General features: G+C 51.8%; 1 protein-coding gene across 1 annotated transcript; it reads right to left on the bottom strand.

The window, feature by feature from the left end:
• Window positions 1-19,720: 19,720 nt before the first annotated feature.
• On the bottom strand, window positions 19,721-70,287 carry LOC120394625 (butyrophilin subfamily 1 member A1-like). The gene is made up of 10 exons (XM_039518862.1): window positions 69,983-70,287; window positions 62,750-63,031; window positions 51,450-51,566; window positions 47,527-47,559; window positions 46,630-46,662; window positions 46,518-46,550; window positions 37,124-37,144; window positions 33,258-33,263; window positions 33,135-33,161; window positions 19,721-20,387 (listed from the first exon to the last, which is right to left on the bottom strand). Exons 1-10 carry the CDS (start codon window positions 70,242-70,244, stop codon window positions 19,843-19,845), a joined length of 1,359 nt encoding a protein of 452 aa, XP_039374796.1. The 5' UTR covers window positions 70,245-70,287; the 3' UTR covers window positions 19,721-19,842.
• Between the last annotated feature and the right edge of the window lie 478 nt (window positions 70,288-70,765).

The following is a 70,765-nucleotide window of genomic DNA, read 5'->3' as shown; positions in this document are numbered from 1 at the left end:
CATTCAAACAAAGTCTTCAGTGAAAAAACATGACGGAAACAGTACTTAACAGCAAAGTATTTTTATTACTTAAGTACACAGTTATGGGATGGGACTGGGATTGGGATTGGGACTTGTTTGAGTCCGGAAGGGAAGGACTTATGCAAACGTAGGGTATGAGAGCTTTTGGTTACTTGAGCACTCTGCTGGGGTGCAGTGACAGTATTCACGGCCCAGGGCGGGCATCCTCCTGGTTATTTAGGGTGAGGGGGGCTTGGTCCGTCCGCGTCCGGGTACCTTGCTTGAGTCGGTAGGCACCCTGGTCGATCTGGTAGGTGGTACCTTGCTTGAGGGAGGCTTGGTCCGTCCGCGTCCGGGTACCTTGCCCTGGGCAGGCTCGGCCAGTCAGGAGCCTGAACAGGAGCGTCCGTCCTCTCCGGCCGCTCGGCCCTAACTGAGGGTTGAGGCCGGGCTCTTATACTTCCTGTCCCGCCCCTTGACTTCCGGGGGGCGGGAACAGGCGGCGGTGGCTCCGCCCACTGAGGTGGCTGTTCTGGTTCCTCTCTCTCAGGGGCCGTCGGGAGCCAGGCCGCCTCACTACAGGACCCTATTTTGCCTTTTGTGTATGTCACCGTATGTGTACTAGATGCCGCTGACAGAGGCGGACCAGCAGCGCTACACAGCAGCATGCTTTTGCTTTTGCATGACAGCAGCGATGGTTACCAGGCATACTGCACCGTCTACCATACCATGAACTGGTGAGAAGATGGTAATAAGATGGTCATGTTTACCTGTCCTTTTGCACTGTGCCATTTGGTGCTGTCATAAGTGCCCCTGGCCGATCAGCCAGGGGCGCAAAAGCAAAATTTGGGAATGACTCCCTGAGTCAATTCCTCCTTTTTGGGTATCTAAAAATAGAATCAGTCCTGCCTAGAATAGGGGCAACTGTACTAGAGAACCACTGTATCATAGAACCAGAGAGCACAGCTGCTCTCTGTCCAATCATGCATAAATTTTGAGCTGAATGCTATTCACAGGGTGTGCTCCTGAAACAACCCCAGCTGTTCATCCCGTTCTTCTCCCATCCTTCCTGGGTTCCAATACCATTGTCCCCCCACTTGTGTGATGAAGTAATATAGAATGCATGAATAAGACACAGGTAGTCGTTTATGAGAAATGAGTGGAAGGAAGCCTCCAGCTGCAATGATAGTCCAGAGATGACATTAAGGGGTGTGGAGGAGGGAGCCAATCATCCCTCTGCTAGTCCAGGGGCAATTGAATCTTTTCTTTACAATGAAGGGTGGGGGCTGATGGAGCTCAGCCCCCTGTTGCAATGATGAGGACGGTTACCAGCCATACTGCACCATCTACCATGAAAAATTAGGACCAGGCGACCTTGATCGACCTGTCCCAAGCAAGTTGGTATGGTTGTTATGGTTACCAGTCCTTTTGCACTGCCCCATGTGCCAATAGGCTGATGATGAGGACGGGTAGCAGTCCTATTGTACCATCAGCCACCCATGGCGGGGTGGGAGGAAGGATGTTGTTGTTGAGTGCTGCAGCAGCGCGTCTATCTGCAGCATTCAGTACAGATACGGTAACATGTAAAAGAGTCAACAGAGGATTGTTTTTCCTTTAACTTCTGGGGGTCGGGGGGGGGGGTGCGTAAATTGCCGAGCTATGCCCCGACCCACCGCGGACACTGTGTTTGACCCTAGAAGCATTTGGAGATCAGCCAAGAATGCAAATGCTTTTCGGAGACAGCAGGAACTGTGGGATACCTTGCGTCCTCGTTCCCCCCTCCCTCCATGAGCGTCCATTTGATTCTTTGGCTTTCCGTTACACTCGTCACGCAGCTGCGTGCTGAGTCTGTGCTATGCCATCTGTCCGTTTATTTATTAAAAATACTTTGGACCAGGTGTAACGTAACAGTTCTTCCCCTACTTAGATGCAGGAGTCTCCGAGCGAGATAACCGTGAGGACGGGCACTGAAGGCGATAGAGAGCGCATGCTGCGTGAAATCTAGCACGAACCACGGACCTATGCAGCCGTGCTCGGGGAGGCAATGCTCCCTGAATACCGCATGAAAGCCTCGCGCGGAAAAGTGTGCTATCACGGAGCACCCAATAAGGCAGCTCTCCCCAGGAACCTCCTGCTGATGCTTATCGATTAACGGCAGGAGAGCTTCGTGGAGTTCTCCCAGGAGGATTTCTGTTCTATCACCATATATACAGAGACCTCCTTTTCACACACTTCAGATTCCTGTTATATTAAGAATAAAAGTTAACATGGTTAAAGCACTTACCGACTGCTCCTACCCCTGATTCAGGATCCGGGTTCCTGGCCGGGGAGGGTTGGTAGGGGATCTCCGTGACGGTGATGAAGAGATCCTGGCTGTCGGGGAAAGCAGTATTGTAAGCGCTGTCGCCTGCCTCGTCCTCCACAAACCCTTCCTCATCTTCCCCGTCCGTGAACATCACCGAGGAACTGTCCGTCGACACTGTCCCATCATCAGAGTCCATGGTCACTGATGGGGCAGTGGTGGCAGGCTCCGTAGCATCCGTTGGCCGCTTTGATTTTTTGGTAGGCTTGTCTGGGGTCCTTGATTTTCACGCGGCACTGCGTTGCATGACGGCTGTATCCTCTGTCTGTATCATGGCTTTGGAGACCTTCTCGTAGGTCTTTGCATTCCGTTTGTTGGAGCGCAGCCCCGAAAGCACAGACTACTCACCCCACACACCGATCAGATCGAAGAGTTCCCAGTCAGTCTATGCCGGGTCCCTCTTTCTATTCAGAGATTACATGAACTCCTCTGCTGGAGAGCTCTGCATTGCTGCCGGTGCTGCTGAGCTCGCCCCGATGTCCAACCACAAAATGAGATTCTAACTGTCCAGAAAGGAAAAGGAATTCAAATTTTCCCGGGTCATTTCCTGTGTGGCTGGTCAGAGAATCAAAGCTCGGACTGCTGTCCAGAGCGTCAACAGAGTGGTGCACTGTGGGATAGCTCCCGGAGCTACTAAGTTCGATTTCCATCCACACCTAGCCTAATTCGAACTAGCCATGTCGAATTTAGCGTTACTCCACCTGCCGGGGTGGAGTACCAAATTCGAACTAAAGAGCCCTCTAGTTCGAATTAAATGGCTTCCTGGTGTGGACGGTTGAGCGGTTAGTTCGAATTAACGCTGCTAAATTCGATTTAAAGTCCTAGTGTAGACCAGGCCTGAGAGAGGTTCTCCCTCCACTGGCTCTGCTGGGCCGCCTCGGCTCGGGAGCAGCCCATAAGTTCAGAGAACATCTCGTCCCGTGTCCTTTTCTTTCACTGCCTAATCTGCGCCAGCCTCTGTGAGGGGGATGCTGGGGCAGGTCGGGAGATAGTCGCAGCTGTGAGATGGGAAAAAGGGAGTGAATTCCTTACAAAGATACATTTTTGCGAACAATGAACATAGTCTAGTCTGTCTCTGTGAACAAGACTATGCACAGCACCTATCTCATGCGCACTCAGGACAAGTTCGAATTTTCGGCCTTCGCATTCATTGCCTGGGGTCTTGCACTGGAGATCAGAGAAGCGGGGCAGGACAGCAGAATCCGTGGAGCAGGCAGGCATGGTAAGCCATAGACTTTTGGCTGCTTAAAACTTAATGTATAGCAGTGCCCTCCTGCTGCAGGCAATCCAGAAAGCAGGAACTCTGCCCCTGTTCCACCCCCTCGCGGCTGTCCCCGGGAAAGATCCCTGTATGCTGCCCCTCTACCGCCTCCACCATGTGGTTGTAAACTGCCGCTTATTGTTATGTAAAGGAACAGTCAAGCATTCCCAATACTAACATGCCCCTAATTCAAAGCAGGACGCTCTGAGCGAGATCACCCTGAGGAGGATCACTGACCAAGATAGAGACCGCATGCTGCGTGAAAGCCAGCACAAACCAGGGGCCTATGCTGCCATGCTCGTCGAGGCAATGCTCCCAGAGTACCTGCTGATAGTCTGGTGCGGAAAAGTGTCCTACCACAGAGGACCCAATAAGGCCGCTCTCCCCAGGAACCTCCTGCGGAGGCTGTTCGATTACCTGCAGGAGAGCTTCGCAGAGATCTCCCAAGAGGATTTCTGTTCTATCCCCATATATATTGACCTTATTTTCACATAGTTCAGATTCCTGTTCCATTAAAAATAAATGTTTACATGTTTAAAGCACTTACCGACTGATCCTTCCCCTGATTCAGGGTCCGGGTTAACGGCCGGGGAGGGTTGGTAGGGGATCTCCGTGAGGGTGATGAAGAGATCCTGGCTGTTGGGGAAATCAGCGTTGTAAGCGCTGTCGACTGCCTCCTCCTCATCATCTGCTTCCTCATCTTCCCTGTCTGCGAACTATCCCATCGTCAGAGTCCACGGTCAGTGGTTTGGTAGTGGTGGCGGCTGCACCGAGAATGGCATGCAATGCCTCATAGAAGCAGCATGTCTGGGGCTGGGATCCGGACCGTCCGTTTGCCGCTTTGATTTTTTGGTAGCCTTGTCTCAGGTCCTTGATTTTTCACGCGGCACTGAGTTGCATCCCGGCTGTATCCTCTGAGTGCCATGGCTTTGGAGACCTTCTCATAGGTCTTTGCATTCCGTTTGTTGGAGCGCAGCTCCGAAAGCACAGACTCATCGCCCCACACAGTGATCAGATCCAAGACTTCCCGGTCAGTCCATGCTGGGCACCTCTTTCTATTCTGAGATTGCATGGACACCTCTGCTGGAAAGCTCTGCATCGCTGCCAGTGCTGCTGAGCTCGCCACGATGTCCAAACAGGAAATGAGATTCAAACTGGCCAGACAGGAAAAGGAATTCAAATTTTCCCGGGGCATTTCCTGTGTGGCTGGTCAGAGCATTTGAGTTTGGACTGCTGTCCAGAGCGTCACCAGAGTGGTGCACTGTGGGATAGCTCCCGGAGCTATTAGCTATTAGCTATTAGCTATTAGCATCGAATTCCATCCACACCGAGCCTAATTCGACATGGCCATGTCGAATTTAGCGCTACTCCCCTCGTCGGGGAGGAGTACAGAAATCGAACTAAAGAAACCTCTATGTCGAACTAAATAGCTTCGTTGTGTGGACGGGTGCAGGGTTAATTCGAATTAACGCTGCTAAATTCGACATAAACTCCTAGTGTAGACCAGGACTAAGAAAACTCCTGATGCACATGAAGGCCCACAGAAGCAGCAGGGAAGACCAGGCTCTGCTGCCTGGGTGCTGCTAAAGGGAAACAGACAAATGACAGACTTGTACTTTTTTCCAGGATGGAAAAGCTCTGGGATCTTGTCAGGCCTCCCCTGTGCCCTGAGAGATGCTCACGGGGGCTCAGCCTCCCCCCATTGTTTTCCCCTCTTCAGCTCCAGAGAGTTTCCCAGCTGAGGCCTGGGAGCAGTGAGAAAACAGCCACTGGGTGAGGGGAGCTGGAGGGTCCCTGCTCTCTGGCTCACACTGCCCTCTCTCCTCCCTGGCAGCTGTCACCCGAGGGAGGGGATGGCTCCTCTCTGGCACCTGGGCTCTGGGGTCAGGAACCCTCAGTGCTCAGCAGAGCTGCTGCTTCAGCTCCCTCCTTCCAGCCTCCTCCTCTCCTTCAGGGAGGGGCACCTGGCAGGGGGGCAGCAAAAACCTAGGATGTAAACTTCAGCCCTGGCCAGACCCCAGTAAGCGTCACAGCCCCCCTTATGGTAAGGGGGTGACAGCCCCCCCGCCCTGGTATCACAGCATTGCGCAGGGCTCCCGGCTGCCTGCGTCAATGGCAGGGCCTGGGGACCCAGCACGTCCCGGTTAGTGACTGAATGTGGATGAAAAGTTCCCTTGGATTTCACCCTTTTCTCCCTGATAACCCCAAATTGATCAAATCTCCACAGGCTTCCCCAATTTCCCATTGAATTCCCAAATTAGATGTAAAATCCCCTGCAGCTCGGCCCCGTCTCTCTCGTTACTGGTGACTGATGTAAAATCTCCTCAGATTGTGTCACTTTGTCGAATTCTCAAATACCGATGTAAAATCCTCTCCGGCTCTGGGCTCCCCAGTCTCTGTCTGCTGCCACTTCCTGTTTTGGAGGGAAACTGTTGCCCTGAGTGCAGGGGAGGGGGGCTAAAAGGACCAGCTTTCCCCTCATGTCTGAGCATCAGATTGTTTCCCCCGTTACATCAATTAACCCCCCACCCTTTCCTCTTTAATAATTGAATGTGGATATAAAATCTGCTCCGGGTTTGCTCTTTCCCATGTAATTATCAGTTACTGACAGAAAATTCTCTCCGATTGGGATTCTCCCCCTCCCATCGCCTTTTTTGGAGGGAATCTGTTGCCCTGAGTCATTCTCCATGTTGGAGGGATGCAGGGAAAGGGGGTCAAACCCCCCCTGTGACCAACCTTCCCTCTCATGTCTCAGAATCAAATTGTTTCCCCCTCTACACACTTTAAAATTGACCTGTTGGTGGCGACTATCAGAGCCAGGGCTGGCTCCAGGCACCAGCCAAGGAAGCAGGTGCCTGGGGCGGCACATTCTAAGGGGCAGTATTCCGGTTATGTAGGAAACAGCAGTTCGTCGGCCTGTTTTTGTTTTTGTTTTAATTGGAGCAGCAAAAAAGGTAGCGCCGGCCCTGATCAGAGCCAGGAGCCTCCCCCATCTGGGAAACGGGGCCTCCCAGCTGCTAGTGGGACACTTGGCCAGACCTGATCTGGTTTTAGCCTCAGATGCAGCAGGATGAGGGGTCACTCCCCACCCAAGGGGGGCTGCTCTGTGTGTGGCTGGGTCCCTGCTCCACACAGGCAGTGCCCAGAGTGGCTGAAAATCTGCACTTAACCCCCTGCCCTGCCCTGCCATTGACATGGGAGGCAGGGAGCCATGGGCGATGCTGGGGCAGAGAGCAGGACAGAACAGGAAGCTCCTTTGGTGAGTTGGAAGGAGGCAGCAGCCGGGAGGGGCAGCTGGGAGGCTGGATTGGGTTAATTATTCAATCATTTGGAGAAATGGGTCACAGGCTGCAGAGGATTTTATATCAGAATTTAATATTATTATTTAATGAGTAGTTGGGAGTTTAACCCAGTCACTCAGGGTCTGACCAACTGCCCTGGTAGCAGCCGGGCAGTGCCGCTCCCCCATGTTCTGTTCTGTTCTATTCCGTCCTTACAACCCTTCATCCCCCAGGGTCCCAGCACCGTCTAGCCGGGCACCAGCCACATGACTCGCATTCATCCCCTGGGATTCTCCATGGCTCCCTTCTCTCCCCAGGGGCAGGGATTTTCAATCTGTTTATCCGTTGGTGGATGTGGTGCCTGCCGCGCTCTGTGCACTGGTGACACGAGGCAGGTCTAAGACATCACCTGGTGCTGGGAACCCAATGTGGGGATGTTTGGGGCTGTTCCCGGCTCCTGCAGGAGTTTGTCCCACACCCTGGGAGCAGCTCCTCTGCAGCCTCACAGACCCAGCAGCTCTGTGAGTGCAGGGACCCTGCTCCCTCCATGGCTCTGACTCCATCCTGAGCTTCCCCTCCACAGCATCTTCCCAGCCCATGTCCCTGGTCTGCACTGACCTCTCTGCTGCTGGCCTCCCCACCCTGGGGCCATGGGAAATGACAGGGGAGGGTCCAGCCCAACCAGCTCTGTCCCTACATGGTTCTGATTCCCAGTTCTGCTCATTGTCAGGCAGCCAGGCCAGGAATTAAAGTCAGGAAAACAGAAATAACATGGATCTGAATGACCCTACAACTTTGTCTGCAGCACAGGGCGGCCTCTACAGCAGGGCCCCAGCGCTCACTGCTGCCCCCTGTGGCTGTTTCCCTCCCCTCCATGGGCAGAGACTCCCCCAAAGGCTGGAAATATAGAGATGTTCCCATCTCAGAGTCAGATTAATGGCCCTGAGGGGATATAGGAATTCCCCAAACTGACTCCCACTGCTACCTCCTCCCCCACTGTACAGATACAACCCCGCCATGGGTAACACTGAGTGGGGGCCTATCAGGGCAGATAAAGGTCTCTCTTGTGCTGGTCACTGAGTGTAACAGGGATGTAAATTCCTTTATCAGGCACTGGTCAGCATCCCAGTCACGGCCCCTCAGGGGCATCAGCTTAGCAACGTCCACAGCCAGATCTCTATGGCAGTGACTGGCTAGAAGAGCTTCCTGAACCAATGATCCTTCCCCGATGGTGATGAGATCCAGGTCAAAGCACGGTGTCCAGAGGCTGCTCAAGGGGTGTCAAAGGACTTCTATGGGGTAATATTGCAGCAATAGTGATATACTCAAACCCAGGAGCAAATAGGCAAAATTTGGCCCCATCCTAACTTTTAAACAGGGGTTGGGTCATCCAGGGAACTAGACACCAGAGCAGGGGAGGGCACACAGGTAAACAGGCCAGTAACAGTTGCCTGCAAAGCAGTGTGGGATAGCAATTGGAGGACTGTCAAAGTGATGCGCAGCAGGATTGTGTTCACACAGACAATAGATGGATAGAACTATTTGAAGGATAGGTAGCCCCTTTTGCAAGAGGACTCCAGAGTTCACAATAAACACAGAATTAGTGTGCTGGGAAGGGTTGCAGTGTGTGCGCGCATACATTTTAAAATCAGATTACTTCAAATTAATTCAGTTTAACCCCACTGTGTAGATAAGTAGGGTGGCCACTGACAATCCCTGGATCACTGGACATTCCAGAACTTCAGGAACAGGATGAACCTGTCTTCAGTCGTGTGACCCTGGCTCTGCCGTCATGACTTTGCTGTCACCATGCATGTGAAGTCACGCTGTACGGAGGATGCCATTTTGCAGCGTGTGCCATCCTGCCCCAGGGGTGTGTCCAAGGTAATACTGGCAGAAGCAGCGTGGCAAGCTCTGCAAAATGCTGTCCTCCATAATGATACCAGATAAAACCATGTATAGTACTAGACAGGGACAAACCTTTCCAAAACCAGCCCTGTCCGACTTAAACCAGACAAACAGCCTGCCTAGAGATGAGCCTTAAATAGGTTTTTAAATTCATTTAGTTAAACCTGTGCAAAAGGCTGTGTGGACACTCTTATTTAAGTTTGAACAAGGCTTATTTCAGTTCATCTCAAGTCAATTAGGAATCAGGTTAATATAAACCTGAGGGGAATATATGGATGTGGATGAGGGGAAAGCAGTGGATGTGCTATTTCTGGACTTTAGCAAAGCTTTTGATACAGACTCCCACAGTATTCTTGCCAGCAAGTTAAAGAAGTATGGGCTGGATGAATGGACGGTAAGGTGGATAGAAAACTGGCTAGATGGTCGGGCTCAACGGGTAGTGATCAATGGTTCCATGTCTAGTTGGCAGCCGGTATCAAGTGGGGTGCCCCAAGGGTCGGTGCTGGGGCCGGTTTTATTCAATATCTTCATTAACGATCTGGAGGATGGTGTGGACTGCACCCTTAGCAAGCTTGCAGATGACACTAAACTGGGAGGAGTGGTTGATAAGCTGGAGGGTAGGGATAGGATACAGAGGGACCTAGACAAATTAGAGGATTGGGCCAAAAGAAATATGATGAGGTTCAACAAGGACAAGTGCAGAGTCCTGCACTTAGGACGGAAGAATCCCATGCACTGCTACAGACTAGGGACCGAATGGCTGGGCAGCAGTTCTGCAGAAAAGGACCTAGGGGTTACAGTGGATGAAAAGCTGAATACGAGTCAACAGTGTGCCCTTGTTGCCAAGAAGGCTAATGGCATTCTGGGTTGTATAAGTAGGGGCATTTCCAGCAGATCGAGGGAAGTGATCATTCCCCTCTATTCAGCACTGGTGAGGCCTCATCTGGAGTACTGTGTCCAGTTTTGGGCCCCACACTACAAGAAGGATGTGGATAAATTGGAGAGAGTCCAGCAGAGGGCAACAAAAATGATTAGGGGGCTGGAACACATGACTTATGAGGAGAGGCTGAGGGAACTGGGATTGTTTAGCCTGCAGAAGAGAAGAATGAGGGGGGATTTGATAGCTGCTTTCAACTACCTGAAAGGGGGTTCCAAAGAGGATGGATCTAGACTGTTCTCAGTGGTAGAAGATGACAGAACAAGGAGTAATGGTCTCAAGTTGCAGAGGGGGAGGTTTAGGTTGGATATTAGGAAAAACTTTTTCACTAGTAGGGTGGTGAAGAACTGGAATGGGTTACCTAGGGAAGTGGTGGAATCTCCTTCCTTAGAGGTTTTTAAGGTCAGGCTTGACAAAGCCCTGGCTGGGATGATTTAGTTGGGTTTGGTCCTGCTTTGAGTAGGGGGTTGGACTAGATGACCTCCTGAGGTCCCTTCCAACCCTGAGATTCTATGATTCTATGAAACCTCCATAAGATGTATTTAAAATGAAATAAGAGGAGCATCCACACAGGGGTTTGCTCTGATTTAACTAAATTGGTTTAAACAACAATTTCAGGCCATGTCTACACTGGCAAGTTAAAGTGCTCTAACTTGCTGGCTCAGGGCTGTGAAAAATCAACTCCCCCCAAACACGGCAAGTTTGAGTGCTGTCTAGTGGGGACAGGCTACGCGCGACTCCCCTCGTGGAGGTGGATTACCTGGAGCACTGGGAGAGCTCTCTCCCAGCGCTCGGGCGTGACCACACTCGCACATCAAAGTGCTTATCATGGTCCCGAGTGGTTTATTTTGGTGTAGCTTAAGCCAGTAAGGCCATGTCTACACATGCAGATGTAAAGCACTGGAAGTTAAACCACCCCTCAGAGAGCGTTCCAGGGAAAGCACTGCTGTGTGTTCACACTGTCAGCTTCCAGGGCAATGGCGTGGCCACACATGCGGCACTTGTGTGTGCACTCTGGGCAGCTATCTCATAGGGCACCTCTTCCTCTCCTGCCACCGAGGATTGTGGGAAGGTGGAGGGGGGGATCGCGGGGCATCCTGGGTCCTGTCCCAAAGCCCCATCATGCATCTCTTGACATCCCAACAGCCCCTTTGCCTCCATCCGCACTTGGTGCCATCTTTCAATGGTTTTTGTACTGTGCTCTCTGTTTGCCTCTTTGGTCTGCAGGAATGGATCCTGAACTGTTGAGGAATGTGCTGATGGGTCTCACTAACACATCACAAATGGCAGTCCAGTTACTTCTTAAACTAGAGATGAGGAATCCAATGATAATATCACCACGTGTACTAGCTATGACACAAGATTGCCTGTGGCATTCACGGATGTGCTGACCACCATGGAACACCACTTTTGGGCTTGGGAAACAAGCACCGAGTGGTGGGATCACATCGTGATGCACGTCTGGGATGGTGAGCAGTGGCTGCAGAACTTTCAGATGAGGAAAGCCACTTTCATGGGACTGTGTTCTGAGCTTGCCCCAGCCCTGCGGTGCAAGGACACGAGAATCAGAGCTGCCCTACTGGTGGAGAAGCATGTGGCGATCGCACTGTGGAAGCTAGCTACTCCAGACAGCTACCGATTGTTCGCTAACCAGTTCGGAGTGGGCAAGTCGACTGTTGGACTCATGTTGATGGAAGTGCGCAGGGACATTAATCGCATCCTGCTCAGAAAAAACATTGCTCTGGGCAATGTGCAGGACATTGTGGCTGGCTTTGCACAAATAGGTTTCCCTAACTGCGGAGGGGCGATAGATGGGACGCATATTCCAATTCTGGCTACACCTAGCCTCCGAGTACATTAATCGGAAGGGGTATTTCTCTATGGTTCTCCAGGCGCTTGTGGATCACCGTGGGCATTTCATGGATATTAATGCAGGCTGGTCCGGAAAGGTGCATGATGCACGTATCTTTTGGAAGTCAGGCCTGTTCAGGAAGCTGCAAGTGGGGACATTCTTCCAGACCAGAAGATCACTGTAGGGGAAGACAAAATAACTATTGTGATCCTGGGAGATCCCACCTATCCCTTGATGTCGTGGCTCATGAAGCTGTGACAGCAGCAAGGAGCAGTTTAACAGGTGCAGAATGACTGCTGAGTGTGCCTTTGGCCATTTAAAGGCCTGCTGGCGATGTCTGTATGGGAAGCTGGACCTGGCCGATGACCACATCCCTATGGTTATAGCCACGTGATGTACCCTGCATAATATTTGTGAAGGGAAGGGTGAAAGTTTCACTCCGACCCCCGGAGCGCTGAGTCTCAGTGGCTGGAGGCTGAATTTGAGCAGCCAGAGTCCAGGGCCATTAGAGGGTCACAACATGGGGTTGTGAGGATTCGGGATGCTCTGAGGCAGCAATTCGATGCTGAAAGCCAGTAATGTTTGGTGCTATGCACAGGAGTGCAGTGGTTGTAACGCTAGTAGGTACCTAGTGCTCCATATGGTGCACTGACTAGCAGTGCTTGTTTCTTTCCTGGGCTATGCTTGCTTTCACTTAATGCAATTGTGATATTGCACTCCATATACTTTATGAAAATATGCTTATGAACATTAACATAACATAACTGAAATATGCTTTATTCTAAATGCCCCATGTAACATACCATTGAAAGATTATGATCTACTGTGTTGGCGGTGACATGGGGTGCAAGGGAAAGAGTATTGGGACACAGGCTACAGGGAGGGCAGGCATGAAGCTGCTCCATATGCAGTTCTACGAGGGCCTGCATCGAGTCCGCTAGCCACTCCATGATGTTTAGGAGCTGCTCTGTGTTCTCCTTCCGTTCCCTCATCTTGCTATCACACCACTCCTATAATTATCATATATAATAATAAATATAAATAAAAAATAAAATAAAATGCACTCCTGCATTTTTCTGTTCTCAATTATGCAGCAGGTCCTCTTTACTTTGTCGAGGCCACTTCCTGAGTCTGCACAGCCGTTCAGCCGGTGATAACAAAGGTAACTGGGATGCCAAGATTGCCTCTGTGAAGGCAAAATGCAACATGTTACAGAGGCACCACTGTTAACACTAGACAGAGCAATGATATGGCTGGACTTAAACACAGGCACAACTCATATACATATCACAACTGTCTGTCCCAAAGCAAGAGCACGTAAGCCACAAGACCCCCAAAATGGAGAGTAATCTCAGGGGCCAGGGGAACTCATTGCTCAGGGACCATGTATAATGGGGAGAGCTAACACTGCAGGGGGCCTTATACTTATCCACACATTTTCCATAGGCTGTGTTAATCACTCAAGATATCTCGCTGCTGAGGGTGAGCAGGGAAGCAAGTCAGGGTTTTCTGCAAGACTGCAGATTCCGCCCTGGCCCTTTGTGCAGCAATGGTCTTGCCACCCCTTATGGCAGAATGACATGGGAATGTTACCCTTAATGAGACAATGAACACAGCAGTGTTGCCGAGGAACCTACAGAATCGGATTGGCCAGTATCTGCATGAGACCTTTGATGAGATCTGTGAGACCAATTGCCAAGATGTGAGAGATGCATCAATACCCTGTTCTGCTTCTAGGCACCACACCACATCTTTGCAATTCCCCAAGTTCCACCTGCTCTGACTGGCTAGCTTCCTCGGGGCTTGAAAACAGCTCCTGGATGCATGAATCTATGGATGCCGAGTCATCCTCTGTCTCTGAGCTCCCCTCCTCCTCAGCACCCTTGCTCCCGATTTCCTCCTCCTGGCTCGTTGCACTCTGGGCTGGCATGGCCTGTGAAGTGTCCATGGTGCTCCTTGGAGTGGAGGTGGGTGTGACGAGTTGGGTCACAGAGATCCCCTTGGGACTGTCACCTGGTGTGCTGAAATTACCCCTGAGCCCATTTTCCCTGCCACCTGGGCCCCCCTGAACCCCATGCAGTTGAGCCAGACACGCTAGCCTGCCCAACACAGACCCAGGGTCTGCGCCAAGCCCCAAAAGCTGCAGGCTTCACTGAAAACAGCTCAGCAAGTTACCTGCCTCCAGCCCCCAGATACCCAGCTCCCAGTGGAATCCAAACCCCAAATAAATCTGTTTTACTCTGTATAAAGCTTATACAGGGCAAATTCATAAATTGTCCACTCTCTATAACACTGATAGAGAGACATGCACAGCTGTTTGCTCCCCAGGTATTAATCATTTACTCTGGGTTTATTAATAGACAAAAGTGATTGTATTAAGTATAAGAAATAAGATTCAAGTGGTTTCAAGTAATAGCAGACAGAGCAAGGACGGTCACAAAAGTAAAATAAAACAAAATGCAAGTCTAAGCCAAATACATTAAGAAACTGATTACAAGTAATATCTCACCCTCAAAGCTATTCCAATAAGCTTCTTTCACAGACAGGATTCTTTCCTAGCCTGGGCCCAATCCTTTTCAGACCAAAACTGTAGTTTATGGCCTGGGTCCAGCAATCTCGAACCAGCTGAAGACAAACTGGGGGGGGTTCCAGGGTCTTTTATATTCTAGGCCTTGTGAGAGGAAACCCCTTTGCAAGATTACAGCAGCTAGATGGAGTTTGGAGCCATATGGGCAAGTCACATGTCCATGAATGATTCAGCTTTCTGCAGGCCGATGCCATTGTTTACATGTTAGCTTAGTGCATGTGAATTGGTGTCTCCCACAGTCCATTGTTAGTCACCTACTTCCAATTTACTTGAATAGTCTTCACAATAGGTCGGCTCACCCTCCCTTATGTGTTTCCCACAGCAAACACTTAACATACTAGACTAGAGCCAACACTCATAACTTTAGATATGAAAATGATACATACATACAAATAGGATGAATTTATTCATTAGATCATAACCTTTGCAGAGATATGTTACATGGCATATTTAGCATAAAGCATATTCCAGTTATGTCATACAGTAACTACTCACTTAAAGTCGTCCCAGTTAACGTTGTTTCATTCATACAGTGCTGATCAATTAGGCAACATGCTTATTTAAAGTTGTGCAATGCTCCCTTCTAACATTCTTTGGCAGCCGACTGCTTTGTCCACTGCTTGCAAGAAGAGCAGCCCACTGCAGCTAGCTGATGGGGGCTTGGAACCAGGGTGGACTGGCAGCCCCCCTATCAGCTCCTCCTATCAGCTCCCTGCTCCCCTAAGTTCCCTCTGCAGCAGCTGCCCAGTAGGCTACCAATTGCCGACGGTTCAGCTGTCCCTCCCCCGACTGCTCTGTGCTGCTCCTGCCTTCTGCCTTGGAGCTGCTCCCAGAAGCCTCCTGCTTGCTGTGCAGGGGGCGGATGGGGGGGAGGGGGGCTAGTGTCAGGGTGTCCCCCTTCCCCCTGCCCCTGCATCCCACTTACCCCTTCTCCATCTAGAGCAGGCTGGGGACACAGACAGAGAGAGCTTGGGGCAGCAGCAGCTGCTGTCTCAACTTCCAGATTCACTTAAAAAGATAATGTGGGGTCAGCTTACTTAAAGGGGCAGTGCGCAGCACTCTCTCTCTCCAATACACACAGGGTGTGTGGCTTTGTCTCTGTCTGCCATGCTTGCTGTCTCCCTTCCATCCATTCCTTCTGCCTTGTAATGTGAGGCTACATTAACAACGTGTTAACCCTTGAGGTCTCAGCCAAAAGCTAGTTCATCATTTAGCAGTAAGGCATTCCCTGGGAAATATCCCACCCTCTTCCACCCTCTGACTTCACCACCTCAACCAAGCTTCACAATCATCATCACTGTGTACAGTATTAAATTGTTTGTTTAAAACTTATACTGTGTGTGTATATATTTATATAATATATAGATTTTTTCTGGTGAAAAAAATTTCCCTGGAACCTAGCCCCTCCATTTACATTAAGTGTTATGGCGAAATTGGATTCGCTTAACACTGTTTCGCTTAAAGTCACATTTTTCAGGAACATAATTACAATGTTAAGCGATGAATTACTGTATTCACATTTATAAGCATATTTCCATAAACATATGGAGTGCAATGTCACAGTGGGGTCACCCCCAAGTATTGCGTCCAGCTCTTTGTAGAACTGGCAAGTCACGGGGGCAGTACTGGAGCGGTGATTTGCCTCCCGCACCTTGTGATATGCATTGTGCAGCTCCTTCACTTTCACCCTGCACTGTACTGCGTCCCGGTCATGGTCCCTTTCGGTTATGGCTCTTGAATCTGTCCATAAGTATCATAATTCCTATGGCTGGAGCGCAGCTGGGACTGGACAGCTTCCTCCCCCCAAACACTGATGAGGTCTAGCATCTCGGCATTGCTCCATGCTGAGGATTGCCTGGTGCGTGGAGGCATGGTCACCTGGAAAGATGCGCAGAGAGCGCTCCATGCCTTGCTGAGCAAATAGGAAGGGGACTTTCCAAATTCCCAGAGAATTTAAAGGGCGGGTCTGACAGTTGGTCACCTGAGGCCAGGGCAGTAGAGTTTAAACTGATGACCAGAGTGGCTAGAACAGGCATTGTGGGACATGTCCCGGAGGCTGATGAGAGCACAGCAATAGAGCAGGGCATCCACACTGGCACTGCAGCGCTTTAGCCTGGGCGCAGAAAGCTCTATGCCTCTTGTCGAGGTGGATTACCAGGAGCGCTCCAGCCGTGGAGTCGAGGCACTCTATGTGCCTTGCCAGAGTGGACACCTCGAGAGTTATAGTACCTGGAACTGATTTAATGCGCTCCAACTTGACAGCATGTGAGGTGGAAAGAGGACATATAAAATTATATATCAACATGGCTGTCCAGAGCAGATACTGGCAGATCTGGGTTCTAAATATAATAACGAGGTAACAGTTTCCATTTGGTGTTATTTTCACTACATGGTCACCTACACAATCATGGCAGTGTGACAGGGGGCTGATAGCAGCTACAAACTGAGCCCTTTGGAAGCCAGCACCCTGGTCACTGAGAGCACCCAGGGCACTGGGTGCAGTGAGAGTAGGAGGGACTGAGTAGTTTGGGTTTGGAAGGGAAGAGGGGATCACTTGCACCTGTAGGGAACCTGATGAGCTCACTAGCTCAGCGCTGAGAAGAATGCAGCCATATAAAAGGCTGAAGCAGAGAGCAGGAAGGGGCCTTCACGTAACTGCTGCTATATTGTGATGCACCATAAATGGTAATAAAGACATTTCTGGGAGGTTCCCCAGCAGACTTCAAGGGTTGCAGAAACTGATGCAGGAGCACTCACAGTTAGAAATTTGAAAATGAACATTGCCAGCTATCTCTTAATGACATTTCATGCTCTAAATTGTTAGTGACAACACACTTTTATGTCTTGTCAGATATGTTAATATACAACATATGTTCGCAAATAATAAAAACTATTTTCCTATGTAATAATGCAACATGATTGGATAAGAAATCACAGTAATTACATATAATTCAATGGGAAATAGGGAAAGGATCTCAGATATTTCTGAAGGAAATTTTAGGAAAAATTATCTATTTTTAGATTAACACTTCCCCGTGTTAAAAACTAGGAAAAACAGATATCTTCAGCCAAGGCTGGCTCTAGGTTTTTTGCCACCCCAAGAAAAAAATTTTTGGCTGCCCCCCACCCCAGCCCTGGGCTCCCCCCTGCACACCTGGGCTCTCACCCTCCCCCCCCCACCAGTGCCCTCCCTACCTGCGCCCCTGCCGCCCCAGCACTGGGCTTTCCCCCAAACCCACTGCCACCCCAGCCCTGGGCTCCCCACCACCAGTGCTGACTCCACCCGCTTCCTCCTCACCTCCAGCCAGTCTGGCGCTGGCAAGGTCAGGGTAAGCAGCAGGGCTCCCGGGCTGTGCCTAAGCCCAGGGTCCCTCCAGCCGGGGCTCCCGCCTCCAGGACCTCTGGCAGGTGGCTGAGGACCCAGGGCAGGGCAGCCCCAGAGGGAGTGGAGCCCCATAGAGTGGGATGCGGGCCCCGCATGGCAGTGCCCTGCGTACCGGTCCCCTCTATGTCCCTGCTGCTGCTGCTGTTCCTGGCCACCCTACCACAGCCCCTCGGCTGCTCGGGCCGCTTTGTCCAGCCCTGGCTGCGGGGCTAGGGAGCGGCTGCCCTAAGGCACCTGCAGGTGGCTCTGTGAACCCCGTGGGGCGGTCCCCAGCCCAAGTGTCCTGCGCTTGGAGCCTGCCTGGCTCAGCCACAAGGTGCGGGCACTGCTCCCCGACACGAACCACAGCGGGCCTAGGGTGCCCCCTGCACAGGACACACTGCTGCTGGCAGGGCTGGCTCTAGACTTTTGCCACCTCAAGCGGGGGAAAAAAAAAAAGGCTGGCTGGAAAGCCGACCCTGAAAATGTGCCGCCCCAAGCATGTGCTTGGTTTGCTGGTGCCTAGAGCTGGCCCTGGCTTCAGCAGCCCTTGCCACCTAGACAGCAGCAGACTGGATAAAAACACAAAAGAATCCATCACAAGATAACTTTAGGGTATTTATTTTCAAATAATCAAGGTATGTTTAGGGCATGAATCAATTTTCAAAACTGAATTATTACATTGAAAATGTTCATAATGCATCACATTTAAAACAAAAAGTAGTCCTAGCAATGCCTTGCAATGTGCCTCCCCTCATACTCTGCTCAGCTAGCTCTTCAGGAAATGAGGTTCAATTGCTAATTTCAAGGAATTAGACCAATCAGTCACTATTTGTACACAGCATCCAGGAAGGTGGTGGACAGAGAACCCAGAGGAACTGTGATAAATTTCCTGGAACAACTTTATTTTCTTTGTACTCTAAACCTCACATGACAACAAAAATCACCCTTTCAATTGAGTTATGGCCAAGAAAGGTTTCCCAATAAAGCTTCACCAAATTTCATGTTATAGACCATTAAGTGCCAGCATCTTTAATACAATTAAGTTAATTTGTGATGATTCAGTAAAGGAACACAACCCCTTCTCTATTTTTTTTTTACAAAAATACATTGTTACATCCTTAGAACCAAGAACATGAAGAGCCTGGCAGTACAATGAAATCAACAGTGGACGCTCACAGTACATTGGCTGCAAATAATATTTCTAAAGAAAAATAAACTAAAAAAAGGATATTGTAGAAGAGATTTCTCTCTACAGGAAGATAGCGTTTGAGGTTCAGGACCATGTTTTATTAAGTGATGTGAGAACAAGAAAGGAAGGGTCATGTCTTGATTACCGATTATATGTAGCTAGAAAGTTAAAAATCACATGAATGAATGCTGACAGAAGTTCAAAGACTATTTTATAATCTTGTGTGAGTTAACTTAAATATATTGCTTAATTAATTCTATCATTTTTTCACCTATTAATTTTCAAAGCTGTAGTGCAGGAGGCGGGTGTACGTGCCCTGCCTTCCAGAGAGAACCAGTCAAGACAATAAAGAGAGCGAGAGAGAGCAGCTGCACATGTGTGTAGTTGTGATGTTTATGACACGTGTACATTGTAACTGAACAACCCAGTCTGACAGTTTTTAATAATTATTTTGATAAGAGAAATATTTCAGATTTCCTGAAATGACACAGTTGAAATACAAATGATGCTATGTAGAGAAGTTAAACCTCAATATAGATTTGAGGGAAAAATCAAAAAATAAATGTAAATAATTCCATTTCTAAAAATATGTTTAGAGGCTTGTTTCTGAAATACTGTTGAAATGTAAATGAAAATGTTTTTATTTACAATAACAACATTTTCTAATTTAGAATCATCTTTTTTTTCCATATTTTGCATTGAGATTTCACAGGGGTAGAAAATTCTGGCAGGAGTGAATGATCCCCATCCGGCACCATCTGCTACCCCTGGGCAGGGGACTGGGAAAGGTGAGGGCAGCAAAACCCACCAGCTGTCTGGCAGGATTTCTTACCAGCATCACCCTGTGATGCAGCAAACACAGGGGGAGCAGGGGTGGAGGGGGAAGGTTTCTGGCTCCTTCCAGCAAGTGGGTCCCATTCACCCAGCCTGGGCTGGGGTTGCCAGGTGTCCAGTTTTCTACTTCAGCTGAAAAGGGAAACTGGCAGCATCTGGGCAGCACAAAAAAAATTCAGTTCCCTGCAGTAACCGGCATCCGCCACCAGGGGGCGGGAAGAGCAGCGGGGCTGGGAGGGGCCAGTCTGTGCCGCGGGGTCACTGTCAGGGACCGAGATTCCCTCCGGCCTGAGCTGGGACCGGGCAGATTATCAGGGGATCAGCACTGAACCAGGGACTGAAATAAGGGCGGAGCTTCCCGGAGAAGGTGCCAGTGAAAGTGAACAGATGGGACCTGTCAGTCACATTGTAAAACGAGACCTCGCCCGCCTCATAGTCCAGGAAAATCCCCACCCGGCCGGGCCTGACGCTCACAGGGAGGGGGGTCGGGAGGGAGGTGCAGGCCTTGTATCCCCCACCTCTCAGCCACATGACCCAGTATCCAGCCTCAGGTGTGTGTGTGACGTCCCCCTTCCTGCTCACAGATTCCCTACAAACCCCCAGGTCCCAGCCTGTCTTGTCTCCCACCTCCACCTCCCAGTAACGCCTCCCGCCTGTGAACCCCTCAGCGCCCAGGACACAGGGATAATAATCAAATCTCTCAGGTTTGTAGGGCAGATTCTGTCGCTTGTATCTCCATGTCACACGTTTCCGATCCTCAGACAGGACGAGCCAGGGATGAGCCGTGTCTGGATCCAGAGTCACAACCACTGGGGAGAGAGTCACAGAGTCAGGGCTGGTCACTGGGATCAAAGGGAAATTAACCTGCAGCCCCGTTAATCACTGTGCGGGGATGGGGGTGGGGTTGGTTGTTGCCTGAGAGGAGTCAGGGTCCCTCTGCCTGTGAGGAAATGGCAGACAGGGGAGGGGTGGGAAGGTGTCAGTGGGGAGGAGGGGAGGGCAGCAGAGAGATGGGGAGGACAGCTTGATGCTGGGAGAGGAAAGGGGAGGTGATGGGGCACTGGGAGGGGCAGATGGGGGCAGGCACAAGGGCAATGGGGGCAAGAGGAGCCGGCACCAGGAGGGCAGGGAGGGTGAAGGGGGCAGATTCAAAGCGGTTGCAGGGGTGAAGGGTGGAGCGAGGGGGCAGACACAAGTGCAAGGGGGGGCAAGGGAAGCGGTGGGCATCAGGAGGACGGGGTGGGGGAAGAGAAGGGCAGGTTCTAGGGGGTGAGGGGTAGGGCAGGTGCCAGAGGGCCATGGGGGGGCAATGCGTGGGGCATACCCCAGGGGGAAACAGGGGATGGAGAGAAGGGGCTGCCATCAAGAGGGAGAGGGGCATGATGGTAGGGTGGGTGCTGGTGGGGCGGGTGAAGGGCTAGTCACCAGGAGGGATGCAGGGCTGAGCAGAGGGGCAGATATAAGGAGGGGAGACAGGAGAGGGGTGGGCACCAGGGGGCAGAGTGGGGGAAGGGAACAGGTGCACATGAGGTAGAAAGTGGGGTGTGGAGAAGGGCAGGCCCTAGGGGGGCACAGGGGTGTGGAGATGTGGGCACCAGGAGACAGAGGGAGGATGAGGGGAGAGGTGGGACCCAGAAGCTAGGAGAGAGCGTAGGGAGGGGTGGGCACCAGGGGGGACAGAGATGGAGGGACGGACGGTCTGACACCAGGGGGCCCAAAGTGGGTCAAGGGAAGGGGTTTGCACCAGGCAGGCCGAGGGGGAAGGGAAGGGGCGGGCACCATGAAGGCAGATGCGGTGAGGGTAGAGATGGGCCTCAGGGGGGCAGAGAAGTGAACAAAGGGGCTGGTACCAGGGCACTAGAGGCGGGTGAGGGGTGCAGGTGTCAGGGAGGCAGAGAGGGTGACAGGAGGGGCAGGGGGAGAACTAAGGGGAAGGTGGCAGGGGGAGAGGGTACAAGGGAAGAGGCAGGCACCAGGGGTGGGGTGGGGCAAGGGAAGGGGTTTGTGCCAGAGGGTGAGGGGAGGGATGGGGTCAGGGACAGGCACTGACAGGACAGAGTGGGGAGAGGTGGGCACTGGGGGCAGTGGGGTGGCATGAGATGGGGCAGGCACTGGGGCAAATGAAGATTGAGGGAAGGGTGGTCATCACGGGGTGGGAGGGCAAGGGAAGGGGTGGTTGCCAGGGGGGCTAGAGGGGCATGAGGAGAGGGGTGAAAGTCAGGGGATAGAGGGGACAAGCAGAGGGCAGGCAGCTATGGGGCAGGGGAGGGGCAGGTGCCGGGGACAGTCGTGCGGCATGGAAAGGGGCAGGCACTGTGGGCAACAAGGGGCAAGAGGAGGCGTTGGGGGTGCAGGGGGCAAGGTAAGAGGGGGGTACCAGAGGGGCAGGTGCTGGGCGACAGAAGGGGGAAAGGACGGGGCAGGCAAAAGGAGGGAAGGGGGAGGGGAGCAGTGGGTGCTAGGAGCAGGATGGTGTGAAAGCAGGGTAGGCACCAGGAAGGCAGGGAATAGAGTCATGGGGGCAGAGGGTGGTGTGTGGGGGGGATGCCAGGGAGGAAGGGGGCAAAGGGAGGGGCAGATGACAGGGGGACTGAGGGAGGTGAGCAGAGGGGCAGACACAAGAAGGGCTGAGGGGGAGGTGTGGGCACGATGGGGCAGAGAGGGGTGAGGAGGCAGGGCAGGTGGGTAGAGGGTGTTAGGAGACGGGAAGGGGCAGGAGCCAGAGGGTCAGAGTGGGGCTAGAGGAGAGCTGGGCACAGGCGGGCGAGGGAAGGGGTGGGGGCCAGAGAGGATGGGGAGGGGGCATGTGCCTGGAGCGCTGAGGGGAGTGAGAAGAGCAGGAGCAGGACAACAGAGGAGGGTGAAAGCTGGGGTGAGCACTAGGGACAGATGGGGTGAGGAGAGCTGGGATTTGTGAGCAGGAGAGAAAGGGGAGAGCAGAGGCCAGCGAGTGGGGGAGTGAAGTGATGGGTGAGCACCAGATGCAAAGAGTGTTTGGAAGAGGGGGCAAGTGCCAGCCCAGGAGGGCAGGAAGGGGGTGGGCTCCAGGGGGGCAGAGGTAGGTGGAGGGCAGGGGCATGTGACAGGGCAGAGGGCATGTGACAAAGTGGGTGGAGAGGGGACCATAGGAGCAGAAAGGGGGTGAAGTGAAGGGGTGGGGCAAAGTGGAGCCACGAAGGATAGAAGCAGGGGCCAGGTGGGCACAGAGGTTGAGGGAAGGGGAAGGGAGGGGCAGGAGCTAGAGGCTGGAGGGTGATGAGGAGATTGGCAGGTGCCAGGGGGCAGAGACGGATGAAGGGGGCAGGCCTGCATCTCTGTTGCTTTGGGGCCGTGTGTGGTTGGTTTGTTACTAAGAGCAGGTAGGTGCCGTCCCCACACACACTGGCCAGGCAGCCCTGCCCCAGGGGTGGAGCTGGGAGTCTCCATGCCGGCCGGCCCCACGGGCACCACCTCCCAGCCAGGCAAACTCCACAGCTGGCCCCTTCCCTCGCCAAGCCCAGCCCCTCCCCCAGGCCATGGGAAGTGGATCTGGGCTTGGCTCCTAGGTAGGGGCAGGACAGTGGGGGGGATGAGCAGTGGGGAGATGCTTGGAGGTGTAACTGGGTAATGCGGGGAACAAGGGCCATTACTAATGAGACTGGGGCAGTGGGGGGGGGTGGGACTTTTCCCCACTTCCTGCCCCCTCCATCTGGGAGAAGCTGCACCAGGGACCAGTCCCAGCTCACACCTGCGCAGTGCATCTGCACTAGGCGTTTGCATGGGGGCACCAACATGGCTGAGGCACTGTTGTGCCAGGGGCCGCAACCCCTCCCCTCACTGGGGTTATGGATCAATATTTACAGGGTCACTGGGGCAGGGGAGCTGGACTCTGGGCTCCCAGATGGAGCCCGACCCATTGGGCTGCAGAGTCATTCTCACTCCCACGCTGTGGCCCAGGCCCATGGCAGTGTTTAGACAGGGGGTGTCTTCAGCAGGAGAGATTGAGCGAACCCCACGTCAGACACCTGGAGCCCAGCAGTTCCAGCCCTCACCTGAGGGTGGGGGGAGACCCCCATTCCAATTCCTGCCCCACATATCACGGGTGGGGATTGAACCTGAGGCTCCCAGCTGAGGGCCCAGCCACTGGGCTAAAGGCTAGAAGGGAAGCAGTGGCACCTTCTTCTGTTCATTCAAACCATTCAGCAAACTCAACATGGATTTGCAAAGTTTCAGTCGATCCAAAATAATATATTGCAGCAAATAAACTATTTGTCCAAAACATTTCATCCAGCTCCACTTCAAACCTGTCTGAGCAACTTAGGAGCCCAAATCCCAGTGACTTGCAGTGAGTGACTGTCAACATCCCCAGCAACGCAGAGTTATAGGCTCAGAACATCGGCTATGAAACATCCCAGAGCTGCCGTTAAATTTGCCCCGGGTAAGAAAATTCCCCACCCCCGCAGCTCCTGATCTCACCCCAAAAAAACAGGCTGAAAATGGAGTCTCGGCTGCAGCCTGAACTCTCTGCTCAGAGCGATTTGTCCCCTGGACTCTGCGAGCAGCACGGACCCTCTGCAGCTCCATCTAGGCATCTCCCAGAGAGTATAATGGTCACCGAGCCCGTCTCAGAGCCCCAGGGCTCAGGTGTCTCCATCCAACAACTGTGCCAGCCATCCCCCTCACTCTCATTAACCGGCCCTGGGTCAGACACGCTGGGAACTTTCACCCCCAGACTCTGGAGACACTTTGGGTTCGTCTACACAGCCCCTGGCAGCGAGTCTCAGAGCCGGGAGAACAGACTGAGGTTTGTGGGGCTCCTGCTATGGTGCTAAAAAGAGCCGTACAGACCTTCTGGCTCAGGCTGGAGCTGGGGCTCTGAAGCCCAGGGAGTAAGTGGAGGCTTCAAACCCAGGCTCCAGCCCCATACACAACATCTACACAGCTGTGTTTAATGCTGCAGCACAAACCCCACAAGCCGATGTCTGTCACCCCGGCTCTGAGACTCGCCCAGGAGGGCTGACAGAGCAGCACGGCACAGACACCTTCCATCCCGGAGGGACATTCACTCTCCCAAGCTGGTGTCTGGAGGGCCAGCAACAGCCAACGGTGTTCCAGCTCCCATTGCTGGACGTTCCCAGGCACCCACAGCGACGCACTGAGGAGGGCCAGTGACTGGAAAGAGTCACCCTGACTCACCCTGACCCACCGCAGACAGGGCTGGTCCAATGCTGTGCACTGACTGTGGGCAGGACGGGAACATGAGATGGGGCTGCCTCCAGGAGCAAGGATGGGGAGACTGGCCTGGTTTCCCAGAACACTCGGGGAACAGAGGAGTCCCAGATTATTAAATACAAATAAATGTACCCCATGTACCATGGGGAGGTCAGGCCCAGGACTGTGGGAACCCCATTTTGGGCTGGAAAGAGTGACCCCCCCCCCCCAAGTTAATTTGTTTTGACTGCAGGAAAAAGGGACACATAAAAAGATGCTGTTCTACAAGAACTTTGGATTTGGGGCAGAGGGGATCTGGGCAGTTGCTATAGGGCAGTGAGCGTTTCTAGTACTGTTAAAATGGGTTGCTAGGAAAGCAGGCCCTGGGGTATGAGCTTCAGAGGGAGAGGCCAGCCATGGGTTTCAGACATCCCTCTGCTTACCAGGGATACCTTAGCCTCCCTCCCAGATTCAAAGCTTGGGAACTGGAGGCATTTGAGTAGCTTCCCCCAAGAACCTGAAAGGACTCCCCTGGAAAATGATCCAACCAGCAGCTCTAGGGAACAGCCGGCTCTCTGGGCCAGGGGAGCCGAGGCAGAAGCTAAATGTGATTTAGCATTTCTGGTGGTCCCAAGAGAAGGGTGTGACTAGAACTCTGACAGGGCTATTGAACAGCTCTGTAATTTGCAGGCCCAGGTGCAGGTTTTCTTACTGAAACTGGCAAAGCAACAGGAGCAAACCCAGTGACCAGAGGACAGGCAGAAGGAGCTACTCACAGAGCAGGAGAGACGCCACCAGGTTGAGGCTACAAAGAGCAAACAGGTCAAGGCACTGAAAAAGAAACAGGGTGTTCGGCAGAAGAAATTCTGCTCTAGCTCCCAAGAGGTCCAGCCGTTGGAGATAAAGCTCCAGCACCTGCGTAAGTGAAGGACTGATGAGATAATTCAAATGCAGGAGAAACTCACAGCTGCTGAATGTACCAAGCGTCAGGCACCACCCCACAGGGAGGAAGTGGCAGTTGGAATTGCTAATACCCCTGGTCAAGGAGCCCTGGCCCTAGAGGAGAAGCAGCACCTGGAGATCGGAATAGTTCAGCCATTGGAGGTGCAAAGTAACAGGGAGCTGGGGAACAACAGTCTCAAGGCAGCCAAGGTAGGAAATGATCCATGCAAGAGGAAAGTTACCCAGGAGCCAAAACTGAAAGGTTTTGAACAAGCCCTAGGCCTTGCGAAGGAGGGGCCCAGAAAGGGCTGCAGGATGTGAGTGGTGTGGCTGGAAAACTAGAGCAGGGTTTGCTGGGACACAGGATCCTGCCACACCGGTTAGAAGTAAGAAACCTGGAGAACTGGAAACAGAGGGTGTCTGCAACTGAGTTGGGAGGTGAGATTCCCAGCTCATGTAAACGTACCTGCACTAACTCTGCTCAGGCTAGCACACTGAAGCTCGCATGCTAATAGAATCAGTGTAGCCTGGCTAGGAAGGGCAGCTCGGGCCAGCTGACTGAGTACGTACCAAGGGGGCTGGGTGGGTTCTACTCAGGCAGTAGCTGAAGCTGCCACCTGTGCTACCCTGGCCACATGGCTACTTTTAGGTGCTAGCTCAGCTACGTCTACATGAGCTGTGAATCTCACCTCTTAGATCAAATGTAGATGTTTGCTAAGAGAGGAGAAGGAACAGCTCCTGGAATAAGTTACAGAACTGGACAGACAAGAGCTGATGGCTCAGGAGGGGGCAGAGGTGGAGGCTGAGGGCTCTGGTGTGTGCGATAAGAGAGAGCCCAGCAATAAATCACCAGGTGGCTGCATTTACACAGGGGAGTGCAGTGATGCTGCAGGTGTCCTGGGAGGCTTTTTAGCGGAACAAGTGGATCACGCACTGAAGGGCTGGATGTCGACAGATACAGAGGTGCTGGCCACAGAGGAAGCTGCACTAGTGGCCTATCCTCTACAGCAACCCAACAAACCCACCCACTAATGGCCTGGGAAGAGCTAGAAGAAAAGGTTGCTGCAGCTGAGGGGAGCAGGACAAAAGGCCTTGCACAGCTGAGCACCCTCCAGGCCCAAAGGCTGAGGCCCTGCAGGAGCTAGAGGAGATGCACTGACGAGGGACTGGATCTCAGCCCAAGCCATCCAGCAGGAGCAGGAGCACTGGAAGGAGCTTGTTTCAGCACTGGAAGGTGACTGGGAAACAGCAGTGTTTGTTGTTGCAGAAGGATCTGACTAATCTCCAGAACCAGCTTAAGATCGAGTGTGGAACGAAGCTCAGCTCTGACACGCATACAAAGCAGGAGAGCCCAGAGGCCTTGTGGAAAGAGATGAAATTCTGTCAGAGAGCAGGCGCGGCTTCTCCAGAAAACAGAGCAGCTGGGCAAGGAGCTACACCAGCCGGCTGGAGATAAGCACAGCGCTGTGGTGGGTGCAGAGGTACAGGCCCATTGAGTGGAAGATGGACTGTCTGAGGTGGGGATTCCACCTGCTGGAGGGAAAAGCCACCATAAAACACATGTCCAAAAGGAAGTTGAAATAGAAAAGGAAGAGACTGGGGACCTCTCCCCATAGAGACCTGGAAGAGCAACACAAAGCCCAAACCAGAGCTGGGCTAAACCAAAGTCCATCCTACAGGAAAAGGGGAGCAGCAGAAAGGCACTTTCCCAGTGCTAACATTACACCAGCCATGTGGACAGAAGAGGATCTGAAATGTGCTCCCAGAGCTCATTTACTGAAGGCTGCAGGGAAAAAAGCTGTGCTCAGTAATAATTAGAGAGACTAATCAGGAGCTCTCTGAATGAAAGACAAACTTAACTCCAAAGGCACATGTGTGAGTGTGTCCTGGGAGGCAGCTGTTGGAGGGACCTTGTAGCTAGGTGGGGCTGTGTGTAACAGACCTTATTTACGCTAACCTCAGCCAGACCTGGCAGAGCATTAAAGGGCCTTGTGATGAGCACATCTGTGTATCTGGCTCTGTAGCCAGCCCGTATCTGTTACAGCAGCATGACGGCAATGGTGGAAGCCTGGTGCTATTGCCTACTTCTGCTATGGCCAGAGGGCCTGACTCACAGAGTACAAGTTGTTCTGAACTAGGCCATGCTGAAGACTATGGGGGGGTTTGCCCAGCACATGAGCTACACGGGACTGTGGAGAACACAACTCCTGCTCTCTTCATTTTTTTTCATTGACAAGAATAAAAATATGGCCAAGGAGCTGGTAGGTTTCCTTGTGGCAGAAGGACAGGAAGTGCCCCCTGGCTGCAGAACATAACCAAGTGCTAGCCATGGTCAAGCCTGCCTTTAGGTAGACCGGGGTAAGGGAGGTCATGGGGACCAGCCCTTTAAGGGGAATCAGGGACCAGCCTACCTGTGACAGGCTCCTGTAAGGGAGAACCAGCCAACCCAGCTCCACCTGAAAGTAATTAAATCCCTAAGTGGCTGGTTGGCAGCTAAACAGCTAATAAGTCCCATAAAGAGTTACCAGGGCTCAGCTGGAGGGATCCCAGAAACAGGAAGCTGCTGAGGAGAGGAGATCCCAGGAGAGCTCACAGAGCAAGGAGCCGGGAAGGGGTGCTCCTAGAGAGAGGAGCTCCTCTAAGGGGGAGGAGCTGCCAGAGATGACATTGATAGAAACAGCAGCTGTATGAGGACAGAGGCCTCGGGGTGAGGGCTGCAGGGAACAAAGGTACAGTCTGAACTGAACCCAGCTCCAGGAAGGAGGGCTGGGGGCTCCTGATTCAAGGAGAGTGAGGCTCTTGAATTAGAGCCAGAGGCTGGAGCAGAGTAAAGGAAAAGATTTTATTTTGGGGTTACTGGGACTCAGAGTGGACCCCAGAAGGGGACTTTTATCTTTATCTCAGCCCTTTTGGAGTGTGGGGAGCAGTTTAAGGAGGGCTGAAGAGAGTAAACTGAGGCAGGGCAGTTGCAGGGCCACCCAGAGCCAGCTGAGGGGGAGCTTGGGGGAGCCACCCCATGATGACTTTGCACAACTGGCCCCCATTTAACAGAACTGCTGCCCATTCCCCAGGCAGACAGAGCCTCGCTCTCTCCAGTCCGTCTGCTTGGGCCCAATGGAGCCTGCGTCCCTGAGTGAGAACCTGGAGCAACTGAGTACTGAGCACAGGGTGGTGCCTCCCACCTGACTCCTGGCCTCCGCATCCCAGCTCCCAGGATGTTCACTCTTCCCTGCAGCCGGTCTCTGTCTCTGAGCCTGCTTCCCCTGCCCTTTGGCTGCCCCTGCCCTGCCCTGAACCCCCTGATGGCTGGATCCCAGCTCCCAGGCTGTTCCCTCTCGCCTGCGGCTATCTCTGAGCCTGCTGTCCCTGCCCTCTGGCTGCCCCTGTTCAATGGCTCCATGTCTAATTGGCAGCCGGTATCAAGTGGAATGCCCCAAGGGTCAGCCCTGGGGCCGGTTTTGTTCAATATCTTCATTAATGATCTGGAGGATGGTGTGGACTGCACCCTTAGCAAGTTTGCTGATGACACTAAACTGGGAGGAGTGGTAGATACGCTGGAGGGTAGGGACAGGATACAGAGGGACCTAGACAAATTAGAGGATTGGGCCAAAATAAATCTGATGAGGTTCAACAACGACAAGTGCAGAGTCCTGCACTTAGGATGGAAGAATCCCATGCACTGCTACAGACTAGGGACCAAGTGGCTAGGCAGCAGTTCTGCAGAAAAGGACCTAGGGGTTACAGTGAACAAGAAGCTGGGTATGAGTCAACAGTGTGCTCTTGTTGCCAAGAAGGATAAAGAATTTTGGGCTGTATATGTAGGGGCATTGCCAGCAGATCGAGGGACGTGATCATTCCCCTCTATTCGACGTTGGTGAGGCCTCATCTGGAGTACTGTGTCCAGTTTTGGGCCCCACACTACAAGAAGGATGTGGAAAAACTGGAAAGAGTCCAGCGGAGGGCAACAAAAATGATTAGGGGGCTGGAGCACATGACTTATGAGGAGAGGCTGAGGGAACTGGGATTGTTTAGTCTGCAGAAGAGAAGAATGAGAGGGGATTTGATAGCTGATTTCAATCCCCTGAAGGGGGGTTCCAAAGAGGATGGATCTAGACTGTTCTCAGTGGTAGCAGATGACAGAACAAGGAGTAATGGTCTCAAGTTGCAGTGTGGGAGGTTTAGGTTGGATGTTAGGAAAAACTTTTTCACTAGGAGGGTGGTGAAGCACTGGAATGGGTTACCTAGGGAGGTGGTAGAATCTCCTTCCTTAGAGGTTTTTAAGGTCAGGCTTGACAAAGCCCTGGCTGGGATGATTTAGTGGGGGATTGGTCCTGCTTTGAGCAGGGGGCTGGACTAGATGACCTCCTGAGTCCCTTCCAACCCTGATATTGTATGATCTGTGCCCTGGGGGTACGGAGTCCCCTGATGGCTGGATATTGAACTTAGGGTGATGCAGGGCCCAGCACGGAGCCAGCAAGGTCACTACAATACTCTGTCAAACCCAACCAGACAGGCCCAAGGGTGCACTGGGATCCTTGCACCATCTCAGTGTTTGCTGCTGCCCTTGCGGGGCCTTGTCCGCACTCAGACCAGGAGCCCCTTGTTCTGTCTCTGCAGTGCCTGGCTCACTCGTGGGTGCTATATCAATAACAACACTCTCTGCCCAGCTCCTAAGGGCTGTGTGACAGTGCGGGGCCTTCCCCATTGCACACGGGGACCCTAGGGTGCAGGGAGCCCTGGTTACTCTGCCCCACACATTCACCCAGCGACTTCCCTGAGCTGCTAGACCAGGGTCCTAGGGTCAGAGCGCGGGAAGTTGAGTGGCACTGACCAGCCGGGGCTGCTGGGGTGGGGGGAAGGAAAGGGTTAATCCCAGCGTGGTGGCACTTTGCTGCCCAGCTCTGGCTGGTCTCTGCCCCCTGGATGCAGCACAGGGGGTGTGTCTCTGAGCAGGTCCCTGCCCACTCACCCGCCATTTGCCCCAGACACAGAGAATCCAGGTGCCATGGGAAGGAGCAGCCCCAGCAGCGCCACATTGGCCTTGGCACAGGCTGAGCCTGCGAGTGCAGCAGCAGAGGCAGCGGCACAGAGAGGGGCTCAGCCATTGAGAGCAGCAGCGTCCCCACCCGCAGGGGAGGGGTCAGCGCTGGGACAACGGGCCTGGCTGGGTCAAGGGCTGGGAGTTTTGGCAATGAGTGCAGTACCAGAACCAATGGCCCTGCTGGAGACCCCGGGCCTGGCCTGCCCAGGACAGGGAAGCTGCGGGGATAGGAGGGCAGGAGGCTCCCCAGGGGCTGGAGATTTCCTAGAATGAGGCATTGAGGAGACGGGCTCAGGATCCCAACAGGCTCAGGGGCCAGGGGTGTGGAATGGCCCAGAGCCTAGCCCTGCCCAGGGCCCCGTGGCCATAGACTGCGCTGGGCTGGGGGCAGCAAGGGCGGGGAGGGAAGCAGGGCTGGCAGTGGCAGGGGTCTGAAATAACCCAGAAGGAGCATTTGGCCTTCCTGACTCTAGCCTTGCCCGGCCAGTCTGTCCTGATCGCTGCCACCAACTCCTCCTCCTCCTCGCTCTGGCCCAGCACATAAACAACAATGGCTCACGTTTTAGGTTCTTTTGCAAAAAAAATCTAAATATACAAATGTGCCGATGGACGTTCAGTAGCATCTCTGTCTCCCTTCCTGAGCTGGGGTGTCTGTGACTTTGTTCCTGATCTTGGGAGAAAAACCGGTCAACCCACAAAGTGACAACTACAAATGTGTAAGTAATCAGTATAATCAATATAGAATCTCTAGATTGGGCTACAGGCCCCCTCACACCCCTGCCGTCCCCTTCACTGGCTCCACTCCTTGTCCCCAACCCCTCAGGCTCTCCCCTGCCCACCCCTCACCTGACACCTCCTGCTCCTCCCCTACTACCAGCCCCACTCACCCTCCTTCTCCCTTTGTTCCCTTCTCCCACCAGCTACCCCTACACCCCGAACAAACTCCCTGCTGCTGAGCATCATCCAACCGCCGCCTCCTCCTTCCTGCCTCAGAACCCCCTGCTCTCACCTGCTTCCCAGCTCTGACTGCCCCCCCACACACACACTCCTGTGCTGCTTTAATTCATACACCGAGGCACTGGGCACTAGCACAGTGCATATGTGCAAGGTCCATGTCCTATGGTAGCACGTGAGACCCAAGCTCTGTAACAGTCCCCTGGTGTTACGGGGCTCTGCTCCCCAAGCCCTCCCCTGTCACTGCCCCTCCCTGGCCAGTCCAGTGTCCTGTCTGTTATCGGGGTAGTGAACGGATGCTCTTGTGGGTAAAGTGCTGACCCAGGGACCAGCAGATCTAGGCCCAGCTTTGCCACAGCAGAGGGTAGTCAGGGCTTGTGGTCCCTGGGAAGGGACCTGGTGGGAGGCTTCTCCTCTTTCCCTTGGAAGCAGGTATGAAAGTAACTTAAATTTCTTACAGGTACTGGCCTATGACAACTGCCCCTTGGGGAGGGAGGTCAGGGCAGGAGCTTGGGGCAGCACCACCTAGGGAGTGTCTGTGCTGGCTCGGGCTGGGGCCTCACCCCTCTGCCCCTGGTTGTCTGGCGCTGGGGGTCATGGGGGGGTGGTTTGGGCTCCTGTGGGGAAGGAGGTTAGAAGGGGAGGGAGTGGGCAGAAGGGGAGGGATGGGCCACCCATGCCCATCACCGCCCAGTGTTACCCTGCCGGCAGCATCCAGAGTCCCGCCCCCAGCTGGCCAATCTCTTACCAGTGCACTGCACCAGGGCGCCCCGGCTCACTTTCACCTCTGCTTGGAAGTAACTTTAAGGACTTTTCTACATGGGGAAAAGCCGTGAGTAGCTAGTGCAGAACAGCTAATCACCACTGGCTGCCTGTGCGGACACTCTGATTCCATGCTAAGAGTGCCCGTGTCTGCTTTGGGTTAATCCCCATTGGAAGATAGAAGTGCAGAATATTCCACGCTAGCTACTCTGGGCTCTTCCCCATGAATTCCCCACGCTGAGAAGCCCTAAGTGTGGGGACAAGTTTAAATTCCTTGTTCCTCACCTCGGCAACCCTTCTAGAGCCACCAGCTGCCCCTCTGCCACCCACTCTCTGCCACTGCATCCAGCAGGGCTGGATAAGCTTATTGGCTGGAGGTTTCTGCTAAAAAATGGCCAGTATAGAAATAAACAATGGAGTAACTAGAGGCTATAAAATAGCAGTGGAGAGCAGTTAACCAATTATCTGTTTGCACCAGCTCGCCCCTGCCCCCAGCAGGTTCCCTGGGGGGGAGGGGGAATAACCAAGCTCCTCAATGTTTCAAGCAGACAATGACATTTTGCCCGACCCCTTAGATATTGAGAGAGCTGTAAGAGGACTGAGCATCGACTGAGTATCCCAGAGGAATGGGTCTGACAGTGACTGCGGCAGTATCAGCGTTAGTTACCTGTGCATCCTTGGGCTCTGGCGAGTCCTGAAATAATCAGAAATGACAATTTACACAAACGAAATGCAGACTCAGCAAGTCACATACTGTGAAAAACAAACCACACAACCAGAAACAACTTACCCAGTTCTGGCAGAGGGTCCATGGGAACGAGAGGAGAGAAAAGGGAAAAAAGAACATAAATGAATCAACAGAAGCAGCAAAGAATCCTGTGACACCTTATAGACTAACAGACGTTTTGCAGCATGAGCTTTCGTGGGTGAATGCCCACTTTGTCGGATGCAAGAGTGGAAATTTCCAGGGGCAGGTAAATATAAGCAAGCAAGAAGCAAGCTAGAGATAACGAGGTTAGATCAATCAGGGAGGATGAGGCCCTGTTCTAGCAGTTGAGGTGTGAAAACCAAGGGAGGAGAAACTGGTTCTGTAGTTGGCAAGCCATTCACAGTCTTTGATTAATCCTAAACTGATGGTGTCAAATTTGCAAATGAACTGAAGCTCAGCAGTTTCTCTTTGAAGTCTGGTCCTAAAGTTTTTTTGCTGGAGGATGGCCACCTTAAGATCTGCTATTGTGTGGCCAGGGAGGTTGAAGTGTTCTCCTACAGGTTTTTGTATATTGCCATTCCTAATATCTGATTTGTGTCCATTTATCCTTTTCCTTAGAGACTGTCCAGTTTGGCCGATGTACATAGCAGAAGGGCATTGCTGGCATATGATGGCATATATTACATTGGTGGATGTGCAGGTGAATGAACCGGTGATGGTGTGGCTGATCTGGTTAGGTCCTGTGATGGTGTTGCTGGTGTAGATATGTGGGCAGAGTTGGCATCGAGGTTTGTTGCATGGATTGGATCCTGAGCTAGAGTTATTATGGTGCGGTGTGCAGTTACTGGTTAGAATATGCTTCAGGTTGGCAGGTTGTCTGTGGGCGAGGACTGGCCTGCCACCCAAGGCCTGTGAAAGTGTGGGATCATTGTCCAGGATGGGTTGTAGATCCCTGATGATGCGTTGGAGGGCTTTAGCTGGGATTGTATGTAATGGCCAGTGGAGTCCTGTTGGTTTCTTTCTTGGGTTTGTCTTGCAGTAGGAGGCTTCTGGGTACATGTCTGGCTCTGTTGATCTGTTTCCTTATTTCCTCGTGGTACTGTAGTTTTGAGAATGCTTGGTGGAGATTTTCTATGTGTTGGTCTCTTTCTGCGTGTTTAGAGCAGATACGGTTGTACCTCAGTGCTTGGCTGTAGACAATGGATCTTGTGGTGTGTCCGGGATGGAAGCTGGAGGCATGAAGGTAGGCATAGCGGTCGGTAGGTTTTCGGTATAGGGTGGTGTTAATGTGACCATCACTTATTAGCACCGTGGTGTCTAGGAAGTGGACCTCCCGTGTAGATTGGTCCAGGCTGAGGTTGATGGAGGGGTGGAAGCTGTTGAAATCGTGGTGGAATTTTTCCAGAGTCTCCTTCCCATGGGTCCAGATGATGAAGATGTCATCAATGTAGCGTAGGTAGAGAAGGGGTGTGAGTGGACGGGAGCTGAGGAAGCGTTGTTCCAGGTCGGCCATAAAAATATTGGCATATTGTGGGGCCATGCGGGTGCCCATAGCGGTGCCACTGATCTGGAGATATATATTGTCATCAAATTTGAAATAGTTGTGTGTGAGGATAAAGGCACAGAGCTCAGCAACCAGTTGTGCTGTGGCATCATCAGGGATACTGTTCCTGACAGCTTGTATTCCATCAGTGTGTGGGATGTTTGTGTAGAGAGCCTCTACATCCATGGTGGCTAGGATGGTGTTTTCTGGAAGGTCACCAATGCATTGTAGTTTCCTCAGGAAATCAGTAGTGTCACGGAGATAGCTGGGAGTGCTGGTGGCGTAGGGTCTGAGCAGAGAGTCCACATACCCAGACAGTCCTTCAATGAGGGATCCAATGCCCGAGATGATGGGGCGTCCAGGATTTCCGGGTTTGTGGATCTTGGGTAGTAGATAGAATAACCCTGGTCGGGGCTCTAAGGGTATGTTGATTTGTTCTGGTGTTAGTGTAGGGAGTGTCCTGAGTAGATGGTGCAGTTTCTTAGTGTATTCCTCAGTGGGATCTGAGGGAAGTAGCCTGTAAAATTTGGTATTGGAGAGTTGTCTGGCGGCCTCCTTTTGGTAGTCAGACCTGTTCATGATGACAACAGCACCTCCTTTATCAGCCTCTTTGATTATAATTTCTGAGGCTGTGGATGGCATTGCGTTCTGCACGACTTAGGTTGTGAGGCAAGCGATGTTGTTTTTCCACAATTTCTGCCTGTGCACGTCGGCGGAAGCAATCAATGTATAGGTCCAGACTGTCATTTCGACCCTCGGGAGGAGTCCATGTGGAGTTCTTCTTCTTGTGCTGTTGGTGGGAGGGTAACTGTGTATCAGAGCGCTGTGTATCAGTGCGCTGTTCAGTGTTGTCCTGAAAGTATTCTTTGAGTCGGAGACGGTGAAAGTAGGCTTCCAGATCGCCGCAGAACTGTATCATGTTGGTGGGGGTGGCAGGGCAGAAGGAGAGTCCCCGAGATAGGACGACTATTCTTCTGGGCTGAGTGTGTGGTTAGATAGATTGACGATATTGCTGGGTGGGTTAGGGGTACCACGGTTGTGGCCCCATGTGGCAGGTAGGAGTTTAGACAGCTTACAGTCCTTTTTCCTTTGTAGAGAGGTGAAGTGAGTAATGTAGATCTCCTGTCTTATTTTAGTGAAGTCCGTTTGTATGGAAGTTTGGTTATAGATGAGAGTCTCCAGGTTGGAGAGCTCTTTTTTGATGTTTTCCTGTTTGCTGTATAGGATGCTGATCAGGTGGTTCCTCAGTTTCTTTGATAGAGTATGGCATAATCTCTCACTGTGGTCTGTGTAGTATGTAGATAGCAGTGGACAATCAACAGAAGAGATTCTCAGTAACAAAAGTGCCCAGTTCTAACCCCGCATTACATTGGCTTCAGTGGGAATTTTGCCTGAGTAAGGACAGCAGGACTGGGATCCTAATCACTAGTTAGGACTTCTCCTTTATTGCATCTGATCCTGCAAACCCTCCCCTCAGAAATCAATGGGGCCGCACCTGTGGGAATCACTCATGTGAGTCGGGAGGGCAGATAAAGGGCCCAGTTCTTTGCCCTGCTCCGGTCACTATGTGCAGGGATGGTGCAGACTGGCTGGAACCAGGCCCTGGACATCAGAGAATTCCCCTGCCGTAGGGAGAGCCCAGATGGGATAAAGCAGCATATCTGGCTCCTGTGTCAACTGCCTCCCCCCACCATCCTGGTGTAGGGGGAATGTTGGGGCTGGGAGGGGTTGGGGTGTGTGTGCTGGGAACATCACTAGTTCTCAGGGACCACAGCCAGCTGGAGTGAACTAGAGAAACCCCTGGGGCAGCTGAGAACCAGGGAGCCATAACCAGCTCCCTCACTGCCCGCACCCCAAGCAGGTCCTGGCCCAGCAGAGAACCTGGGACTGCTGCTCAAAGAACTCTTCTCTCATGAGTGTCTCCATCCTTTGAGTGATGCTGGGTGACCCCAAGGGGGTGCCGAGTGCCTAGAACTCCTGCTGACTTCAGTGGGATCAGACCCATGTGCCTGATCCTACAGCTGCTGTGTGTGGAAGCCAACAGGGCCCAAGCCTGCTCCAAAGAGACCTAGGGGTACGGGAGCTCACCGGGCTGGGCCTTATTGGTATAAAACAATCGTTCTCATTCCAGGGTCTCTCAACTGTCAGTAAGTGACATTTGTTTGTTTTTAAGGGTATTTCCAAGGGTTGATGTTGTGAAAAATAAAACCGTTAATATTCATATTTCAATACAAAAGATTTCCCATCCATGATGTCTGGGTAATATCTGGATTTCCCCTTGTTGTGTACGTTACCCGTCTCTGTAACACATTAATGTTTTACACTAACACGTCTTTGCACACACAGCTCTGAGTGTTCCTTTTCCAATTTAAAGCATAATCACAACTAGGACAAATGCCCTCACCTTTCGCTGCCTCGTATTCCGCTGAAAAGTCAAAGACAGTGGGAGTTAATGTTGATTCTCAAAACTTAATGGGCAACAGTCAAGCTAAAAGCGACGTCTCCCTCACTAGTGATACGAATGTTTTGAAAGATTTGCCCATAAGACACTAAGCAGAGCACAGCACAGGAGCCGGCTTCTTATGGGCGAATTGACTTAAGTTGCCCTGCCCCATCTGTTATATCTACTGTGTTATAAACCTCAGATACTGGACAGTAAACCTGACCCAGAGAGCAGGGCTTCCTGGCTCCATGTCATTACTCGTCTCTGGCCGTGCCACACTGGTCCCTGCAACCCCCAACCCACCTGCCCCTCTTCATCCCCCGTCCTCTGCACAGACACAGACACACACCTTTAAGCCCAACCTTAGGCCATAACTCCAGTCTCCTGCCCCACTGCACATTGTTATTTGCATTCCAGTAGCATCCAGAGGTCGCACTCAGAGCTGGGCCCCACTGAGCTGGGTCCTGTATGCACACACTCAGGGCTGGGACCCACTGGGCTACATCCTGTACACATACACAGTTCCAGGCCCCATGGTGCTAGGACCTGTACAACACACTGAGGGCCAGGGCCGATCGTGCTAGGTCCTGCACACGCACACTCAGGGCTAGGTGCTGTGCATACATTCATGGGCGGGCCCCACTGTGCTAGGTTCTGTACACACACACTCAGGGCCAGGCTTCTCTGAGCTAGGTCCTGCACACAGTGTGCCAGGCCCCATGGTGCTAGGTCCTGTACACACACACTCAGGGTCTGGCCCACCACACACCCAGCCAGGAGAGATTCCAGGGGCCACAGCACAGCTGGGTTTGGAGGAGGGATTGAAGAGAAAAGGGGGCAGCTTTACTAATATTAATGGGGTGATTTTCTGTACATGGAGTGGGAGAAAACACTGAGGTGTTTAAGGGAGAAGCAGACAGGCGGGTGACCAGACACCCCAATATTAGGGCTTTGGCTTATAAATGCAACTATCCCCCCTGACCCTGCACAAAAAAAAAGTGTCCTGATTCTTCACATTTACTATCTGGTCACCCTACCTAGGCTGCCAGGAGCAAAAATAAAATAAAAAGCCCAGCAGCAATAAAGCTCCCCCTGGAAGTGGTGCTGAGGATGACGGCCCTGCGTGCCCACCCCTGGAACCGGCCTTGCTGGCCCACCCCTAGAACCAGCCATCGCTGGCAGGGGGAAGGCGGCGCCAATCGCTCAGACAGGGTGGGACTAAATGTTGAGTTGAGAGGCCTAAAGGCAAAGACAAGGAGCTTGTGCTGGAGCGGTGCTGGAGGGGCCTCAGTAGAACTAAGTGGTGGAGGTGGCAGGAGAGACGAGCCTGAGGGCTGAGCCCAGCAGCCAGGCTTTGGGTGCAGCTGAGGGAACAAAGCGGCTGGCATCAAGGCCGGGCAGGAGGAGATCACAGCAGTGGAGGTGTGAGATGATGGGGTGAACAAGAGCCTGGGCTGTTGGGACAGACACAAGAGGTTGCATCTGTGACGTGTTATCAGGGCCGGCTCTAGGTTTTTTGCTGCCCCAAGCAAAAAAAATTTTGGCTGCCCCCAGCCCTGGGCTCCCCGCACCAGTGCCCTCCCCTACCCCCTGGGCTCTCTCTTCCCCCAACCTGCACCTCCTGCTGCCCCAGCTCTGGGCTCCGCCCCCCAAAACGTGACCTCCTCATTCACCACAGCAATCCCCGTTTACACTTTCAGTGGGGATCAAACAGTTTCTCCTATTTTTATTTCACTTTAGTACAAATCTCACCACCCCCCCCGGTCCCCTGCAACCCCATTTTTAGTACTCCAAATGCACATGGAAGGCACAGGGACTAACCCTCAAATCTTGTACCCAGAAAGGGATGGGGTCTAGTAAAGAGGGTTCAGGCAGAGGAGTGGGGGTGCTGGGGGCTCTACACTGGCAGAGAAGCGGGGTGTGATGTACTCGCGGAAGAGGGTGGAGGAGGAGAGGGGGGTATCAGGAGGGTTGCAGGAGAAGAGATGCAGAGGAAGGGAGGAGGTGCGGGAGGAGAGGGCTGGGAGAGGGTACAAAGGGAGAGGTGCAGGTGAAGGGAGCGTACAAGGGGAAGGGGTGAGGTGAAGGAGCGATGGGGGAGGTACAAGTGGAGGGGCTGCGAGTGGGATGGGGGGTGCAAGGGCTGAGAGGAGCAGGCGCTGACAGCTGCTTCCCCAGCCCTGTGCAGGCAGAGCTGAGAGGACAGACACTGACCCCCAGGTGCCCGAGCTGCATGGGTCCCCTGGTGGGGCAGTATCCCCCGCTGCCCTACTCGGAGCTGGGCTCTGCCTCTCCCTGCCCAGGGCAGGCAGCATGGGCAGGGGCGGCTCTAAGAATTCGTCTGCCCCAAGCAGGGCAGCACGCCGCAGGGGGCGTGCTGCCGGGCGCCGGTCCCGCGCCTTCGTGGGACCTCTTGCAGCTGGTCCGCGGCTCCGGTGGAGCTTCCGCAGGCATGACTGCAGAAGGTCCGCTGGACCCGCCTGCCGCCCTCCCGGGAAAATGCCGCCCCACGCGCGCGCTTGGCGCGCTGGGGTCTAGAGCCGGCCCTGAGCACGGGGGAGGTGGGCAGCGGGCTGGGTCCGGGGGAGGCAGTTCCCTGGCAGCTCGGGCTGTCCAGCCACTCGCCCTGTCAGACTGCGAGCCGGGATCCTCGCCCCCTGCCCAGCCCGGCGGTGCCCTGCACAGCCCACTCTGGTGGGGAAACGCCGCACCACCCTGGGAAGACTCAGAACAGAGCAGCGGTGGCAGCAGGACCCCTCCCACCTCCCTGCATCCCGGGCCCTGCTTCACTCCCTCCCCGGCTCCTCACACACAGGCTGGACTGCAGTTCAGGCTGCCCTGCCGCTGGAGGGCATGTCCCCTGGAGCTGAGCCCCTCTCACCGCCTCAGTCCAGGCTCAGCTCCGGGGGATGATGCTCGGGCTCTCCAGCGGCAGGGAAGCCTGAACTGCAGTTCAGCCTGTGCAACTCAGGTTGCCATGAGCGCCACCTAGCTACTGCAGTCAGAACTGCAGTGTCAGTTCCAGCTCGGCCTGAAAGCCTCAGCTGAGAGGGAATATCTTGGTTCAGGGCCGGCTCCTGGCTTTTTGCACCCCAAGCAAAAAAAAAAAAAAGGGGGTGGGGAGGACGGGAGTGCTGCCCCTTGGAAAGTCCCGCCCCAAGCACATGCTTGGAGCGCTGGTGCCTAGAGCTGGCCCTGCGTGTTATACATGCAGGAGCAGGGAGACTGGGGTGAGGTCAGGACGTGGGGGCCTAGAGAGGGGCTGACTCAGAGATTATGTCTAGAATGACTGGGCTGATGGAGATGTTGGGGTGGCCAACACTGTATTTCAAAAATACAGGACAGTTTTTTTCTCCTCCTCACCCAATCCCTGACCTGGGCCTACATCATAGAGCAGTTTTCCCAGCCAGGGCAGGGGAAATACCCCCCAGCCCCTCCCATAAGGAGACACCTCAAGCAGAGCTCAGACCCCAGGCCTCCCACTCTGCTCTGGGCTCCCTGCAGCCAGCCCAGGCCTCACCCCCACCTCAGGACCACAATCCCTGGCCCACAGAAGGGGCAGAGATCCTGGTACCTAGCTCAGGGCAGCCCAGTGTGTGGGATGGGAGGCAGGGAGAGCTGTCACAGCCCCCTGCCTCGGGGAGGGCTCATGGTGTTATCCAAAGAGATGAAGCAGGGGCAGCTCTAGACATTTTGCCACCCCAAGCACGGCGGCATGCCGCGGGGGGCACTCTGCCGGTCGCCGGGAGGGCGGCAGGCGGCTCCAGTGGACCTCCCGCAGGCGTGCCTGTGGAGGGTCCGCTGGTCCTGCGTCTTTGGTGGACCTCCCTCAGGCATCCAGGCACGCCTTCGGGAGGTCCACCGGAGCCACCTGCCGCCCTCCCAGCGACTGGCAGAGCGCCCCCCGCGGCATGCCGCCCCAAGCACGTGCTGGGGCCTGGAGCCGCCCCTGAGATGAAGAAATTAGAAAGTGGGGTGGGCTGTGAGGGGCCAGAAGAGCTTTGATCTTAAGTTTCACTCTGGACATCGACGAGGAGATGTCAGACAAGCTGAGATGTGGGAGGACGTGCCCAGGAACAATCTTTAGCAGAGCAAGAGTTTGAGAGTCACTGGCATAGAGGTGATATCTGATGCCGCGAGTGTCCATAAGAACCACTAGGAACAAGCACTAGCTTTGGGGGGATGTGCTGTGAAAGAGGGAGACAGGAAGAGACCCACCCAACAGAACAGACACCGAGAACGATTAGCAAGGCAGGAGGAGAACTGGGAGAGGAGGGAGCTGTGAAAGATGAGGATTTAATGGAGACAGGAGTGGTCAGGCCGCCGACAGCAATTCCAGGCCCCAGGGCAGAACAGTCATTGGGCCTCCAGGCATGCACAAGCTGCGCCCATGCGGACACGGTCCACCTGACATTTGGGCAGTGCTGCCGGCGGTGCTGCTGGGCGCACTCTTCCGGCATGGCCAGGGCTGCCACATGCCCATAGAATCATAGAATCTCAGGGTTGGAAGGGACCTCAGGAGGCCATCTAGTCCAACCCCCTGCTCAAAGCAGGACCAAACCCAACTAAATCATCCCAGCCAGGGCTTTGTCAAGCCTGACCTTAAAAACCTCTAAGGAAGGAGATTCCACTACCTCCCTAGGTAACCCATTCCAGTTCTTCACCACCCTACTAGTGAAAAAGTTTTTCCTAATGTCCAACCTAAACCTCCCCCTCTGCAACTTGAGACCATTACTCCTTGTTCTGTCATCTTCTGCCACTGAGAACAGTCTAGATCCATCCTCTTTGGAACCCCCTTTCAGGTAGTTGAAAGCAGCTATCAAATCCCCTCATTCTTCTCGTCTGCAGACTAAACAATCCCAGTTCCTCAGCCTCTCCTCATAAGTCATGTGCTCCAGCCCCCTAATCATTTTTGTTGCCCTCCGCTGGACTCTCTCCAATTTATCCACATCCTTCTTGTAGTGTGGGGCCCAAAACTGGACACAGTACTCCAAATGAGGCCTTACCAGTGCTGAGTAGAGGGGAATGATCACATCCCTCGATCTGCTGGAAATGCCCCTACTTATACAACCCAAAATGCCATTAGCCTTCTTGGCAACAAGGGCACACTGTTGACTCATATTCAGCTTTTCGTCCACCGTAACCCCTAGGTCCTTTTCTGCAGAACTGCTGCCCAGCCATTCGGTCCCTAGTCTGTAACAGTGCATGGGATTCTTCCGTCCTAAGTGCAGGTGTAGTGAGGCGGCCTGGCTCCCAGGCGCACCTGAGAGGGACAAGCCAGACCAGCTGCCTCAGTGGGCGGAGCCACCGCCGCCTGTCCCCGCCCCCCGGAAGTCAAGGGGCGGGACAGGAAGTATAAAAGCCCGGGCCCAGCGCTCAGTTGGAGCCTGGCCGCGGGAGAGGACAGATGCTGGTAACCGAGCTCCTGCTGAACCAAGCCTGCCCCGAGCCCGGTACCCAGAGGACAACTGGCCGAGCCTGCCCTGAGCCCGGTACCCAGAGGGGGACTGGCCGAACCTGCCCCAAGCTTGGTACCCCGAGGAGGAGTCGAGCCCACCTGTGCACCCGTCTCCTGAGGAGCCCATGCTGGTGGACCCCCTGCTGAAGCCACGAGGACACAGGTATCGCTGGAGGGGGAGATTGGAAGTGGCCCGGGGATAGCCGACCCCAGTCTGGCTGCCGCCGACCCTGAGCCTATGTCAGTGTGTTGCGGCCAGGATCCCCACTGACAGCAGCGGATCCACGCCGCTGCTAGGGCCCCGGGCTGGGACACAGTGGAGTGGGTGGGCCTGTGTCCCCCCTGCCACCCTACTCACGGGTAGCAGTCTCCCCCTCAATCCCAACGCTCAGGCTTAGGAGCCTGGACTTACCTGTTTGCTGCTCAGCCCTGCCTGAGGGTCTGAGCCCTGTGTTGCTGCCCTGCCCTGAGCTAGGGCTTGGGCTTACAAACTGAACTGCTGCTCAGCCCTGCCTGAGGGTCTGAGCCGTATACTTGTTGTTACCCCGCCCTGAGCTAGGGCGCGGACTGTGTGACTGAACTGCTACTCAAGCCTCCTGTAGTGAGGCGGCCTGGCTCCCAGGCGCCTGAAGGCGAAGAGCAACCCCTCACCTGACAAGGGGACCCACACCTGGACCCTTACAGCAGGACTCTGCACGTGTCCTTGTTGAACCTCATCATATTTCTTTTGGCCCAATCCTCTAATTTGTCTAGGTCCCTCTGTATCCTATCCCTACCCTCCAGCGTATCAACCACTCCTCCCAGTTTAGTGTCATCTGCAAACTTGCTAAGGGTGCAGTCCACACCATCCTCCAGATCGTTAATGAAGATATTGAATAAAACCAGCCCCAGCACCGACCCTTGGGGCACTCCACTTGATACCGGCTGCCAACTAGACATGGAACCATTGATCACTACCCGTTGAGCCCGACCATCTAGCCAGTTTTCTATCCACCTTACCATCCATTCATCCAGCCCATACTTCTTTAACTTGCTGGCAAGAATACTGTGGGAGACTGTATCAAAAGCTTTTTGCTAAAGTCGAGAAATAGCACATCCACTGCTTTCCCCTCATCCACAGAGCCGGTTATCTCATCATAGAAGGCAATTAGGTTAGTCAGGCATGACTTGCCCTTGGTGAATCCATGCTGACTGTTCCTGATCACTTTCCCCTCCTTTAAGTGGTTCAGGATTGATTCCTTGAGGACCTGTTCCATGATTTTTCCAGGGACTGAGGTGAGACTGACTGGCCTGTAGTTCCCTGGATCTTCCTTCTTCCCTTTTTTAAAGATGGGCACTACATTAGCTTTTTTCCAGTCTGGTAGCGTTGCCAATTGTCTAATGACACCAAGACCACTGCCATGCCCCCTGCCCCGCCCCTTCTCTGAGGCCCTGCCCCCTGCTCACTCCACCTCCGTCCCTCTGTCACTCGCTCTCCCCCACCCTCACTCACTGTCACCAGGCAGGGGCAGGGGGTTGGGGTCCGGGAGGAGGTGTAGGATGCAGGCTCTGGGAGGGACTTTGGGTATAGGAGAGGGTGTGGGCTGGGGCAGGGGTTAGTGTGCAGGGTGCAGGCTCTGGAAGGGAGTTTGGGTGCAGGAGAGAGTGTGGGCTCTGGGCTGGGGCAGGGGTTGGGGTGCAGGGTGCAGGCTCTGGGAGGGAGTTTGAGTGTGGGGTGCTGGATCTGGGCTGGGGCAGGGGGTTGGGGGGCAGGGAGCCAGTGGGTCAGTGCTTTCCTCGGACAGCTCCCAAAAGTAATTGGCACACCCCTCTGGCAGCAGCTGCTAGGCATGGGGGCTGGAGGCACTGGGAGGGCAGCAGCCTCGATGGGGAGCTCAGAGCTCAGGCAGGGGCTCGGGGAGAGGGGCAGGGGGGTGGTTCACGCACTGCCCAGGAGGAAGGTTCTTCTCCTCCCCGTCTCTCACCTCAGTTCTGGGTGGCCTCTGTGCACGTCTACTGGATCAGGGCCTACGGGTGAGCTAGATGCTCCTCTCCCCAGTTTGTGTCACCGCGGGCACAGGTGAAAGATAGGTGTCCAAACGTCTAGAGTGAGGCAGCAGTGCACTCTTCGTGTCCAGAGGCAGAAGCTTAAACAGTGTGAGAACTTACACAGAGATTTATGTCCTGAGTGAATTTAGGTGCCTACAGGGATAGGTGTCAGCCAAGCCGGGGGTTGTGGATCATAGTGTCTAAAATGGTGGCTGGAGCTTAGGTGCTGTGACAGACCCAGACCAGTGGGGTACAGGAGTGTGGTAGAGGGCAAATATACTGGTCACTAGATGAGTAGTTTTCTGTTCCCTCAGTGACCAGAGCAGGGGCTGCACTAGAGTAATCAAGAACCTGCTAGAACCAATTAAGGCCGACAGGCTGATTAGAACACCTGCAGCCAATCAAGGCAGGCTAATCAGGGCACCTGGGTTTAAAAAGGAGCTCACTCCAGTCAGGTGGGATGGGGGAGGGAACCAGAGTATGGTGGGTGCGTGTGTGCTGGGAGCAAGAGGTACAAGGAGCTGAGAGTATACTGCTGGAGGACTAAGGAGTACAAGCATTATCAGACACCAGGAGGAAGGTCCTGTGGTAAGCATAAAGAAGATGTTTCGAGGAGGCCATGGGGAAGTAGCCCAGGGAGTTGTAGCCCTCATGCAGCTGTTACAGGAGGCACTATAGACAGCTGCAATCCACAGGGCCCTGGGCTGGAACCTGGAGTAGAGGGCGGGCCTGGGTTCCCCCAAAACCTCCCAACTCCTGATCAGACACAGGAAAAGTTGACCCAGACTGTGGGGAAGATCACTGAGGTGAGCAAATCTGCCAATAAATGCAGGACCCACCCAGGTAGAGGAGGAACTTTGTCACAGTGCCTAAGGCTCTTTGTAGATTGGGACCATAATGTGATTCTGAGATAAAAGCTGAGGGAGATTGTGGAATTTCCATCATAAGAGCAGGTTAGAGGAACACCTGCCAGAGAGAGTCTAGATCAGAGGTGGGCAAACTATGGCCTGTGGGTCACATCCAGTCTGTAGGACCATCCTGCCCAGCCCTTGAGCTCCTGGCCAGGGAGGCTAGCCCCTGGCCCCTCCCCTGCTGTCCCCCACCCCTGCAGCCATGCCATGGCATGGGCAGTGGGGCTGTGAGCTCCTGCTGCTCTGAGTGGCATGGTAAAGGGGGGGGGTTGGGTAGGGGGTCCCGGGAGCAGTCAGGGGACAGGAAGCGGTTGGATGAGGTGGAGGTTCTGGGATGGGGTGGTCAGATGTTGGGGAATGGGGGTTGGATAGGGTGGGAGTCCCAGGGGTCTGTTGGGGAGCTGGGGGTCGATAGGGGCTGGGGGGCAGTTAGGGGACAGGGAGCAAGGGGGATTGGATAGGGGGTGGCATCCTGGTGGGGGGGGGGTTGGGGCAGGGGGTCCTGGGAGGAGGTGGTAAGGAGACAAGGAGCAGGGGGGGTTGGATGGGTCAGGGTTTCTGAGGGAGGCAATCAGGGGGTGGAAAGTGGGAGGGGGTGGTTAGGGTGTGGGGGCCAGGCTGTTTGGGGAGGCACAGCCTTCCCTACCTGGCCCTCCATACAGTTTCACACCCCAATGTGGCCCTCAGGCCAAAAAGTTTGCCCACCTCTGGTCTAGATAATACTTAGTCCTGCCAAGAGTGCAGGAGACTGGCCTAATTGACCTCTCAAGGTTCCTTCCAGTCCTACAATTCTATGATTAGTGAGGGCTAAGGTGGAGAGGATGTACTTGTAATTTAAGGGTAAAGCACATTACAGGGAGCTTGTAATTATCCCCAAACCAAGTGTTATAAACTTAGGAAATACAGATCTAAGGTTACATTTAAAATCAGTCGAATCCCACTGATCCCAGACACTGACCTTTCTGTCTCTCCATCTCAGATTGCAGCATCTCTAGAGGGAGAGAAGAGGGAACAGTGAGACTTCCCCCTGTCGTATTTATGAGGATAGACCTAATATAACAGACACTGACCTTTCTCTCCCTCCCATTCAGACAGCAGGGTCTCTAGAGAGAGAAAAGGGTGAGAGGTGATTCATCAATTCACAGATTCCAAGGCCAGAAGGGACCATTGTGATCACCTAGTCTGATCCCTGCATAACACAAGCAAGTGGGTTTCCCCACAATAATTCCTACAGCAGATCATTTAGAAAAACACCCAATCTTGATTAAAAACTGCCAGTGCTAGAGAATCCACCATGACCCTTGGCATGGGCGGTGGGTATCATAGGCTAGGAGAGGCTCAGCCTCCCCTGCCACTGCCGCGGCCACCAGACCCTCATTTGTGGGGTTTTGGGGGGAAGGTTTTGATTTATTACACCCCATGCAGGTCCTGGGGTGGCTGAGGAGGTGGTATGTGCTATTCAGCTTCCTGGGTTCATCAGTAATTTCCCTGGACTGGAGATTACTGAGGAACCCAGGAAGATGAGTAGCACATACCACCTCCTCAGCCACCCCGGAACCTGCATGGGGCATAGCTGAGAGATGGTTTTCCACAGGCAGTTTGGAATCTGGGAAGGGGAAGTACAGCACAGCTGCAGCTGACCCAGGGCAGCTCCGGGCACGTGGGAGGGGAGGGCTCAGGGATTCAGCAGGCCTGGGGCTCCTCCAGCTGAGGGAGGGGATGCTCGGGGCTCCTCCAGGTGCGGGGGAGGGACAGGGGGTCTCAGGGATCTGGCTGCAGGAGGAGGGCATGGGTGAAAGAGGTGGAGCTGGGGCTAGCTTCCCCAAAGGGGGGCTTCATCCACCACCCATGACCCTCAGTATATTGTTCATATTGATCCAATGATTAATTATGGCTGGCCAGATTTAACCCTGTTGTTTATGGGGATAACACTACTGCCAACTAATGTGATGGGCCCAGACACTGACCTTTCTCGCTCTCCTTATCCAATTGCAGAGTTTCTAGAGGGAGAAAAGGGTGAGAGGTGAGATTTCACCATCATGTTTAAGGCATGGTTCCTGCTATTAATGTAATTGTGCTGTAACTGTGAAAGTGACACACGCACATGTGCACACAAACACACCCCTGTCTCAACATCCCTGCAGCCAGCATCCCCACTGCCTGGGCCCTACCACAATCCAGTCTAATCTGGCTATTGAGGGGGAGAAGGTCTTTTTTTTTTTTTTTTTTTTTTTTTTTGGTATTGTTCCTTGTCTGCTCCCCTCTGGGGCTGTTCCGGGGATGGGCCAGCTTCTCTTCTCCCCCCCCCCCCCCAGCTCCTGACTGGGGGGATGGAGGATGGAAGTGAGTGGTGGGAATGGGGCGCTGGGCTGGGAAAGGGACGGGGTCTGATTGGCTACATTCTAGGCCAAATCCTGACCCTGTGGCAGGTGCCTGTCTCCTGGCCTTAGTGATACATGGGAACAGCTCCCACTAGGGCCTGGGCAGATGGGGACGGTCCCAGCTAAGAACAGGGTGGAGAGACCTTTCTTTAGCTGGGTGCTCAGGTCAGCATGAGCCAAGGAGGGGTGTGTGGATGGGCCCCTACAGGCGTCACCTCTAAGATCAGCTCTTTCCCACTCGGAGCTCGTCCCCTTGATGTGCCAGCCCTGAGGTACCAACGCTGCTGGAAATGGAGGTAGAGTCATGTCTGTCAGTCACTGCTGAGAACAGCCTGAGTGAGACCATCTTGTGCCCAGTGTGAGCAGGGGCGGCTCTAGGCACTAGCAAAGCAGGCACCTGCATGGGGCAGCCCATTTGCAGGGGTGGCAACCCACGGGGATCCAGAATGAGAGCTGAGAACCAACAGGGGGCTCTGGGAGCTGTAGTTCCTTGGTTAGCTCCCTGCCTATAGAGCCAGCCCTGGAGCAGGGAAAGAACTACATTTCCCAGCATTCCCTTGGCCACTACCAACTGGAAAGGAAGGAGGGGGACCTCATGCGGCAGCGTGCTGTGAGTGGAGAGTTACCCTGTGAGTGGTAGGGATACAATATTTTAACATTCAAAAAACAGGACACGGGGAGGGAGGGTAGCCCCACTCTGCCACCATCCACTCCCTCCAACAGAAACCCCAACCGATCCACACCCCCCCCACCCCGCTCCCTGTCCCCTGATCACCCCCTCCTGGGACCCCTGCCCCAACTGCCCCCCAAACCCCACCCCATCTATGCCTCCCTTCTCCTTGTCCCCAACTGCCCCCTCCTGAAATCACCCCCAGCTTCCCCTGAGACCCCACCCCTACCTGTCCTTTGACAAACCCCTGGGACTCCCATGCCTATCCAACCGCTGCCTGTCCCCTGACTGCCCCCGACCCATCTAACCCCTGCTTCTCCCTGCCCCTGACTATCCCCTGAACCTCCACCCCATCCAACCCCTGCTCCCTGTCCCTTGACTGCCCCCGGAACCCTCTACCCCTTCTCCAACTCCCCAGCCCCCTTCCTGTGCTACTCAGACCAGCGTGTCTGGCTCTGCACAGCGCCAGACATGCTGCTGCATACATGCTGCCATGCTCCCCATGGAGCCACAGGCCCTCCCCCTGTCCAGCACCTGCCTTCCAGATTTGAACACCTCAAAATTCAGGAGTGCTCAAGCTCAGTTTGGGCAGCTGTTACTTCATTTCTCCCAAATCAAATATACTGATCCACTGTAACTTGCTGTAGAAAAAGTAGGATAAAATTGAGCAAGAAATGGTTCCCAGTGGTTATTAGGGCTGGTATTGCTATTTTCAACAGCCATTAGCCTTTTTTTTTGTTCTTTTAAAGGAAAGACAGTGATACTGCACTGGCAAATTCCCCATAGAAACAAAGAGTGGAACAAAAGAATAATAAAGGCACCTCAACTTTTCCTCATTTATGGAGGACAGCCTTATAATATGCATCTAGATATCCTCCAATTACATAAGCTGAAAATTGTTCCACTTTACAGCAGCTCTGTAACCATAAGGGAACCAATCCTGTCTGTGTTTTGTGCACATCCAAAATTCCTGCTGGATGACCCGCCCTGGGAGCGAGTTACCAGTGACCCAGGGCTGCGGCGGAAGGAGGGTGCAGGGGTGTGTGTGTGTGGGGGGGGAGAGCCTGGGGCTGGGGCAGCAGGAGATGTGGGGGGGCACTGGTGGGGGGGAAAAGGGGAGCCCAGGGCTGGGGCAGCAGGGGAGTGCGGGGGGAAGCCCAGGGCTGAGACAGGGGGCAGCCAAAATTTTTTTTTGCTTGGGGCAGCAAAAAACCTAGAGCTGGCTCTGAGTGTGAGCAGCATCTCAGACCAGCTGTGCAAATCCTTAGTGTGTTTGTGTTGTTACAGCATCCTAGCCACAGCTCATCAGGGCAGCTGGTGCAGAGAATTTTCTGAAAGGCCTCAGGAACAAGGCAGTGACAGTTAATTGTTCTGATTGTTTAATGCTTCAAAATGAGCCCAACAGAATTCTCTCTCTCTCTGGGCATATACATGAATTTACATACAACTCAAAGAAGTGTATCCCTGTTATCTAAATGTGTACTCAACCCACATAATGTATCTGTTAACTAAAGCCACTAACCAGGGGTGGCTCTAGGTATTTTGCCACCCCAAGCACAGCAGGCAGGCTGCCTTCGGCGGTATGCCTGCGGGAGGTCCCCAGTCCCGCAGATTCGGCAGCACACCTGCAGGAGGCCCGCCAAAGCCGCGGGACCAGCGGATCCTCTGCAGGCATGCCGCCGAAGGCAACCTGCTTGCCGCCCTCACGGCGACCAGCAGAGCACCCCTCATGGTTTGCAACCCCAGGCATGCAATTGGCATGCTGGTGCTTGGAGCCATGCCTGCTACTAACTAAACCAGTTCACACCTGGTGCTGAAGGTGACAGTTCTAAAGGTGCAGCATCCAGTTCCAGCTTTTGCAAGTACAAAGCTCCTTTCTGCTTCTCTCAATTACCTGCTTCCGTCCCCACTGGGAAATCATTGTAACAGACATTTCCCCTTCCCAATTCTTCCAACACTGGTACATTTCTACATAATTTTCACAGCCCTTCAGGTGAGAACTCTCTGGGTGGAACTCACAGCTGCCTTGGGGGTTTGCACACTCAGATTTGCTCTGCCTGAGGGCTGGTCTACACTAGTGGGGGAGATTGATCTAAGATATGCAACTTCAGCTATGTGAATAGCGTAGCTGAAGTCGAAGTATCTTAGATTGGTTTACCTCTCGTCCTCACGGCATGGGATCAACGTCCATGGCTTCTGTGTCAACTCCGCTACTGCCATTCACGCTGGTGGAGTTCCGGAGTCGATGGGAGCGCTTTCGGGGATTGATATATCGTGTCTAGATGAGATGTGATATATCGATCCCCGAGAAATCGATCGCTACCCGCCGATACGTCGGGTAGTCTAGACGTACCCTTAGTGTAGATAAGTTCTAACCTTTCCATTTGCACAGCCGCTGCTTTGCCCAGCCACAGCTCCTACTCAGAAGCAGAGACGGGGGTAGAGTTGGGCCCTAACAAACCCCTCTCTTCTACTTTGCATTCTGTTTTTCTTCCAAGCAGCCAAGTTCCGTATGTCGGTGCTCTCAGCCCAGCTCACTGAGCCTCATACGGGTGTTTCAAACTGAGCCATGCAGATCCTCCTGGAACAGTTCAGATCTCACTCCAGGATCCCAATTGCATGTGTGAGTCTGAAGGGCTGAAACCACTTGACAATTCTTGGTTCAAACATGATCATAATTTCTTCAGCTCCCTCTTCACCCTCAGCCCAGCTCCCACTGCCTGAAACTCCTCCGAACACTGAATCAAATCCCCTTCATCCCTCTCTCTTTACTTTTGGTTTGGTTTTTAAATCTGTCTGTCTCTCACCATGTTCCCCTCACCCCCTCTCATTACATCACCTTTTGCTTTGCGTTGCCTCCAGAAGCAGTAACTGGCCAGGGCCATGAGAACAGCCAGGAGAGGCAGGATCACCCCCAGAGCCACCGTCCAGGGATTGCCTCGTGGGAAAAACAGCTCTGCAAGAGAAAGTGCCATTGACTAGGGTGCAAACACGTGCAGAATGAAGGCAGGATACTGTGACAGTGGTGACTATTTACAAGACTCTCACAGGGAGATGTGGCTGCTTTGTGCTTTACTATTAAGCCAATGGAAGCCCAAGCTTTAGCTTGGTTACTGAACATGGTTAACTAATGGGAGGGGGTGTGTTGGGGATAGGAAGGAGGTAGGGTGCAGCTCCATTATGCTACACCTATCCCCCACTGGCATAAGCTCAAGAAGTCCCTAGGTTGCTCTAAGTGATCCCAAGGCTACAGATTGGGGTTCAGCTTCACAGGAGAGTCTGGCCCAAAATATGTTAATGGAGGATTTTAATAAAAACAAAACTTGAGCCTATAGATTCAGAGTAAAAATTCCTCCAGAGTCCTCTTCCCTGGGCCTTGGGGAAATGGCTGACTAGAGGGCCCTTTGCTAAGTGGTTAGTGGTTGTTGCGTCTCGGTGCCTCTCAGGCGGGCACGGACAGAACCCAACAATCAATGTGATTGGTAGCAAAGTCATTTATTTCTCTCCAGCATGCTCTTATATACAATTATGGCAGGCAATCAAGCAATTGCTAATTGGTTAATAAGATACACACAGGCACAGCTATAACTTCATAGGGTAATTATCATCCTGTACAACTTTCTGATTTATTATCCTGTTTACTGCCTACTGGCAGATGAGAACCAGCCCAAGGCCAGCATCTCACTACACAGCTCACAGCCTAATTAGCCCGTCCTTGAAGCCTAAACAACTCAGCTTCTCACATTCCCATCTGCCAAATTAGCAAAACATTCCCACAAGTGGTGTATATTGAAAATTGTGTAAAAAAAAAAAAAAAAAAAAAAAAAAAAAAAAAAATTACATGCTGACACTTGAAATCCTGAGGGGATTCCTGGTCCTGCTGGCAGGCTAAAGGGCTCTTTTGGGAGCATGCATCTGGGTCCTCTGCAGTCAGTCTGCAAAGAGCTAGCCTAAAGCAGGGTGGGTTTGGTTTGGCCCCGCTGCCTTAGGGAGCAGCCTGCTTTGTCTCTCTCTGTATTTGGCTGTGGCGTGTTAGAGTTCTGGGTTCTCAGAAATAAAACAGTGCTACATTGCAGCCTTTTGGGACGAGTGTTTGTGTGTGGTTTCAACTCTGTGTGCTGTGAACATAACAATTAGGTAATACTGGGCATATCATAGACTAACCATCAATGCAGCACTATGAGACCTCAGGTGAATAGTGCTTTACAGATGCAACTTTTTTACTATTACAGTGAAATATTCATTCAGTATTAACCAAGTTATTTGGTAGAAGATAATACATAAAATCGCAACCTTTTATTCTAAAAATTAAGATGCTCCTAGGTAAGAATTTGTTTTAGCCAATTTTGGACCTCAACTTTTATTGCTGGTATTTTCAGATATATTCTACGTAGCAATGCTCAGACCATATCCAGGGCTCTCTTCTGCTGTTTAGGAAAAATGACTTAATTAGCCAGACTTTCATAAATACTCGGCACCCAGCAGCTCTCACTGAGAACAAAGGAGAATTCCCTCCCCCACCCTCACTGAGAACTGTGGTCACACAGAGGGAGCAGTTAGACACAGACATAAATACTCCTGCTGGAAGGTTGCAGTGTAACACAACTTTGTCTTAGAATCCAGAACCTTAACACACAAGAAACGTTAAAACAGGAGAGGGAGGCTGTTGTATCCTTGGGGGCAACAGTTATAGGAAGAAATCACTGGAGACACAGATAGCTGTAACCCTTAAGAGCGCCATTTATTGCCCCACGCTGCCATAGCAACAACAAGGTTCTATTACCACAACTGACTACACAACATATTCCTCCCCCCCTTAATGAGAACATCCCCTAACTAAAACAAACTCTAAACTAGAGAAAGAGGGTAGACTGCCTCCATTCCCGGCTAAACCCTGGGGATTATTTTGCCCCGTAACTGTGGGTTCGCCCTAGCTAAAGATCCAGCTGATGAGGAGGCCTTCTATCTCTAGGTGGATTATGGCAGACTTCTGGTGTTGTTGCACTCGAAAGTGTCTTGGGCGCAGGCCTGACAATGGGCTCAGGGTTCATAGGGTAATGGGTGAGGATGTGGTATCAGCTCGTTCTGGGCAGAGGGGTATCTCTGCTGCCAGCAGTAATGGAGGGGGAAAGTCAGGAACAGGTGACTCTTGATTCGGTGTCTCAACGGAAGTGGTGAAGGCAGGCAACTCAACTGAAGATGTGTCCTGAGGACTGGTATGACCTGGCAGCAGCTGATCAACATGTCGCTGCCAGTTGTGATCCTCTGTAGTCCGGACTGTGTAGGAAACAAGCCCTGTTTGAGCGATGATGACAGTGGCAGGGACCCATTTAGCTCCAGAGGTGTAATTCCAAGCCAAAACCGGCTGTCCCAGGCTAAAGGTTCGGTCTTTTGCTCTGGGTGCATTCCTGATGACTTGATCCTACTGCTGATGTCCCCCAGTTTGTTGGGGTTCAGAAGGTTTCAGCAGATCAAAGCAAGTGCACAGCTGTCATCCCATCATTAGAAAGGCCAGGGATGCCTTGGTTGTAGCATGAGATGTGTTTCTGGAGAATAGTAAGGTGTCCAGATGCTTTTGAATGGATAATTGTCCCCCTACTGATTTCAAAGCTTGTTTCATTGTCTGCACAAATCTTTCAGCTAATTCAGTGGTCCCCAACCTTTTTGGAGGGCAGGCGCCAACCGAAGGACCACTGCGGCGGTGGAGCACCCACCGAAATGCTGCCGAATTTCGGCAGCATTTCAGCGGCGATGCCTCTCAATGATGCCACTTGCCATTGACAAGTGACGTCATCGAGAGGCATCCCCACCGAAATTCGGGGGCAACGCCTCTCGCTGACATCACTTGTCGACGGCAAGTGGCGTCAGCGAGAGGCATCCCTGCCTAAATGCCGGCGGGTGCTCTCCTGGGGGCCAGGACACGGGAGCATTAAGAGTTAATCCATTGGTGGATGGATGATATGTGATGTATCCCATTTGCCTTCATAAAACTTTGAAACTCCTGAGAGATGAACTGCGGTCTGTTGTCGCTCACAAGTTGTTCTGGTAGACCAAAATGACTAGAGTCCATGTAGTTTTTGGATAATACTCTCTGCAGTAGTGGACTGCATTATAGAGACTTCTGGCCATTTAGAATGGGCATCTACTGCCACCAAGAACATGCTTCCTTCAAGGGGGCCAGCGAAGTCAACGTGAATAAGTTTCCATGGGTTTTCAGGCTAGTCTCATGGGTGTAGGTGTGCCCACTGGGGTGCATTCCTCACACCTTGACATGAAATACAAGCTCTTACCTTCTCTTCAATAGCACTGTCCAATCCAGGCCACCAAAAATAGCTTTGTGCAATGTTCTTCATGTGCACTATTCCACAGTGACTGGAATGTAGCTGTTCTAACATCTGTGATCTCAGTGGTGGTGGGATAATGACACGTCTCCCCCACAACAAACAACCAGATTGGATCGATAACTCCTCCTGGACATGTAGGTAACAAGGTCGGGTGAGACTGGAGAGGTTCATCGAGATGTTCCATGCATCACCAGGTCCACAACTTGGGACAATACTGAGTCAACTCAAGTTGCTTTCTTTACCTGAGGAGCGGCGATGGGTGTATTCTCTACCTGTTCAAAGTAAAATATTTCCTTCTGGGCAATATCTTGATGTTTGACTGGCAAAGGCAGTCGTGAGAGACCATCTGCATTGCCGTGCAGAGTGGATTTCCGATATTTGATTTCATATGTGTGTGCGGAAAGCAACCATACCCAACTTTGCATATGACTGGCAGCTAATGGGGGAATGCCTGTGTGGGATCCAAAAATTGAAGTCAGAGGTCGATGGTCTGTGAGAGGAGTAAACTTCCATCTGAACAGGTACTGAGGAAACTTCCAAATTCTGAAAATGATTCCCAATGCCTCACGTTCAATTTGGGCAGTTAGTTTCTGCTTTGCTTAGAGTGCGTGAAGCAAAAGCAATAGGTCTCTCTTCTCCCAAAGACATAATGTGTGACATGACTGCTCCCACACCATAAGGGGATGCAATCACAGGCCAACTGTACGGGTAAGGATGGATCAAAGTGCATCAGAACTTCAGAATTTAGCAGTGCATCCTTAGCTTTGTTAAATGCAACATCACAGGCTTCAGTCCACTTCCAGGCCTTGTTCTGCCCAAGGATTTTATGAAGTGGTTTTAGCAGAGTGGCTAACTGTGAGATGAACTTTCCATAATAGTTCAATAGTCCTAGAAATGAGCAAAGCTGGCCAAGTGCTGGAGGAACCAACTAGGGGCAGAGCTCTTCTTGACCTGCTGCTCTCAAAGCAGGTTAGTAGGGGAAGCAAAAGTGGATGGAAACCTGGGAGGCAGTGACCATGACATGGTCGAGTTCGGGATCCTGACACAAGGGAAAAGGAGAGCAGCAGAATACGGACCCTGGACTTCAGAAAAGCAGACTTTGACTCCCTCAGGGAGCTGATGGGCAGGATCCCCTGGGAAAAAAACATGAGGGGGAAAGGAGTCCAGGAGAGCTGGCTGTATTTTAAAGAATCCTTATTGAGGTTGAAGGAAAAAACCATCCCGATGTGTAGAAGGAATAGCAAATGTGGCAGGTGACCAGCTTGGCTTAACAGTGAAATTCTTGCTGATCTTAAATGCAAAAAAGAAGCTAACAAGAAGTGGAAGATTGGACAAATGACCAGAGAGGAGTATAAAAATATTGCTCAGGCATGCAGGAGCGAAATCAGGAAGGCCAAATCACACTTGGAGTTGCAGCTAGTGAGAGATGTTAAGAGTAACAAGAAGGTTTCTTCAGGTATGTTAGCAACAAGAAGAAAGTCAAGGAAAGTGTGGGCCCTTTACTGAATGAGGGAGGCAACCTAGTGACAGAAGATGTGGAAAAAGCTAATGTACTCAATACTTTTTTTGCCTCTGTCTTCACAACCAAGGTCAGCTCCCAGACTGCTGTACTGGGCAGCACAGTGTGGGGAGAAGGTGACCAGCCTTCTGTGGAGAAAGATGTGGTTCAAGACTATTTAGAAAAACTGGATGAGCACAAATCCATGGGTCCAGATCTAATGCATCCGAGGGTGCTAAAGGAGTTGGTGGATGTGATTGCAGAGCCATTGGCCATTATCTTTGAAAACTCATGGTGAACAGGGGAGGTCCCGGATGACTGGAAAAAGGCTACTGTAGTGCCCATCTTTAAAAGAGGGAAGAAGGAGGATCTGGGGAACTACAGGCCAGTCAGCCTCACCTCAGTCCCTGGAAAAATCATGGACCAGGCCCTCAAGGAATCAATTCTGAAGCACTTAAAGGAGAGGAAAGTGATCAGGAACAGTCAGCATGGATTCACCAAGGACAAGTCACGCCTGACTAACCTAATTGCCTTCTATGAGGAGATAACTGGCTCTGTGGATGAGGGGAAAGCAGTGGATGTGTTATTCCTTGACTTTAGCAAAGCTTTTGATATGGTCTCCCACAGTATTCTTGCCAGCAAGTTAAAGAAGTGTGGGCTGGATGAATGGACTATAAGGTGGATAGAAAGCTGGCTAGATCGTCGGGCTCAACGGGTAGTGATCAATGGCTCCATGTCTAGTTGGCAGCCGGTTTCAAGTGGAGTGCCCCAAGGGTCGGTGCTGGGGCCAGTTTTATTCAATATCTTCATGAAGATCTGGAGGATGGTGTGGACTGCACCCTTAGCAAGTTTGCAGATGACACTAAACTGGGAGGAGTGGTTGATACGCTGGAGGGTAGGGATAGGATACAGAGGGACCTAGACATATTAGAGGACTGGGCCAAAAGAAACCTGATGAGCTTCAACAAGGACAAGTGCAGAGTCCTGCACTTAGGACGGAAGAATCCCATTCACTGTTACAGACTAGGGACCGAATGGCTAGGAAGCAGTTCTGCAGAAAAGGACCTAGGGGTTACAGTGGATGAGAAGCTGGATATGAGTCAATAGTGTGCCCTTGTTGCCAAGAAGGCTAACGGCATTTTTGGCTCTATAAGTAGTGGCATTGTCAGCAGATCGAGGGATGTGATCATTCCCCTCTATTTGACGTTGGTGAGGCCTCATTTGGAGTACTGTGTCCAGTTTTGGGCCCCACACTACAAGAAGGATGTGGAAAAATTGGAAGGAGTCCGGCATAGGGCAACAAAAATGATTAGGGGGCTGGATCACATGACTTATGAGGAGAGGCTGAGGGAACTGGGATTGTTTAGTCTGCAGAAGAGAAGAATGAGGGGGGATTTGATAGCTTTCAACTACCTGAAAGGGGGTTCCAAGGAGGATGGATCTAGACTGTTCTCAGTGGTAGAAGATGACAGAACAAGGAGCAATGGTCTCAAGTTGCAGTGGGGGAGGTTTAGGTTGGATATTAGGAAAATCTTTTCCACTCAGAGAATGGTGAATTACTGGAATGGGTTACACCACCTCCCTAGGTATCTCCTTCCTTAGAGGTTTTTAAGGTCAGGCTTGACAAGCCCTGGCTGGGATGATTTAGTTGGGTTTGGTCCTGCTTTGAGCAGGGGGTTGGACTAGATGACCTCCTGAGGTCCCTTCCAACCCTGAGATTCTATGATACTAACCTTTTGAGGAGGGGAAGCCTCCACAATAGCCTTAACTTTTTTACAGGGGTCTTACGAAGACCCGTAGCATCAATGATGTGTCCCAAATATTCAACAGAGGGCTGGAATAATTCTTTGCGAACTCGTAGTCCATACTCTTCCAGTCTTTGTAGGCAGGGGCGGCTCTATGAATTCGGCCGCCCCAGGCAGGGCGGCGCGCTGCGCCGCTCACGCTGCCGGGCGCCGGTCCCGTGCCTCCATGGGTTCTCCCGCAGACGTGGGTGCAGAGGGGCCACTGGTCCCGCGCCTATGGTGGAGCTTCCGCAGTCATGCCTGCGGGAGGTCCACCTGAGCCGCGGGACCAGCGCCCCCTCCGCAGTCATGCCTGCGGCAGGTCCGCTGTCCCGCGGGTCGGGTGGACCTCCCGCAGGCATGACTGCGGGAGGTCCGCCGGACCCGCCTGCCACCCCTGCCGGCAAATGCCGCCCCACGCGCGTGCTTGCCGCGCTGGGGTCTGGAGCCGGCCCTGTTTGTAGGGCAGACTCTACATTCTTTAGATGATCCTCCTCATTCCTTCCATTGAACAAGATGTCGTCCAGATAGCACTGGAGTCCTGGCAAGGCACACAAGATCTGGACCATAGCCCTCTGGAACAGGGAGAGAGCAGACATTATTCCGAAGGGTAGGTGACAGTATCGATAAAGCCCCTTATGTGTCACAATAGTCAACAGCTCTTGGGACTTTTCATCGACGTGCATCTGTAAATACGCTTGACTCAGATCAATCATATAAACTTTTGTCCCCCAGCCAGGCCTGCGAAGAGGTCATTGTTGCGGGTATTGCTCTGCACACTGTTAGGAGATAGATATTCAGGCCTGTCTGCAAAGGCCTATACTTTAAGAATTTAGGTGTATTCTTATCACGTAGTTAGTTATAGAGGTATAAAAGAAAGAATCAAGATCACTGTCTGTGTAATGGCCTTCTCTTACTGTGACAGGCTTAGGCCTTCAGCTAAGATGTAGTTACACTTCCCAGCTTATGGCTGCCTACGGTCACATCCTCACATTCCAAACTAGTCACATTGAAATAAGGTGCTATTGAGCTATTAAGAATATCAAGACAGGAATGTATTCCTAATCATCTCCAGAGAAACGGAAGAGCCTAGAAGATAGCATCCTGTCTGGCAAGAACTCACTTATCAATAGACACAGCTGGAAAACCCTTATGTCTGTATAGATGTAGTTGTAAAATCCTCACTTCTGTATTGTTTTGTATGTTTATTTGCATGGTCTCTGTCTGGTTCTGTAATTGTTTCTGTCTGCTGTATAATTAATTTTGTTGGGTGTAAACCAATGAAGGTGGTGGGATATAATTGGTTAAATGACCATGTTACAATATGTTAGGATTGGTTAGTTAAATTTCAGTAAAATGATTGGTTAAGGTATAGCTAAGTAAAACTCAGGTTTTGCTATATAGTCTGCAGTCAATCAGGAATGGGGTGGGGGTGAATGGGAATAGGGACTGAGGATGGGGGAATTAAAATCATGTCTTGCTAAAGGGGAAAATGGGAACGGGATGGGAACAGGAACAGGGACACAGGCAAGGCTCTGTGGTGTCAGAGCTGGGAAGGGGGACATTAAGGAAGGAAACTGGAATCATGCTTGCTGGATGTTCACCCCAATAAAAATCGAATTGTTTGTGTCTTTGGACTTCGGGTATTGTTGCTCTCTGTTCATGCGAGAAAGACCAGGGAAGTGAGAGGGAGAAGGGATAAGCCCCTTAACACACAACACTAGGTTAACAGTGACTTTAAAATCACCACAAATCCAGAGGGAGCCTTCTTCACTATTGGAAGGATAAGAGTTGATCATGGGCTATGGGTAACTGGTATTATGGGTAACCTCCATTTTTGACCAGGTGCTCTAGTCCACTTCAACCTTTGACCTGATGGCATATGGCACAGTTCTGGCTTTCAGATATTTTAGTTGACTGTCAGGTTTAATGTTCAATGTCACAGTGATTCCCTTCATACTTCCCAGATCCTCTCCAAAAACAGCAGCATGTTTCCTTAGTATAGCGGGCAGACTGGTTTCTTCTGTAGTCATTCAGTGCACTTCTGGTCAGTTCAGCTGGATCTTCCTAAGCCAAGACCTACCCATTAAGTGGCAGTTTAGCCGTCTGTCCATTGAGCTCCACCTTAACATCAGTAGTGCCCAACATGGGCGCAGCTTCTCCCGTAGACGTCTTCAGAACAGTTTTTTTTGCCTTAAGTGGAAGATGCTGTAGCTTTTCTTTATACACAGTCTCGGAGACCAGCAAGACAGCTGCACCGGTGTCCAGCTCCATGAGTATAGGTTTGCCATCCAACAATGGGGTTACCCAGTATTCATATGAACCCACTGCCAAAGACAAAACATGGAGTGGCTCTTCTTCTTGTAATGAGGTGTCTCCTTGGTCATCCTGGGTCTGCTCTAGGGTATGCAGGGTTCCCTTTTTGGTCAGCCAGATCACAGGCCTCTTTTTTTCTTTTGTTTACAGGCATACTCAGTGAATGTGTCCCTTTTTGCCACAGTGTCAACACACCAGGTCCTTACACCAGCATTCTGATTCATGGTGACTTGGCTTACCACAGTGGTAACATTCCTGACTCCGCAGTTTTGTGGGTTGGTTCTTGTGACATCTTATGCACCCAAGGGGATGCACCAATGTATTGCACCTCCTTTGTTGCCAGTTCCGTGGAGACCACAACATCAACAGCTTTCTGTAAGATAAGCTGAGCTGCTGTCAATACGCACTTCCATATAGCTTCGCTGTGCAGGCCACACACTAACCTGTCACATAGGACATCTTTTAATATCTCCTTATATTCACAGTGTTCTGCTAGCTTTTTCAAAGTTGCTACAAATTGTACAACTGTTTCGTCTTCTTTCTGGTCTCTTTTGTGGAACCTGTATCTTTCAGCAATTACCAGTGGTTTTGGAGAAAAATGGGACCCTAGGATTTCCACAGAGTCACTGTAAGATTTAATCACTGGCTTAACAGGGTGTAGTAAGCTGTGTAGCAGGGAATAGGTTTTAGCCCCTACAACACTTAAGAACATTGGCACCTTCTTCTCTTCTGTAATGTGATTTGCAATAACAAAAAGCTCAAAACGCTCAGTATATAGGTGCCATTGCTCTATAGTCTCCTCAAAAGGTTCCAGTGGCCCTGTAAGTATAGCCATGGTTTTAGTTTCAGGTTGCACAGTCAGTGCAAACAAGCCAGTTCTCACCCCCTTCCAGCAGCAAAAAGGTTTTTTTTTTTTTTTTTTTTTTGTACCTTGACTTCTATTTCCTTCTGTTGCTGGGGCAGCACAGACATTCCATCCTCGTCACCATGTTGTTGTATCCTTGGGGACAACAGTTTTAGGAAGAAATCACTGGAGATACAGAGAGCTGTAAACCTTGGAGCAGCCATTTATTGCCATACACTGAACTAACCAAAAACCAGCCAAAACTGGTTAGGCTATCCCCAAATAATCTAAATCAGTTGCCATAGCAACAACAAGGTTCTATTACCACAACAACCAAACACACAACAGGGGCTGCTCCTTAAGGCAGTGGGCACAACTCACCCCACCCTTGCTTTATGTCAGCTTGTCTATAGGCACAGATAGTGCACGGCAGACTGGGGTGTAAATCCACCTTGCACTAGCCTGTTGTGCCCTAACTGGCTGTGTGCACCCTGCTGCACTGCACTAAAAGTTCCCTGGTGGACCTTGATCTCTTCTTTCAAAGTGGGGCAGATCAAAGCTCACTATGGAGTCGTTAGTGCATGTAGCAGGGTCCACATGGACAGTTAGTGTGTGGCAGGCTAGTGAGGCAGATTTACACCCCAGCTTGCCACAGGAACTAACTGTTCCTGTAGACAAGCCCTGATTCTGCTCCCATGCTTTGCTACAGAGCCTTCTGGCCTGCTAACAGGACCTGGAAACCCCCAACTCCTAAAGTGGCAGCTTGCAATTCCACCACAGTTCTCAGTTCAGCTCAAAAACAAAGGAGAATTCTCTCCCCATCCCACACTGAGAAGAAGGATGATTGCTGGGTACTGAGCTGTTATGAAAATCTGGCCAATGGTGGCCCAGCCTTCAAGGTGCTAAACACCCTCAGCTCCTACTGGAGTCAATGGGTATATTTATATTGCAATTAGACACCCGCAGCTGGCCTGTGCCAATTGACTCTGGCTCAGGAGGCTTGGGCAAAGGGGCTGCTTAATTGCAGTGTAGACCTTCAGGCTCATACTGAAGCCTGAGCTCAGGGAACCTCCCACCTCACAGGGTCCTAGAACCCGGTCTCTAGCCCAAGCCTGAATGTCTACACTGTCATTTAACAGCCCCTTAGCCTGAGTCAGCTGGCACAGGGCACCAGCAGGTGTCTAATTTCAATGTAGACATAGCCAAAGAGAACTGAGGTTGTTCAGGACTTTCCAAGATGTGCTCAGCACCTTGAAGGTTCAGGCCAATAAATAGGAGACACAATGATAAATAATCTCCACTCATGTCTGCAGCATCTCGGTCTATCCATGTGTGGCACGGACGGGCACTGACCTGCTATGGAAATCACTGACTCTCTCTCCTGGTTGAGTCGGGGGTTCCTGACAAAGCAGGACACTTTCTGGCTGGACTCTTCTGTTAGAACAATGACAATCTCTGTTTGAAACAGGCCATTGGCCTCTGGGGATATTTCTTCAGAGGCTGATGGTAAGCGCTGCCCCTGGTGATCTCTCCAATGAGCCTTGGGCTGTGGGTACCATCCGGCTGATCGACACACCACCCGGATCCCTCCATCCTGATGTCCCACCACAGAGATGACAGGAGCAGAGCCCAAATCTACAGAAGAAATAAATGAACTTGTGATAATCTGACAGTGCCCAGTAATGAGCCAAAAGCTTTATTACACTGTTATCAAAAGCCATTTCCTGTTAAACTAATAATCGAGTGTGAGTCCACGAGTGTAGTTGGTCAGTTAATCTGGCCAGATTCATATTTGATACACCCTAAAATTAATATTAATATCAGTGCTTTTCTTTGCACAAATTTGCTTCAGTTTAGTTAAACTGGTTTAATTAATCAAGTGCAAATTCCAATGTGGATACTCTTAAATCAAGAAGGAATTAACTCACGCTAAATCAATATAACCCATTTCCAAACCCATTTAAGTTTCCATAGAGAGGTTTTCATTAGTTCATACGTATGTGTAAGCAGAGTCAGAATGAGCTCTCCCCTAACATCTGGTGGTGAGCTGTGGAAAAGGACTTCAGCGACTGATCTCATTTGCATGGGCACACCCAGCCTGCCTAACATGATGCTTGCCCAAATGGTCACTTTGGCTGCTGTGGGATCCCCAGTCTCTTTGTTATTGGGGCAGGAGTAATAAAGGGTTGCTATCCTGGTTGAGTGAATCAAAGATAGCAGAACTGTACTTGGCATTTTCTGACCGAGCGACTCACCCTCAACTAAACAGCATTTCCTAGACAAGGGACATAGATTCCAAAGCCTGATGAATTGAGAAAGGGTGGGGGGTAGTTATACCTTGGGGCTTGACCCAAAACATGATTTTCATCTGTTCTCTTTCTACTGTTTAACAGAGCTAATTTAGACTTAATTAAGAGTTTAGTTATATGCTATAGATCTGAAATCACTGATACCTAGGTCTAAGCATTAGATCTACTTTGGGCTAGGGGCTCTGATGCAAGAAGGCTATCCCATATGCACTAGTAGTGAGGTTCCAGCATTCTTGTTTCCAAAGAGGATAGAGCTAGGCTGTTCTTAGTGGTACTAGATGATAATGGTAATGGTCTCAAGTTGCAGTGGGGTAGGTTTAGATTGGATATTAGGAAAAATGTTTTCACTAGGAGCGTGATGAAGCACTGGAATGGGTTACCTAGGGAGGTGGTGGAATCTCCTTCCTTAGAGGTTTTTAAGGTCAGGCTTGACAAAGCCCTGGCTGGGGTGATTTAGTTGGGGATTGGTCCTGCTTTGAGGAGGGGGTTGGACTAGATGACCTCCTGAGGTCCCTTCCAACCCTGATATTCTATAATTCTATGATTCTATGATATGTCCTTGGTGAATCCATGTTGACTGTTCCTGATCACCTTCCTCCCTTCCAAGTGCTTCAAAATGGATTCCTTGAGGACCTGCTCCATGATTTTGCCAGGGACTGAAGTGAGTTTGACTAGTCTGTGGTTCCCTGGGTTCTCTTTCTTTTCTTTTTTTAAAGATGGGCACTATATTTGCCTATTTCCAATTGTCCGGTACCTTCCCCAATCACCATGAGTTTTCAAATATAATGGCCAATGGCTCTGCAATCACATCAGCCAACTCCCTCAGCACCCTTGGATGCATTAAATCTGGACCCATGGACTTGTGCATGTCCAGCTTTTGTCAATAGCCCTTAACCTGTTTTTTTTCATCACTGAGGGCTGCTCACCCCTCCCCATACTGTGTTGCCCAGGACAGCAGTCTGAAGGAAATGCTGGGTTAAAGTCATGCCTCCCACACCAGATCACACTTGGACTTTTTTAGTATTGACAAGATAAACTGAAATAAAATTATCTTAATCTGAAACAAGAGTTGTGTACCTTAACCAGGTGCGAATTCAAATTGATTTCACTATAGCAGTGTCAGTGTGTGTGCAGAGAGGCCCTCAGGGAGTTGGGAAATTTCACACAGACCAGCCTAGAGAGAAAAACAACCTCCCAGGGGAAACAGAGAAGGGACGGATGTCTGGAGCCTTCCCCAGGGGATTCTTGCCCAGAAGAGCACAGGCTACTGTGTCTTCTCCCAGCAGGAGTGTGACTCACAAGGCTTTGGTCCAACAGACTCATGGGAAAGGCCCAAGAGCCACAGACAAGAACTGAGGTTAAAGGGCCTATGGTGGACATTATATGTAACCCCCCATCCCATCCCCCGTGCTTCTGTGGCTGTTCCTTTTAAACAGTTCACTGCTTCCAGCTAGTCAGGGATTAGCAAGTGTAAGGTCTGGGGACTTTTCCTGCAGCCACATTAGGAGAGCAGCAGCCATGAGCCAAGAAGCAGAAAGTCCCATCCTCACATTCCATCTAAATTACATCAAAACAATGTAATATCAAGCTGTTAAGGAGGCGATCCTGTCCTAATAGTGCCCACCATCACCAGATAAGCAAGGAATCTCTTAAGATGTTTAAAGAAAACTTTGCCTGATGGCCTCCTGTCCGGCAAGGAATCACTTATCAATAGTTGTGGGTGTGAAACCTCTACTTCGTTATTGTTTTGCCTTTATTGCCCCCACTGCTCTATTGTTTATCTGTCTGGTTTCTGTCTAGTTCTTTGATTGTTTCTGTCTGTTGCATAACTAATTTTGCAAGATTTAAATCAACCAAGGTGCTGGGGTATGATTGGTTAAAGAATTGTTTCACAGTATGTTAAGACTGGTCAAAGAATTAGTTTGTAATATTTTAGTAAAATGATTGGTTAAGGTACAGCTAAGCAGGACTCAAGTTTCACTGTGTAACCTGGGGTCCAAGAAGGAACAGCAGAAGGAACAGAAGAATAAGAATAAGAAAAGACCTGGAAGAAGAAGAAAGAACTTGCCTGTAAGACACACCCCAAGAACAGAGCTGCTACAAATTCTCTGCATGACTGTGATGGGCAGCAACCAGATTCCAGACAAGACTGACCTTGCCTGGCCAACAGGGAAAGTCCACCTGCCTAATCAGGATTGGTGAGCATAGTATTGTATGCTTAGCATGTGTATTCTGCTCCGTAATTGTTAATAAATAGAGGGTGAGGATATTACTGTGTAAGGCTCTTTCACTGCTAAAAGCCCCCACAAACCCACAGAAGAGTACGCCCTGAGCCCTAGGAACTGGGTAAGGGTGGGGTGTCCTAGAGTGTGCAGGTAACACGGGTGAACAGAGGAAAAAGTTTATGAACCCTTGCTGTATGTTCAGTTGGGCATCTCCAAGGGTGGGGGGCCAATTCCACTCCCAATATAAAGAAAAAAGGTACCAAAGTCTTCAGTTAGTTCAGCCGGACCCAGAGAGCGACAGCCACACCAGAGGGGAAGTGAAGATTTCTGCCCTGAGTGCTGATACTCACAGGCCTGCTTTTACTGATTGCAGTGAGAAGATAACCACAAAGAGACAGATACCAGCCTATTCAAAGAACTGGGCGCTTGCTGCTGGTTCAGCTCATGGCAGTGTGGCGACATTAATGCCAAATCAGCAGTTTAAGTTTTAAATGCAGGATTTGTGGCCTATGAACCATTTGATACTGAAGAAATCTGTATGTTTATGCTAATTTTGTTGGTTCTGTTTGTAAAGTATTTGCTGTATGGATGTAATGATAAGATTGTGTCTAGATTTGTGAGGAGTCCCAGTTAACCCTCAGATTGTCCCCTTATCAACCTAACGATTGTTTCAATGTGGGGCAGCTTTACTCCATTGTGGTGTCTATTCCAAACTGGGTCAACTCAGGGTAGGAGCATCCATTACTGTCAAAATGTGCATATTAATCTCATGTGTTGTTATCCACAGGTGGGAGTTCTGCTGTCAGACCAGACTGAACCCTCTCATTCTCCCTGCAGTAACATGGCATTATAGCGGGTGCTTGTGTAACCAAAGTTTGGTGGATTACGTGTACATTACACAAGGGAATGACCCAGTGATGAGCTGCTAAAATCTTAATAACCGGTTCCCTATAAAAAGTTCTGATTTAAGGGATGTGCCACAGCATGTATTTTTTGTATCAGTAGGGTTACCATACGTCCGTATTTTCCTGGGAGGAATTTTTAAGAACTGAAAAGCCTGACATGTCCAGGAAAATACAGATGTATGTTAACCCTACCTAAAGATGGGCCTGAACTAGAAATGAGCTCCTTTTCACATGTGTGGGTCCCTGCCACTCCCTTGGGGTGTGCTAGGGTGACCAGATGTCCCAATTTTATAGGGACAGTCTCAATTTTGGGGTCTTTTTCTTATATAGGCTCCTATTACCCCTCACCCTCTGTCCTGATTTTTCACACTTGCTGTCTGGTCACCCTAGTGTGCACATGTGTGGGTCCCAGCTGCTCCCTGCCCCCCCCCCCCATTGAAGCAGGTGTGCAGGGTTAGTGCCCTGAGAACTGCAGGGCACCAGTGGACATGGGGCTGACTGCAGACAGGGGTGTGGGGCAGGGCTAGCTGGAGGCAGGGAGTGTGACACGGGCTGGCTGCAACAGGGGCTGGCTGCGGGCAGAGGCTGGCTGTGGGTGGCTGCAGGCAGGGGCTGGCTGCTATGGGCAGGGGGCGGCTGCGGATGGCTGTGGGTGGCTGCGGGCAGGGAAGGCAGGGGGGTGGCTGCAGGCAGGGGCTGCGGGCAGGGGGTGGCTGTGGGCAGAGGCTGGCTGCGGGGGGCTGCAGGCAGGGGGTGTGGCAGGGGCTGGCTGCTGTGGGCAGGGGGCGGCTGCGGGTGGCTGTGGATGGCTGCAGGCAGGGGGTGTGGCAGGGGGTGGCTGCAGGCTGTGGGCAGGGAAGGCGGGGGTGGCGCAGACACTCACATGGGGGGAGCAGCTAGGAGCAGCAGAGCAGCCAGGGACTCACCAGGCAGGAGCCCCAGGGCCAGAGGTCCGAGGAGCAGCAGCAGCAGCAACGGGGAGGCAGCTCACATGGCTCCCTCAGCGCAGCGCCCCCCGGCAGCCGGGAGGAGGAATTACCGGTTCGCCGGCTCCAGCTCACCCCTGGAATGACCTTGTTGTGGTTATAAAATGAACTCTGTGTAATACCCAGTTTGGTAGCTCAGGTTACCCACTTTTAACAGTTATTGTGCTGTGGCTGGAAGGGTTTTAAGTAAAAGTTGATCAGAGTTACTGGCTATGATTGTTTGTCTTACAGTAGTGATTTAGGGGCCCAGCTGAGACTGGGGCCCAGGTGTGTTGGGCGCTGTACACATGGGCAGTGGGTTAACCCTGCCCCTTCCACTGGAAACCCCATGGCAGCCAAGCCCCCTGCACTATAAGAGCAGGCCCCATGTCTCTTATACCCGCTGCCCATGGCTGTACACACATGGTAGGAGACAGTCTGTGCCCTGCAGAGTTTACAGTCTAAACAGGTAACACAGACAAAGGGTGAGAGAGGAAACAGAGACACAGAGACTTGCCGAAGTCTCACGCACAGCTCAGTAGCAAAGGTAGGACTAGAACCCCTGTCCCTTGACACTCAGTCCACTGCACTATTCACCAGGCAACCCTGCCTCTCATTTATTACTGTTCTAGCATGTGTGCATGTTCTTCATATTCTCTACCAACCATGGGGCGCCGCTACATAATCCTGCAGTTTCCTGAGCAGGAACAAGGGACTGGTTCTCCCTTTTATGAACACAGACAAAACCTCTCACCGCACACTGTGCAGCAGGGACAAAGGGTTGAATCAGAAGAGCCGTTTGAAGGAGCTGTGCACTGCTTAACTGATGGGCAGGGAAGCCAAACTCTTCCACTACTTTCACTTACAAAACTAATTAGAAACATAAATGTGACCCCCTTGGGATTTAGAGAGCACGACCCCTTCAAACCTGTGCTGGGGCAAACGAAGGGCTGGGTGTTCCAGGGGAGGAGAGTGGAGAGAGGGAGGGACAGGGTGAGTGTGTCTGTAGATCTGGACAAAAGGGCTACAGCGAGAAGCCCCCCCACAATGACAGTAGCCGAACACTTGCCAAAAGCCCAGGAAGGACAGAGCAGCAGACTGGGGATGTCACAGGATGGGAGCCAGGAGGAGCACTGTGCCAGGTAGGACTCCCCTGAGAAGGACAAACTGGGCCTGGTGAGCAGAGCCTGGTGACTTTCCAAAATGCAGAGAGCGGCTAAACTTAAATTCCTGAAACCCAAGAGATAAAAGTAACGGCACACAGCGCCCCAGCCCTGCCACCTGGACTCTGCCTCCTTGGCTGGCAATAAGCTCTGGGAACGGTTCAGTGAGGGTGGTTCCACAACACATAGGCATGACGGAGACTGTGTTTAGAGCCGCTGTAGTGACTGAGGGAAGGATTAATTTGAGCAGGCTAGCAAAGCTGTCACTGCAATATGAGGAGAGGTGCATGTACCTTGAGGGATCACGTATGTGCCTCATTTCAGTGCTGAGGTCTGTAGGCTGTATCAGTAGAAGTGCACAGAGGTGTCTTCTTGCCAAGCCATGGGGATTGTCAGCAGTCTGGTGTTCGCTGCACCTGACCTAAACCTCATGTCCTGGTTACAGAACTAGCTACACATGTGCCCTTGCTGGTGTCTCTGGCATCTTTAGGGGTCAGGCCTCCTGACTTTACCTGTCCTGGGGAGTGCGGAGAATTCCTCAATTCTCCCATTCTTATACCAGGCACTGGGCTACAGGACTCTGTGTATCAACCACTGTTACCCTGTGGGCACCAGACACAAGCCGAGATCAATCCCAGCTGGTGACATCAGCATGGGGAGGATCAGCTATTCTCTGGTCCCAGGTGTGCACAAAAAAGTTGTAATAACCACAACATGCTAATATTTCCTGCCTTTTTAGGGGTGTTTGTGTATGTCATTAATTCCTTGCTCAAATGAACTCAGTCTTAGCCCACTAACCCTGTCCCAGACTCCACTGTGTCACAGCAAATTTCAAGACAATCTGAGTATGTTTCTGGATTTTAGAGCCTTTAGAAAAAACAGCTGTTAAACAGTAAGCTAGAACCAGAGTAAAGCTACTGGCCCACTATAATGAGACACATCAGGTGGCATTTCACAATGACCCCTTTGACTCCACTTATTACCCTGTTGAAGACATGAAAGTACTACAAGTCACTGACCTGCCACTTGCAGTTCCAATAAAGCTTCTTCATAAGAGACACTGGACTGAAAAAAACACGTGTACTGCTCATCATCAGAGGGTTGGACATTGCGTATTTTCAGGGAAACTTTCCCATCAATGATGTCATCTTTCAAGAGCTCAGTTCTGCCTTGATATTCTGGCATCTGCTCTCCGTACTGATCCTTCCCATCACGGTACACGTGCACCACTGCAGAGTCCTGGGATCGTAACCATCCAACCTCCATGTTTTCAGCGCTCATCCTGGGGGAGAGGTGGCAGGACAGGATGGCCTCCCCACCTAGGGACGCGGTGACTGGACGGTCAGGTCCAGTCACTGTGAACTGTGCTGTGAAATGAGTCAGGGGAAAACTAAAATTAAATTGGAGAGGAACCAAGACAGACAGGAATGTAAGTGCAGCAGGAGGCGTATTGCCAACTTTGAACTGTTCAAAAATCAGGAGAAAGTCCCCCGTGCCCAAATTATGAGATTGGCTTAAAAATAAAGAGATTTTTTTAAAAATCATAAAATTGGTCTCTGCCTTCTGATTTCTGAACCTTTAAAGATGACTTGGGTCACATCTCCAAGTATTTATCTGCACCAAGATGGACAGAAATATACTTTAAAACAAAATGAAAGCTGAGATTCTCAGCTAATCACAGGCCTCCAGGAGATGTGATTTTTAAGAAACCCATCAAATAGCATGAGACTTGTGATAAAGTTCTGCAAGCTGGTAACACTGAGGGGACATCTACATTTTGAGCTGGAGGTGTAATTTCCAGT

Source organism: Mauremys reevesii, unplaced genomic scaffold (assembly GCF_016161935.1).
Source record: "Mauremys reevesii isolate NIE-2019 unplaced genomic scaffold, ASM1616193v1 Contig7, whole genome shotgun sequence".
Taxonomy (NCBI): domain Eukaryota; kingdom Metazoa; phylum Chordata; order Testudines; family Geoemydidae; genus Mauremys; species Mauremys reevesii.
Note: the sequence above shows the minus strand (reverse complement) of the source record. Positions and strands in the feature narration are given on the sequence as shown.

What these genes read in the sequence shown, in the direction of transcription:
- LOC120394625 (XM_039518862.1), bottom strand. Translation starts at nt 70,244, where the DNA reads ATGAGCGCTGAAAACATGGAGGTTGGATGGTTACGATCCCAGGACTCT. An exon ending in TGAGATGGAGAGACAGAAAG is followed by an intron (nt 37,145 to 46,517) that starts GTCAGTGTCTGG and finishes TTGACTTTTCAG; the next exon opens with CGGAATACGAGGCAGCGAAA. An exon ending in CAGAGCCCAAGGATGCACAG is followed by an intron (nt 20,388 to 33,134) that starts GTAACTAACGCT and finishes CTCTCTCCCCAG; the next exon opens with TGGTTGTGACTCTGGATCCA.